Here is a 68,692-nt window from a genome sequence, read left to right as displayed (position 1 = left end):
CATGTACATCTCCTCAACCTACTTCCTTCAGACCTCAAATTAATCAGGGAAAAGCATTACCAGACAGCTCCTCTAATCATGAAATAATGTACCTTCTGGCTCCAGTGAATTTGTAAAATCTTTGGATTCCTAGCATGGAGCTACCACTTCCCTTGGCTCGCACTTATTTATTTATTTTACATGCAGACTGTGTTTTTTATATAGTGGAAGGTAGACAGTCTAGGAAGATAGAGCAAACCAGTCAAATGGTAAAATAGAAGAAGTTTCTTTAAAACAGGTTAGAATGACACAAAACAATGGAAGAAAAATTCAGAGGAGAGAACCAGACACTTGCAAGGCTGAAGCAACTGCTTGGGCAACTTGATAAAAGGCCAATGGTCAGAACAGAGGTTAAAATGAGAACCTGAAAATAAGGCAAACAGTAACACAGCGTTCTTGATTCATCCTTGCCCTGAGTATGAGAACTAGCCCAGTTTCTACATCCTTACACCCACACCTAGCTGGAGACACCCCCCAACAATGTATCCAATGCTTGGATGAGAGGCAGGGCAACTGCACCCAGGAGAGAGGGTGTGGGGCCCTGCTTTTTAACCAGGTTTCACCCCCTGTTGGAATAGATACTGAGTGTTCCACAGGCTCTTTGAATTTCCTGCTCTTGGTGTGCTTCACAGTCCAATGAGCTGGTGGTTGGCAACCTTCAGTCTCGAAAGACTATGGTATAAGCCTACAGCACCCAGTATTCCTAGGTGGTCTCCCATCCAAGTACTAACTAGGCCTAACCCTGCTTAGCTTCTAAGATCAGACGAGATCGGGCATGTCAAAGCCAAATTCAACTGGAGGAGGAGGAGGAGGAGGAGGAAGAAGGACAAACAGTAAACGGCAACAAGAATATGGCAAACATGGGAACAAAGACATATTCCGCCACAGGTGGCTGGAAGGTCGACTGTGGAGGAGCAGTGACAAATTTCTTGAAAGTCACCTCATGCCTGCTGGTGGTTTCTGGGATTCTTGCAAAGAATTCTGGGAATGGGTGGATCTTGGACAGATCCTGCAAAGTACTAATTAAGTTCTTAAGCAAGAAGCACACCTAGGAATACAGCTTTGAAAGGAAACTTAAAAAGGAAAAACTGCAGCTCTTACATACTGTCTTGTCACTGCAAACATCAAACAGGCCAGTGGACCAGTTGCCTCCGGTACATACAATGGTTGTGATGCTGGACGCAGCAGCACAGCTAGGAATCGGTTGACTCACCACAGGTTCTGCTGAATTTTTACTCCTCCTGATAGAAAAACCAAATAGACACACTAAACATTCAGCAGGCAGGTAATCATCAACCAAGCAGTCTGAAGGCGGTGGCAGGGAAAAATTTGTTGTTTTCATGCCAACAATTTACTTTGGTTTCTAGCAATCATCCCCTTTTGCAGACGTGTTTCTCCTTGCTTGTTTTGATACCGTTTCCCAGCCTTCCATTTGTGCAACTGAAAAATCAAATATATATGTGCCTAATTGTTAGGACCCTTTATTCTTCCATGAAGAAAGCAACGAGTAGTGATCCAAGTGTGTCAAGTATAAATATTCAATATCTGTATAGATTCTGGCATCCACCTGCCCAACTGCAGTTCTTCCATGTTGAAAGCCAGACATCTGTTCAGCATGCAGATCCTCTAAGACCACAATGAATGCTCAAAAATAATGTTAGAAGGGGACTCTGAAGTGCCCACATTGATTTTCTTTCAGAGTGGCTTTATACTGTTTCCAGTGAGATGGTATTATATTTCCCATCTTTCAGGGGAGGCATATTACCTAGGCTTCTGAGGATTAGTACTCTGGAGGATGTATGCGTATATAAGTGAATTTAGTTATAATGCTCAATTTTGCCCCTATGTAAGACCAGCATATCTCAGAGGTGAAGTATGGCATTATGTTAACCAGAAACCAAAAAACTACACCACTTGCTTTGCTTACACATTCTCAGTGGGGTTTGAAACTGGGTTTAGTTTTCAGACAATCATTCCCCATGCAGCACAATCAATGTGCCAAGTTTGGTGGGGTGCCACACTTTTCAATGGGTATAATCTAGTCTAGCCTAACTGAAACAAAACCATTCTGCTTCATTTTTTTCCCACCCACTTCAAGCACTCTACACATTTGAGAGCCAGTGTAGTGGCTGAAGGGCTGAACTGTGAATCAGGGCTTTCCTGGGTCAAAGTTTTCCACTGCCTTGAGCTCACTCAGTAGCTTAGGCAAGCCACTCCCTCGCAGTTTCAGCTTCAAAACATACATGTACATATATTTAGATAGTACAAGTGGGGATGACGACAAAGGATAGGAACCATCACCACTGGTATGGAGGATTTAGGGGCCAGACTGATGGGTCTTCTGATGGGCATGGCCCTCCGATAGTGACCCAACTGGTGGACTTTTGATTGCAGTCCAGGTGTGAGGTATGGGCAAGTCAGGCATGAGCAAGTCTTAGGCACCCTGAAAATATGACTTACTTATTTGCTACCTTTCAGATCTAAAGAGTCCCCCCTCCCCCTCCAAGGTAATTCACAATAGCTCTTTGGATCCCAGCCAATGTTAGAGCATCCACAAAACTATTACTACCATGTATAAATATACTGTAGTTGAAAACTGTAACAGAGTAGAAACCCAACCAACCATATCACATGCCATAGAAGTAAAACTCAACCTTTATACATTCATGGGAAAATGGAGATGTAAAATGCCCCAAAGCATTTTACTTTAATTTTAAGTGTTTGTCCCAAGGTGGCTAAAAATCCATAAAGTATCAATAAAATGCAATATAATATACTTAAAAAGACAAATTCAATGGTTGTTGGACACAAGTTTTGGAAGTGAAGAAATACAAGAGACCAGCTAAACTCTTTGACAGATAAGTGCATACTGATGTTATTTAAAATGTTCTTCTTGTACCAGCTTTGCATCCTGGGGGGCGGGGGCAGAACCTCTGTTAAAATCATAACTACTTAAGTTACAAAAATGGTAAACACTACTTACTATATTAAGTAAAGCATTTATTTATAGTAGTTACTTACTACATTAATTATCTTCAAGGAGAGACTTCTTTTATTTTCCTGTAGGAAAATGATAATTAACTTGTTCGCCCCAGACTATGAACTGTGATGCTAGACTAATATGAAATAATGGTTTAGTACATCTCTGTGACTAAGTTGACATGAGTTCTGTGGATACCTTCTGATAGTTTCTAAGCATCCTGGCATTCTCCCTCCCCCCATTTGGATTGACACCCCAACACTGAGTAACCTACAGCACAGTCCTAACTTGCACTGGAACAGGCAGGCTGGCAAGCCTGCGCTATGCCCAGTGCAAATTTGGGGCTGGCTGTGACTCAGCTCGAGGCAAGGGGAAATTTCCCCTTACCCCGTGTTGCACTGCAGTAGTCCCAATGGGTCTACTTGGATCTGTGCCACCTAAATTAGTGGTGCAAATCTGAAAAGCCCAAAGTTGCCCTGGGCTGCCCGGCAACAGGCTAGGATCTGGCATAAGTGCCAGATCCTGGCCTTGCCTCCTGCTCCCTTCCCGCCCATCCACAGGACTGCCACCCGCCCATCCTTCCCATGCCCTCCCCAGATGCCTGTGCTGGCCTGGAAAGTATGGCGCAAACTTATTGCACCTGGGGCTGTGTCAGGTCTCTCTGGCCTCTCTGACTCACAAGTCAGTGCAAACATGCCTTCCAACACATTTGTGACAGTTCCAGGCTGGCGCAAGGGACTTGCACCAGTCCAAGGGCTCTTTAGGTTTGTGCCCATAGTCTGCTTTACTGAGGACCTTGTAGGTGATGCTGTTCATCTCAATACACAGAGCACATCGGGATGCATTGCCCTCCACTGGGGTTCACTGAAATGTACAGCCTCTCTCTCTCTTGCACGCACGCACGCACACACACACACTGTTCTCATGGCAGACATTTTCCTGGTCTAAACTGTTTAGCGCTTATATAGCACTTCCCCAGAAGTGCTTCACACACAAATGATCTCAGTAATCAATAACACCTTCTCTGAAAACTGATCTAATACTTTATTGGCAGGAGAAGGCGAGTGTTTGACTTTTTCATCCAGTGTGTTAATGGCTGAGCTTTTATTTCAGTTAGGGGACTCCCAGTTCATAGCTGGTGTAATGCAGTGGCTGACAGCCCAGTCCTAACCAATTTTTCAGGACTGATGCAACCACAATGCAGCCTCGAGGTAAGAGAACAAACATTCCCTTACCTTGAGGAGGCCTCCATGTCTGCCCCCATCGCAGGATGCAGTGCATGCCCAAATTGGCACGGCTGCATCGGGCCTGGAAAGTTGGATAGAATTGGGCTGTGAGCTGCAAATCAGGACTTCCCTAGTTCAGATTGCACCTCTGCCACGTATTCACAAGGTCACTTTAGCAAACAGATCACTCTCAACCTCAGTTGCAATAAGGGGACTTAGCTACAGGCTTGTTGTTGGGCAGGAGGTCTGGTCTAGAGGGTAGAGCCTCCATTTGCCTGAAGATTAACATCCACAAGGTCGCCAGTTCGAGGCCACCGGCACCGTGCGACCTTGAAGCAGCTGACAAGCTGAGCCGAGCTATTCCATCTGCTCTGAGCGTGGGAGGATGGAGGCCAGAATGTTAAACCAGATCGGAGCGTAACATCTTGAATGTGGTGGTTCTTGAAAGAGAGAACCTTCTTTCAATTTGTAAAAATCCCTGCGTGGATTTAATAAGCCTGCCTGTGTAAACCGCCTTGAATAAAGTCTTGAATAAAGACCAAGAAAGGCGGTATATAAATACTGTATATTATTATTATTATTGTTATAAGAATTACGTTCAGGTTGCAATCCTAACCACACTTTCCTGAGAGTACGCCCCATTGAACAAAATAGGACTAACTTCTGAGTAGACCTGGTTAGGCTTGTGCCCGATATACACATGAAGAGCTCAACACTCAAAAGCACTATATAAATTAATTATTACTATTACTATCATTATAAGCTTATGCCTTTAACCACAATGCCACCTCAACTTTGTGGTATACCATGAGCAGAAAGGAAAGGAGCAGGGCTCTGTGCAGAGCAAAGAAAGGCTATTTCAGAAGCACTCTTGTTTTGGAAGTCCAAGCTAATACTAGTGCTTTTCCGACTTTTCTCCTGCCAGGGAGACTGCAAACAGCTCCTGTTTCTAAATGAGAGGCAAATGTCCCCAGAAAACAAATTCTGCTCTGCGGAGAACACAGATGTGCAGAAACTGCAAGAATGTTAATAAAAAGGAGATTGGATTTCTCCGGTGTTCCTGCAACATAATCTCTCTTCTTTTTTTTTCTCTCTTCCCTGAACTGGCCTTTCTGGCACCTTTGCATAGCAGCAGGATCTCAGTAAATCACAACAGTTACACTGAGAGTACAGTACCCTACAGGGACTATGATTCCCACCCTCCTCCAGCCGTGGAAGTACATAGCTGTCCCCAAGCAGCAGTAAATCAAGGTAGCTGCCTTGTCTGCCAATACCAACAGGTTCTGGCCTTAAACTATAACCCTCTGGAGAGGGAACTCCTCTACACAGACTGTGAGGTTTCTGGACACTCGCAAACACTACAATCTGATATTGGTTTGAATTATGTTTTGGCCATCAGTGGAAAAAAAAAATGTGCCTGCAGGTTGTATGGAATTGTGCCTAATGTCAGAATCCGTCAACTGGCACAAAATCCCAATTTCCCTCTTTTTGAACATAGCCCTTGTGGTAGGAGAGGAATGTTTGAAAGCGTACCTGCAGTATTTGTAAAGGATTTGTAAACTATTTGTAAATCCGGGCATTCAGGATTGGCATTTACAGTGTGCTTAATTATGTGCTTGTTAGAGGCAACCCTTTCAAGAAGTAGTTGCCTCAGGTGATAAGATATGCTGCCCGCTACCTTCACCAGCCTCCATCCATCCCCCCAACTGTCCCCACACTGCCCAGCCTAGAGTGGCATTTATTTATTTATTTATTTATTTATACATACATACATACTCACTTCACCTTTCTCCCTGAAGGGCACCCAAGGTGGCTAACAACAAATAACCTTCACCTTCCCGTGATCTGGGGACAATGAGTGGCTGCTTCCTCTTCTCATTCCTGCCATTTCAAAGAGGCAGTTGAAATGTGGTGGAGATGAGTAAGTCTGAGAGCGACTCAGAGAAGATGCCGTAGGCCACTGTCTCTCCTCCTCCACTCCTTCCCACACTTCCACTCTTTTGGGCCCATTTGAAATCACAGGAGTGGGAGGAGGAGGTGCCCACCCACTGCCCCAGCAGGACCACCAGCATGGAACAAGAGATGAAAGAAGTTTCAAAGGTAGAACAACAACAAATAATGTATGAGGTAGACATTGTTTATCACAAATGTAAGGGTCGGAGTTGAAGCACTGAGTGTTGATGGCCTACCCACTGTCATGCAGTACCCTGTATAAAGATGCAACCTTCCTGCCCCTAAGAAGGTGATAGCTCATTTATTGCTTACTTTAGCATGGACACAAAGACATTCCAGTTTTCAGACATAAGTGGAGAAAGGTTTGGTTGGGATTGTGAAATGTCAAACAATGAATTCTTCTTCATTGCTTTAAAGCAAAGGCTTCCCAGCTTGTCCATCAGGAACAAGCATGTAGGCAGATGAAAAATTCAGCGTGACAAAAAAGGGACGTGAACATTTCTAGAATGCTGACATCACAACATTCTATTTGAGTGTCACAATAAGTTGCCATTTGTAAGCGACTGTGGCTGAGTAACGCCAGAATTCCAGCTGGGCTTGTGTGCGTATGGACATGCAAGCATAGCTCCCTAGACAGGCATACCTATGGCTTTCTGAATGTGAATTTCCTTCTCTTCTCAAGTAGAGCCTGTGGGCAGGTTGAGACCATCTTCTAAAGATGGCTTCGGTTATTGCAAATGAACCTGGGATTGCTGCGAGCTAGCAAGCTCCTCTTCCTTCATCTTCCCCCTTCACACACCTGAGGAGAACAAAAGGTTCTGCTTTTAGTTTTAAACTAGCCACAGCTCTATGTGTTGTCTGAACTCCAGGAACTGTGGTTTCTTTGAACTGCATTTTGTTCACAAAACAGAAACTGCAGTCACAATGTAAGCCTGGTTGGTACGAAAACACCATACTTACAGCCACAGTTCCAAGAGTTTGGACAACAGATGTGGCTATGTTTTGTTCAACATCCAAAGCTTTCAGTTGCACAGAAAAGATAGGAGTATTCAAACCCGCATCTCTTCCAAACTCATTCACAATCTTCTAAACCAGTGCTGCTCAAACTGTGGTCCCGCCTGCCATGGCGGACACTTTGAGAAGCACTGATCTAAACTATGATTTGGTTGATTGTGGGAACGCACCCTATACAAAAACGAACAAAGAACTGCAACTTGCAGGATATGACTATGCAGTTTGTTCAACAACATTCTGTTCATCTTTGAAGAAGCTAAATGGGTCCGAACAGACATACCCATGAGCAACAGTATAGCAAAGAGTTTCAGTGACAGTCTCTGTAATGCTGAGTTGTCCTCCCAATATCTGAAATCCATTTAGCAAAATCTACTTTCAAGGTATTCTTTTAAAAAAAAACTTTGAAATACATCATATAAAAAAGTGGCATTTCTGACATATAAATGTGTGAAAACCTTCAACGTCTGGGTAAGTTCAAAATGAAGCTTTGGCATCTGATTCAGATGTAAAACATATAATTTCTTAAAGGTCTATTAGCAGCTTAATCTGATACCTTTCAATATGGCTTAGAAAAGAAAAATTAGAAAACTCATCAAGACCTGGTGCAAAGCTTAATTTTCATACTAAAGTGGAGGTTATAAAAACCAGGAAATTAAAGTGTACATTAAGCAGAAATGATGAGGGAGTTTTCCTCAAGGGAGGCCTCAAAGTGAAAACAGCTAGTTCAAGACATACCTTGAAGAAGTCTGCATTTAGATCTGGCAACAGCTTTGATGCAAGATCAATTTTCAGCCTGGAGCTTGTTTTTGGCTGCAACCCGGGGCCTAAATTTCATTAAAGTTGGTGGGACTTACTTCTGAGTAGACATGCATAGGATTGTTAGATCAGTCAACCTTGAGACCTGACTGGGGTGCAAAGCAAGAGTTTGATATTCTCAAAATGATTCTTGCTCTGGTAACACAATTTAAAATTTGAATAAGCACTATATAAAATAATTTGATACAGTTTTAAATAACTGTGAAGATTCACAGACGAAAACAAGAGATCTTGTAAATGCATGTATGATACCCCTGTTCTAGTATTCTACCGAGGCGAAGCCCAGAGTTTCCCTCCCACCCCACTACATATTACTAACGGTTCTTCTGCGCATGCTACAGGGTGTGTTCATTCTTTCATGAACACAGTCACATTCTGGCAACCCCTGCGACGCCGCTGGAACCAACCATATTGGCTTCTGCCTTTCCACTGGACCATTTCAGCGATATGGAGAGGGGAGATTTGCTGCATGGGTAACAGTCTATCCTCCATATCTACTTTACCCAGGCTTTGCGCACTGGAGAGGACACTCTGTTCCAGAACCACCATTCAGAGCACAATACCATAGTCTTCCGAGACTGAAGAATGCCAACAAGATGATGCATTTGTGCCCAGTTTTGAGGTTGAGGCTGCAACCCTATGCAGATTGAGTCTACTGAGCAAAGTAGGATTTACTTCCAAATAAACATGCAGCAGATTGCAGTGTTAGAGCAATCTGCAAACCTGCAAATATGAAGTTCCATCTACTGAAGGTCTATTGATTTCAATGAGCATTTGCATGTGATTCTTACTGAATCCTATGTTCTAGAGAACTGGTGAGGAAGCAGAAATAGGTGCAGGCTAACAACTGTTTAAGAAGGCATTCCCAACATTTCTCCCAAAAGGTGACACAGGATAGGACAAAATACAGAAGGAACTGGAAAGCAGGGACTTGTGTGCTCTTTAACAATAGTTTATTTCCTATTGGACAAAGTCCCTTCCATTATTCTTATTATGAATATTCATGTACTGCTGTTTAACAACAGCAAAGTTCTTATAGTGGCTTACACACTAAGAGAATCAGATGATGATTTCCTGTCTCAAATGGGTTTACAAGCTAAAGAGAGACAGAAGCAAACACCTATGGTAAGGGATATTTTGCTGGAGTGAAGACAGCTGCTCTCCCCCTGCAAAATATAAGGAAGCCACCTGTTTTAGAGGATGATCATAGACCAGTTAACCAGGACCCATCCCTCACTCCAGTTTCATTCAAATTCAGCGGAGTATGAAACTTGAACCTGAGCCTGACTTTTTTCCTCAGCCACCTCAACGTCCTTTAACTTTGAGCAGAGCCGCTTAGAAAATCTGCAATCATTTTTTAATTAAAGCTATTCCTTGGTAAAGTTGACCCACCTAGATTTTTCCCCTCAGATCAGTTAAGTAGAGTTAGTAGTTTTGTAAACAGATTGAGACTTTATTACAAATGAATCTCTCTCTCTCATCAGTCCCATTCTGCAAGTGCCTGCCTAACAGTGACATCTTCTGGAAGCAAATAAAATACACCAAAGAATCCATTTGACTTCTCATTTGCTTCTCCTGCATCTCCTGCAACTGGTTTCCTACTCAAAAAGAACAGCCTGGCGACCATAAAACAGATTTCTCTTGCCAGGTTTACTCCATAATGAAAAAAGTAGACTGCCATCTTCGGATTCTATATAGAAGACACTAGTAGTATTTACCATTGCATCTCTGAAATGAGCATGACAGACAAAGGTTTGGGATAAAGGATCACTTTATTAATACAATTAGAAAATCTGCAGCAGGGCATAAACAATCTAAAACACCCCCACGTGCGGGCTACTAATTTAGGAGAAACAGCGCTAGCTGTCATGTGTGTCCCCCCCTGACTACATGGTCATCACATCCTGGCCTGAGAAGCCCCCTCTCTCGGTCATCGTCTGAGTGAGCTAATCAGCAGGAACCCCTAGGAATCAAGACAGCTGGATGAGCAGATACACCAGAGACCATACCAACTGTTGTCCTCTGCCCAATCCAGCCTGGGGGCTTGCTAGCCAGCCTCAGCAACCCAGACAAGTATTGTCTGAGCAGACCTGGCTCACCCTCCCCCCAACCTTGTTGACCTCGGATTGTATGCCTCATTCCCTACTACCCTGCATGCACAACACCTGCCCAAGTGACCAAAGGCAAATATCGCTAAACATATAACCCAACACCCTACCACACCAGTCTGGGGTAGGCAAAAAAATCACTAGCCAAGGCCAATCAGACTGGAGAAAAAAGAGTGATCAGCTCATCTCAAACTGTTCATGGGAGGATGGGTGGGGCTCAAAAATTCCAGTGGATTGATTCCAGAAAGCATGCAGCCTTCAAGGACACCTGTCCGCCCAGCCCCTACTTGTGCAGCAGCCAATGAGGTGCTCCCATTTTCCTGCCTTAGCCTGGCCTGCCTGGAGTGCCAGGCAAAGGGGTGGGGGGGTGAAGCTCTTATGGAGTTTCACCCTCGTTCCCTTTCTAACATCAATATAAATTCAAGAGACATGTATACTTCAGCCATTACAAACTGCTGGATGAAGTCCAGTTTGCCCTGCTTATCTCGTTGGCTCTTTGCAGCACCTCAAGATATCTTTTCTCAGTGGTTTCCAATTTCTACAGCAAGCAAAGTCCAACAAGGAAAAGTGTTGTTCCTTCTTATAAGAAAAGCTTGCTACCAAACCTCACCCATAAACACTTGAGCCTAAAACTCTGCTTATTTGCATAATGGTGTACCACATTTGTACACCATATGTACACCATGGTGTACATTTTATGGTGTACATAAAATATGGTGTACCATATTTTACCCCTGGGGGCTGGGGATAAGAACAGGCCCTCAGTTTGGCTGTACTTGTTGTAAGAAGCAACTAAACAGCCACTGGGTAGATGGGACCCGTTAGCCTGGGAAGGCAGCTCATCTGAGAGAAGGAAAACTCTGATCCCAAACCTCCACTGCCTTGTGGCTACATCCAGTTATGCAAAAGGCTTCAGGAGTCAACCTCGAGGCAAAATCCGGAGCTGGAGTCCCTGAGGCAGTTCATGGCTGAACACAGTCACATTCTGGCAACTCTTGCGACGCCGCTGGAACCAATTGTATTGGCCTCTGCCTTTCCATTGGACCATTTCAGCGACGTGGAGAGGGGGGATTTGCTGCATGGGAAACAGTCTATCCTCCATACCTATTTTACCCAGGCTTCGCGCACTGGAGGGGACACTCTGTTCCAGAACCACCATTCAGAGCGTGATACCATAGTCTCCCGAGACTCAAGGATGGCAACAATGGTACCATATTTATTAACTTATAGCATTTATATCCCCCCTTCTTCCCAAAGAGGCTCAAGGTGGCCATATTTCTAATGCCTTCCAGAATGGCGCTCTATCCTAGAGATGGTAACTAATAGTATTTTGAGTGTGTGTGATGTATTTCACGTATCTCATTCTGATGTAATCTGGACAGCAACTCTTTGTTTATCTGTATGGCACCATCAGTGTCCATGGCGCTTTAACACTGAATGAAAAGAAAAGACCCTGCCCTAAGGAGTTTACAGACACAAAAGAAACAACAGAAGGAAGGAAAAAGAAATGGAGACATGGCTAAGCAAGAAAATAATATGAAATTGTGTTTCATGTATTTAAGCTTAGTTAGAGAAAGAGGGCTAAGGGACTGTGCCACAGTTTCACAGAGAAATGTGTGTTCTAAGGTAAAATATTATTGTTACTGCAGTTGGGGCACTGAGGCTGAAAGGAAGTGACTCTTCGCATAAGATGACTTAAGGCCCAATACTATCAGACTTTCCAACACTGATGAAGCTGGACCAACAAGGCTTGTGCTGCATCTTGCAGTTGAGGAAGCAGTCACGGAGGTACTCTTCAAGGTGTGGGAATGCTTGCTCCTTTATTGTGGGACTGAATTGTGGCTGGAAAGTCGGATAAGATTGGGCCCTGAATGAGTTCCTGGCAAAGGCACAAATTGAACCAGGGGAATCCTGATGACATAGTTCAGTCTCTAGCCTACACCAGCTTTCTGGCCCATCCTTTGGGGTACTGATGCCGATTCTAGTTTTGAGGGGGGAGTGCTCAACAGGCAGGTATAGGAGACCCTTGGATTGCCCCTGCTGCATCTTCCATCCCCTGCAGTGAAAGGTGAGAAGTTTTGTGAAAGTGAAAACAGTGCTCAAACGAGGATGCATTTGACATTCCTACACAGAACGTCACACTGTACTATTACAAAAGGCAGGAACTGGTTATTGTATGTAGTGCAGAAAACATGAAGAGCATTCAAATCATCTTTTTGGAAAACATGAAAGGTTTGTATGTGACAGGGAATACACTGTATCTTGAGCAAGCCCACTGGGGCGACTGAGTGCTGTGAGGACACTAGACAGCAGCTTACTTTCTGACCTGCTAATGACTGCACTGCGGCTCTTGAACTGACCCACCTCTGAGCTACTGGACCAAGAGAAGCACAAGGAGCACAAGTTTAACAAGGACTGCAAAAGCAAAGGGACAGGCACATTTCTAGCAAGGCCAAACGTCAAGGAAATAAAAGTGCAGGCAGGGGAGCAACAGAGTTACATAATTAAAGACGGCATTTAAGCTGGCTATATTAAGTTCTGCATTTATATAACCTAGTTTAGAACTGGCTGGATTTAGGACTAGATTAAGACAATCGCACAATATACAGCACAGAAGATCATTTCACAATCCTAATGTTCTTTTGAGCCAGTGCAGCCCTCCCGGCACCAGCTCTGAGTGTCACAAACATGCCATAAAGCACATTTGCAACTATTTGTGAACTGGCAGTGCGGGCCCAAAGGCATGAGCCAGCCTGCTAGCTACAAATCCCAGCCCAGTGCTGGCTGGAACAGGTAAGATTGCAGCAGGCGGCACAGAAGCATGGGGAGAATGGCAGGAGGGCGGTTTGGAGGTACGAAGGGGACATTTTGGGGCAGGGAGGGCAGAATGGGGGAGGATGAGGCCCAGGATGGGGGTGGGATCAGCAGCAGTGCAGGTCCTATCCTAACGCCCCTCCTGGCTGGGCCAGCATTACAAAAGGGTTCCCTGTTTACACCAGCTAAATAATTGGTATGGATCCGAGAAGCCCCTAAGGGACAGCTGGAGCTTTACTTGGGGTAAGTGGAAATATATCCCCTTGCGTATATGTTATATAAGGGCTGGCTGCGCCCACTCAGTTTAGGATTGGGTTGTCTATTAACCTAGAGCAGGGGTATCCAAATTTTTTGGCAGGAGGGCCACATCATCTCTCTGACACTGTGTCAGGGGCCGGGGGGGGAGACTTTACATTTCAAATTTGAATAAATTTACATAAATTTACATGAATGAATATATTAGAGATGGAACTTATATGAATGAATGAAGGTCTTGCAATAGCTTAAGGCCTATAAAAGGCCTTGCACAAAGCAAGGCCAGCCTTTCCTTTGTTGCCACTCTTGCATCACAGACGTGAAACAGCAAGCAGTGGAGGGAGCCCTCATCCCACAGCTCACGCGAGAGGTCAAACAATCACCCTCACGCTGAGAGCAGTTGTGTCAGGCCAGCACAGGCTCCAGCACATCTCCAGAGGGCCAGAGGCTCATTGGAGACTGAGGGCTCCCCACGGGCCGGATTGGGAGTCGCTAAGGGCCACAAGTGGCCCCCGGGCTGGGGTTTAGGCACCCCTGGCCTAGATGTTTCAACCCATGGGTCCTTGCTGTGTCTTTAACAGTTACATGGCTGGATAGAGAACAGCAGAGATACTTCCTATTGCTAGAATGCTGCAGCGACTTGCTGGACACCTCCCTGCCACATGAGGTGTTACAGGCATTGGAGTGTCCACCAAACCCAAGAGCAGACTATCCAAGTTGTAATCATGAGTACAGCCTAGAATTCATGATAACAAGGGGGGCATTGCAATGTTCGTTCCATTGTTGTTATTTTTAACATATAGCATCTCACAAAGCAGAAACAAGTTTTGCCTTTAGAACAGCCATTCTCCACAGGGGCCAGGCCATATGAAGGTGAGCACAGACTGAAAACAGTTAGAATGGAACTTTTATGTTTTTCTGTTCCTGTTAGATCAGTTTGGCAGGGATGGGGCCCTGGAACTTGAGAAGAGCTTGTAAGGGGCCATAGCTGGAAAAAAAAAAAAGAGATTGAGGATGGTTGCTCTAGACTACTACAGAAGAGCCACAGGCCTCCCTGAGGTTATAACACCCACCTTTTCAAATGAGAATTCTTTTTTAGTATTTGAGTTGTCCTGCTTCACTATAGAAACTCATGCTAGAATCCCACTGGACAGCAAAAACTGCCTGGCTGCTGTTTAAGGCTTGCTCACACACAGCAACATCCATTGGCTTATTGCATGCATAGAGAAGCCACAACAGCTCAGACTTCCATATTTTCTCGCACACAGTACTTTCAATTGTTAGTATAATTAGGGGAAAAGGCCATTTCAGTGGTGCAGCCACAGGTTTGGAACTCCTTCCCAAGCATGTCCATCTATCCACTAACTTGTCTGTTTTTAAATTTTTGCCCCGCCCACAGGTGTACACATTTGGACCCTGTTGCGTATATGCAACATTGGGCAGAAATGGCCTAAGCAGCAACCAAATTCCCTGTTAAATAAATCAGTGTTTCTCAAACTGTGGGTTGGGACACACTATGTGGGTTGTGAGCCAATTTCAGGTGGGTTCCTAATTCATTTCAATCTATATTTTATTTTTAATATATTAGACTTGATGCTACCACCCTAAGTGACTTCATTTGGGAAAATGTTACAGATCAACTTTTTTTAAATAGGCTCTATGTATATGCTTTTTAACAATAGTCAATGGGACTTGTTCTTGGGTAAGTCTGGATAGAACTGCAACCTTCAGGATGTTTGGAGAATTTTTTTTAGACAGATCAGCAACTTGGGAGGGTTAGGAGGGTTCTTAATTTACTTGATTGATTTGATTTTGTTATATAAGAATGTTAAAAATGTTCCTGCTTGAAGATATCACTTCCATTCATGACATCACTTCCAGGTTAATGACATCACACTGTCGGCTGGTCCCAACAAATTGGCATTCTAAAAAAGTGGGTCCCAGTGCTAAAAAGAGAATCATTGCATAAGGCTTTGCATACGGATTTTGTAATTCTCTGCTGATTTTAAATTCTGCTCTGGCAATGCTGTATATCTCACTCAATTTTTATTCCCACAATACAACTGGGGAATTATTTTTTAACTGATGCTTGATTTTACTGTTTTTAGATTTTAGAAGCCAAGGGTCCTAGTTTTAAAAAATTATTAATCCATAAAATGGGCAAATCATGTGATGGACTTCCACTCATGAACTGGACCTGAGGCACTTTCTTTTCTAGGCAAGTGAAACAAGTTTTGCCATAATGTCACAACTGACAGCTTTAAGGAACAAAGGCAGTGCCAACAAAAACCTTCCCTTCATTTAAGTTTTAACTCCTTAAGAGACAGAAGGCTTCACACTTGTGCCTTTATATTTGGGAGGCAAAAGATAAGTTTTGCATGGGTGAGAACTAGGAATACAATTGTTGTCAAATACACAATAAGGAAAACAAATCAGGGAAAACAAGAAAATATTTAAAAACAGGGATAAGGCTGAAATAATAAGATTGCACAAGTGTGTGTATGTGTGTGTGTGGTATATGCTCATCCATGTTCTTTATCTTATGGAGAACACAATGGTGCTCTTTAGGATCAATGCCCTTTGTTGGTTTGCAAAGTAGCACTGCATTTCTCAGTGCTGTGTGCATGAAAAAGGGATTTGAGCCAAGGGCTCTTGTTCTTGCTGGCTTTTCACAGCCACAGGGTGCAGTTAGCTTGCTGCCCTGGCTATAATTTGTTCTCCATGCACGGTTTGGGTTCCTTTTGCTGCAAAGACAGGCGTTCAGCAGACAGTGTAATTGCAGAGCCAGAACTGCTCATTTTCTTACTGGCAAACTATAGTTAGACGGATACTAGGAGGCAGCCTGGCTGGCTGCAAGGAGACTGATCAAAGCCCTGAAAGGCAGAAAAGGAGAGAAAAGGCAAAGTCGTCTTTTACCCTCATCTCCTTTCCTTCAGACTAGGAAAACTGGTTAATAAGTAAGATACTGACTGCACTACTGAGGATAGGAGATAAATGACCAGAGATATCCAATTGAAGCAGATGGGTGTTTTTTTAAAAACGCTCATCTGCTTCTTAAAAAAAGAAGCTTCAGATGGGATACAAGGAATTGTGCACCACTCTTTCCTTCTTACTGCTGTGCTATATTCACTCCAAGTAGCTGACACTTAGTTTTTTTGCTGCCCCCCTTCATTATATAAAATCCACCAGCGGAAGATAATCTACTGGGTGAAATTCTCTTAGTGAAAGTTGGTAATATTCAAGCAATTTGTGAAAAGATCTTTCCTTTTTACCTCCCAAGTCATTTCTCTGAGCAGTCTTTTAAAGAATGTGGTATAGGCACCTTGTTTCATGAACTCCTTTGTTCCTTAAAGCAATACATGCCAATTAGATCCCCCAGCAGCAGCTACACTATGCCTTTTTCTTAGGAGGTATTTTGCCACAATCTCTTCCAAAGTTGCGAACCTGAAGAAAATTTCAACAGAACAAGTGCAAAATTCCTTCTTTTACTCCACCATAACATGCATGTCTGGGTATTTATGCATGTAGCTGATGAAGCAAACCCATGCCTACAAAACTGTATGACACAGCGCGTTACTCTTTAAGGTGGAGCAGGAGTCACTGTACTGCCATAGGCTATTGTAGCAGATTATGCTCATTCTTATGGGGCAGAGAAAATAGTGTGGCACGGAAATCAGCTCCAGTTCCTTTTATACCTCTTCCCCCTCCCCCAAAACATGGAATTAGCTGTACTAAACATTGCTTCAGGCTGAGGAGAGGCAGAAAGGAAGGAGAAAGAGCCTTTGGAGAACACTGTCCATTGGAGGAGGCAATGCAGTTCCACAACGTCTTAGCTATTAATATTCCAGAGTGTATGCCAGAAGTTCAGGATCAAAGTGCTACCCTTTGGATGTGTTAGAGCTGCTACAGTTGTATGTACAAAAAAACCCAACCTCTCAAAGTGCATGAAGCGAAGTCTGGATCCTGCTTTGAATTAGGAAGTTGTTTCTGAGACATGTCACAGGGATGGAAAATATATTTATTATAATCAAATTTTAAAACTCCAGGGCTTAACTGACAGGCAAAAGTTTTTGTTCCTCTAGAAATTAACCTTGCTGTGGTCCACTAGGTAGTTTGAAAGCCATTCATGTTATTTAGAGATCCATCAACGGTCTAATTAACAATATATACTAGTGTATCCCCAATATCTGTGGTTAACCCATTTTCAGTTAGGTGAACTTGCTTCGCAGCTATGTCTATGTGAAAGACAGCTTGGTCTAAGATAGGAGACTTCTCAGCATCTTCTTTTCCCAGCAAAGGGACACGACGAGGGCCCAGAAGAGGGTCATCAAACCGCATTAATTTCACTTTGGAAAGATCTAAAAAAAAAAAGGACATTAAGAATACACTTCTAAGAGATACATACTTTTATATAAGCTTGTACATCACAGAAAGGATAGCATAAGGTCCACAGCACAGGCAGGTGGCTTTAACACAACCAGCTAATAATTACTGCCAGAATTGTTTAAATGGTGTCTTTATAGGTGTTCAAGTTGCTATGTGGCACAGTTGCCTTATAAGCTTCAAAGGCTACAGAAGCCTTTAATAACTAGGGCTTAATTAAAAGGCAAGGTGGGGTCAAGAATACACAACATGAATGTACTCACACTGAAGTGCACTTCAGCATACTAAACCAGCTAAGGAAGAATGCAAGTCAATTTCCCAAATTGTGAACAGGTGGTTGAAGGCCACCAATCTTTCGAGCATTTCTAGTAGTCCTGCAACAACAGGACATTGACAGCAATGCTCACACAATGAGGCCACAGGTGACTTTTAGTACAGATTTATTGATCTACACCAAGTGGTTGTCAAGGGCAACAATTTGCAACATATTATTTAGGTAACCTTTCTTATATAATATTTAATGGGTGCCTTTTGAAATGCAATACCTGTACTGAATACATGTATTTCGTAAAACTGCCGCACAAAACAGCTTACAGTAAAGCAGAACATAATTTTTCTCCATGCAAATTAGGATTTACTAGAAAAATTCCCTGCTCCCTTACAAGACGCATTCTCAATGCTTCGATTTTATAGTCAATGGGATTTTGTTGCATAATGTTCAGAACTCTCCAGGTTGATTTGAACAGCCACTGTAAACTGCTTTGGAAACCAGGCTGGCACAGAAGCAGAGTAAAAATGTAATAAAATAAACAGGCTTTTGTAGCAACTTTTTAAAAAAGAAAGGCATCTAATCATTGTTATCGGATATTGTGAAACCCACACCCCTAGAAAATCTGCCTATGGGTACAGGTTTTGACTATAAAACTGAATGAGGACACAGGAATTCTTATGCCTGATGCACAAGTCATTTTTAATCTCTACCTATAATTAAGGTATTAGGAGCAGGTTGCAGAACTGTATGGGCCTTCCACGTGAACTTGCATGCTCCCTCCCCATCACTGGCAATTCCAGCCCCTGTGCCACCCAGGGCTAGAACCATAAAATACCACCGTAGAATACCCACTGGTCTCCCCCCCTTACTGATCATGTCTGGTTAACACACGTGGTCTCCTCCAGTCTACTGGAGCCTTTCAAGGCCTTTGAAGGGCCTTTAGAAGTCACTTCTGGTTCTGGTTCATCGGAAAACCAGAAGTGATGTTTAAAGGCTCTCCAGAGGGTGGCTGAGGAAGGTTACAGCAGTGGGAAGGCGGCGCCATACCTTGAGGTGTGGCACCCCAGGGCATTTGCCCCCCTGGTCATTTGCTCCCCATTCATGATGGAATTAGTTATGCTGAATGGCTATGGTTTCACTGCCCTTAATCATAGTTGACACTAATTAGGTTGCCTCTTAACAAGAATCTGCAAAATACACACACACACACACACACACACACACACACACACACACTTCAAACCTTCACTCTTATAGAAATCCCAGTTAGAAGTTAGAGTGTGTGTTTATTAAACCCATTTATATTCTTCCTTTTGGCCCAGATCAGGGCTTCCAATGCAGCTATCAGCAATAAATATAATATACTGTATAAGAACACCATACACTACAAGAATATCTCAACTCAAAGGTCAAAAAAGAAAAGATACAGGCCATTAGGGAGTGTCTGCAAAGGAGTGACAGTTAAAGGCAGTGGGCCAAACAGGTTTCACCTGACAGAGACTTCCACAATTTGGGTGCCACAACTAAAAAGACTTTGCTGCATATCCAAGTCAGTGGGGCTTCAATGGCAGTGGGATATGGAGCAAGGCCTCCAAAGACCAACACAAGAGGCAGACATTAAATATCACAGCCTCAAGCCATTTAGGAATTTAAAGGCAATAACCGGTACTTTGATTGTGCCCTGAAACAAAATGGAAACCAGTGCAGAAGGAACACTGGAGCAACAGGCTTTGAAAAACGCATGTCAGGTGCTACTCAGATAGCAACACTTTGAATGAACTGAAGTTTTCGAAAACGTTTCAGAGGCTGCCTGATGTACAGGAGTGTCACAATCTGGATGTAACCAAGATATGTGTAGCTCTGTCTTCTCTAGGAAAGGGCATTGCTGATGTCTGCACTGGACCCTAGGCCTTGAATACATTATTCTTCCTTCAGCATGGATAACAGAGCAAGAAGCAATACTGATATATAGTATTGTGCAGTTGTGGCCTCATGCAGTCATGGGCTGCCCCCCCCCCCATTGGAGGTTTTTAAGCAGAAGCTGGATAACCATGTTGTAGTTACCTGTGCTGAACAGGGGAGTTGACTAGATGACCTTCAAAGTCCATTTCAACACTAGTATTCTGTGCTTCTAAAGGAATTCCCCCTTATTAAAATTCTATGTAACGCATACTCCAGACAAATTCTTCTTCACTACAGCACTCTTAGGCTCACAGGAGCCTCTTCTTATGATGGAAGTTTAAAAAACACTTTGTTACAAATGTGTGAAATCAACAGCGCAAGAAATATACTTCAGCAAAGGAGATATCTTGCAAGATATGTTCCTATATAAGGGAGGCTCTCATTTGCAATAAATGACTCTCTCTCCCCCACTCCCCAAGAACTTCTTTCCTTAGTTACATATATCAAATGTATATAAGGCAGAAGGAAGAGTGACAATACAGGGCCCTCCCATATCAGCAGATTCAGTTTTCCATGAATCGGGTCCACAGGGCTCCCCACGTGTGTCCTCTCCTAAGGTGAGGGGAGCAGAGTTCCCCTTGGCTCGGGAAGGTGGGAGGGAGGTATTCGCCATATCCATAGTTTCACTTAACTGCGGGGGCTTCCGGAACAGAACCCCCACAGATACAGGGGCACGCCTGTACAGACAATATAGCCTGTGTGCTATTGTGAGGGGAGATGGGCTACAGGGAGTTCTGTACTGTTTTTTCCCCCAGAAAAATTAGAAAGTGTTTCAACAAACTAATGTTTTTAAAAAAGCAACACAGTTGTCTCTGTTTTCGCATGGGTTGCAATTGCTTTTAAGTTCAAAGGATTCTCAGTGTAAACTGCTAAGCAGAACTTTCCTAACAAGCCAGCTATTTAGTTTGCCTAAGTTGCTGCTCTTTCACCACTAGCTTTTATCAAACAATCTTTTTAAGTGCCTTCCTAACAGTGACATCTTCTGGAAACAATGATTTGGAAGAATTACTGATTTACTCTCAATTGCTTTTCATTCATTTCAAACAATCAGGTTGTGGATCTCTACTAATTGCCTGCCTGAGCCTGAAATGTGTTGTACTTTGGTTTTGCTTTGCAAGACAAGTTTATGTTTTTCTTCCACTCAGTTCTTTTCCGAAGACACAGCTTCACTGTGTAATATAAAAATTGTCTCCTTTCCCAAGATCAAAACACACAAGCTGTTAAAGTGATGAGAAAATAAGTTATTTGTCTTACTGGGAAAGTTTGAACCAAGACATAATTCTCTCACTTGGCTCACAATTGCTGGAATCAGCAAAGCCACCAAGCAAACAGGAAATCATCTCTGTTTTTTAAAAGGAATTCTGTCAACTCTATCCAGCATAGCATCCTGTGATTCAACCCAGAACAAATGGATGCTCTGTCTACTTTAACTAAGGGCTGGAGCATAACTGCAGAATGAGGCCATTAGCAACTGCTTAACAGTGAGGAACTTGACACACCAGTTTCAAAATGTAAATGGGAAATCACATCAAACACTATTGGCTGTCTTAGAAAGCAAAGCTTACCATTGGTCAGCAATCACTTTTGCCAGGAAATCACTCTGGCAATGGCAGGTGGGGGGGGGGAGAACTTGGATGACACATCTCATCAAATAGCTTGCTACATAATTCCACTGGCAAAGGTGCTGCTCTCATTCACACCTTTCCCCACTAGGGCAAGAAAGTTATAGCAGGGGAAGCAGATGGCACCCACTCCAAGAACGAATTTTGCCCAAAGGGCCACAAGTTGTTGTCTCCTATGGTAAAAAATAAACTGTTCGCTTCCATCCCATTGCAAACCAAGACCAAAGTCAATGCACCTTTCAGAAACAAAGCATAATCATTTTGTTTGGATCATCAGCATATGATGGCCAGATTGAAACAAACAAGAGGATTGTTTTTTTCTTGTGAATGTATTTTAAAGTTTTGTAATCATTTTCTTTTTTTTTTATTATTTTTCCAAAAACAGATATTTCCATGCAATTATCGCTTTCAATCTGTGTTTAAGTACTCTGTCACATTACCCAAGCCTTAAAACTAAGAGGACAGCTCCCATGCATCTAGAGAATGGTAATGCAGCCATTCTTCAGATTGAATCTTCAGACTGAAGAAGCTGAGAAGATCATAACAGGGCTTTTGTCCCTGAACAGGTGTGGAACATTATGCACTTTTAAAACAAAAGCTATTTCTACTATAATCTTAAGTTTACAAATTGGATTTCAGCCTTTATCAAAGGGAAGTAATTTTTTAAAGATAATCTAACTTCCATATTGCGGATCGAGAAAAGATACCTTTTCACTACACTGTAGATGTGGTGAAACCTGGTGCTTGAGAGGGAGAAAATGCATTTGCTTTAATGTCTTTATGCTGCAAGTCTTTACTGCCAGTGAACCCTAAGTGCTTTCAGTGAGATGGGGCTACTACTTACCACCTCTAACACTCTGAAGTTTGAAATTTAAGACTTGACAATAATGCAGTTCATGCATTAGGAAAATGTGGGTTGAGTGGGAGGCTCAGGGGACTTGTAATGTATTAATGCATCTCTCACATTTAAATCATTGCTTCAAGTCTTGCACAAGGAGACAATATCTAGTCATGGCAGTGAACTTCAGAATGGCGGCTGCATCACTGCCTTTACCACTCAAACTGGTGAAAGCAGACCCAGAAGTGGCTGATAATGGCGTCTGCCAGCCTCCTAAGCACCAGGACCCCAGGAAGTGTACTTTACCAGGACTCCCAATGCTTTAGTAACTATATTTCCCATAAATTGTGGAGCCCAGAACACTGCTGCAGCTGTGTTCCATTTTGCCAACCTCACTCCCAATCATGGACTCGGCAAAACAAGTTTTAGGGAAGAAGAACAGAGTGCTAATGTTGGGGCAGCACTCAACACTAAAACCCAGAACATAATCAGAAAAAGTGCAGTTTTTGTGATGTGTGACTGATGCAGTTGCCATCAATACTTTCCTAATTAAAACATCCAAAACACAACAGGCATTCTTTTAGCCTCTGCTTTAAAACTCCTAAGTTGAGCCTAAACAGAATAAGCAAAGGAGAACAGGAGTGACAGAGTGGGAAGTGACACTTTCATTGCTTCGACAGCTTCCAAATTTTGGCTAAAATTTGGGGGCAGGAACAAGGCAAGTATCATCAACAGCACAACCACTGACAAGCTGCTGGATAAGACCGCCCTAGTATGTGAGTTCAAGGAGAATGCCCAACCCGCCCCACTCCCAAATCTACATTTCTTGCCTAATTTGCCTTAACTCTGGTATATTAAAATTCCCAAAGTCAACTAATTAACATGTTAAATTCTGCAGGGATTGTATACGTCTATGTACACAAGCATGCAAAATGATAATCTTACCAACCATTACCACTATTTCAAATCAAGGCAGTGTTTACAAAAACAAATGCTGCACACACACGCAATTGGTGCTCTTTTTCAAGAAGATCATTCTCAAAGGACATCTTGTGCAGGAATCAATGATGACAAATGGGTGCCTTTTGGTACATAGAATCTTACAAACTTTAACTGACAAAGATTGTACATGGTGCCTTTCACACCCAAGTGCTAAGAGCAAAGCAATGTAAGACGGTAACAAGCAAGTTCAGGACATGCTTTTCTTGCATATTCTTCTACTAATAAGAATCCTCCTTACAAGAGGATACCAATTGAGCAAAAGTGAACTTTTGACAATCAACACTAACTTGATAAGCTGCCTGGCAGGAATTCTGAGCATCTAGCTGGCTAAACTGTAGACCTGGATCTCAGATAGAAGTTTACCTTTGATTCCTCTGTCCATCTTCATCAAGCGTCTGATTATTGCGTCTCGACGATCACCTTGCCTGACCTCAATTTTTGTAGAGAAGTGGCCATTTGCTGGCTGAGGATTTACCAGAAAGACAGACACACCAGGCTGAAAGAAAGTAAGAATGGTAGATGAGACCAGGTGCAAAGTTCTCACCGTGTATGCAGTGCACTCTGCACTCATAGCCACATACCTCGAATCACAATATGGTTTATCTTCTGTCTGTACCAAACACAATACATCTAAGCATTCTGGCTGCTGTTGATACATTCAGTCCTGGCGTGCAGTTCTTCACTTATCTTTATCCCCGTCTGGGTACATATGCCAGACCTCAGAGCCCGAGCCCCCCCCCCCCCCCACACACACAGAGGTTCCATTCATTCACTTTGGGAGCAACATTTCAGGAACAGCAAAACAAGGAAGCAATGAATGAAATACTTATAAACTTACTTCTACTCTGAATGTGCAAAATGGTTTTCCAGGACAGCAATCTTCCCTAATTTTCTCATCTCCTTCAGAAGCAAACTTCAATTCTATATGTTCCAACTTTGGAGGAAGAGAGAACAAAACACAATTCATAGAACACGGGAATTCATAGAATTGATGGGGTACATCTAATAAATCTGTAACTCAGTGGTTCTCAAACTTTTTAGCACCTGGATCCATTTTTTAAAATGACACTATCGGGACCCACCTAGCTTTACAAAACAAAAAAAAGTTACCTTACCAGCTGCTCAAGCCTCTGTTTTTATCTTTTTTACTATGGTTGGGGCCATCTACTGGAGCATTTGTTGAACTCCATGTTTATGGGATTGGGAGCATTCTGGTGGCCTTCTTTCCCCTTCAGCTGGCCTTTGATCTGAGGCATATTTGCCAACTCACGAGTAAATGATACGTGTGGCTCAGTTTTGCTTTCCAAAGGGCTCAATACATTTTTCTTATCAGCTTGGTGGGGGGGCTTCCTTCTTGAGTGTTTTTTTGGGGTCTGCGTTCATCTGATCAGGACAATTCCAGTGACACTGTATTCCTCTCAGCCTGCCCTTCAAAGTGGTCTGAGGCACGGTCCCCTACTTGCAAGTAAACATCACGTGCAGCCCTTTCCACAGGGTGCAATACATTTTCCTTCTGCTATCAGCGTGTCAATTTCACAACCCACCAATAACCAGGTTGCAACACAATGGTGGGTCACAACTTACAGTTTGGGAAGGACTGCTGTGAACCATTTGAAGCAAACAAGAAGCTCTTTTAACTGTGGCAGTAGCTCTGAGTGTTCTAATGAAAGATACTGGAGGCAGGTCGCATCGTGACAGGCCCAAACCTGACACCTTTCCCATGACTTAAATATATTCCCAAAAGGGTTTGCAGCAATTTTAACTCACAGCCAGGCACTTACATTATGAGAGAGGATCCTGAATAAATGGTCTACTAAAAGGGTTGAAAATTCCTATATAATGGTCTTATAATGGAGCAACAAGAGCAGCCTCAATGGAAATAATGCGTTAAGCACCTACACAGGGAGATGGAAAAGATTATAAGGCATTGTGCCATCTTTGATGAGTGCCTTCTCTCTTTCAGAAGGGTCAATTATATTGATGACAGACGTCTAAAGCTGAGTGACCATTTGCGCCGAGTGTTTCCAACATTCAGAATAGCACTCCAGGCAGGATCATCACAACTCAGCCATCAAAAGAGATGGCTATTTTTCTATTAGCCATTTCCTCCTTCTGTTACTTATAACTAATCTTCTGAGCAGTACGTTCTGCAAATTTGAACACTGTTTAAATATTAAATGTTTGTGAGTACCCTTAAGCATATGTAGATTTCCAAGAATGCTATGTCTTCAGCTCTTTCAGTAAGCCAAACCATTAGCATTCCTTAACAAATGCTCACCTCCACAGAATTTGTCAGGTAGACAATGTTCTCCATTAGCACAGCCCATTCATCAAACTCCAGTTCCAGATCAAGAACACGTGGGCCTTTCTTCTCTAGGTTGTCCTGTCATGTCAGAAGTAGGAAGAAGATATAAGATCCATGAAGATTCTAAATCACAATGCAACTGAATGGCATAGCAGAACAAGCCTTAGGCAGAATGGAACTCTTCCAACAGAGTTCATTGCTGACAGAAAATGAGTCCCAAGCTCCTAGTGCAGCCATTGCAATTTATAGAGCGATGGCAGTTCCCATTAGTGAACAGGAAAGAAACTAAGCTGTAACATTTAAATGACTGTAGAATTTTGGTCCGGAGAAAAATGTTTTTAAAGCACACATTGGAAAAAATATGGAAACAGGAAGTACCATTCCAGTCTTAAGTACCCAGACTGCAAGTCAATTCAGCAAGTCATTTTTATTCCTCTACATCAGGAAATTCAAAATGCCTGATCCTAAGGACTGTGTCATATAACAATTTTACCTTATTATGATCCCCAACAAACAATCCATAAGCTGTGAGAGAATCCATGTGGATCACTGCGCACACATGTGCACAAAGTATGTGGTTATTTCAGCAGCCACTAACTACTGCAGGCCAAGTGACTCCCCTCTTCCCTCCCTCCATAAGTACATCCAGACTGGGCGAAACAAGAAACTGCACTGACCCCAAAAATTTGCCCCAAGAGCAGTCTGCTTTAAGTCACAGTATGGGCCCTGGATCGTTTTAGCAAGGCCTGCCAAGATTTTGGACTGACTATCAGCCTGAAGAAAACACAGGTCATGGCTCAGGATGCGGACTCACCTCCCTGCATTACAATCTCTGCGCATGAACTGGAGGTTGTCCATGACTTTGTGTACCTTGGCTCAACAATCTCCGACACTCTTTCTCAATACTGAGCTAAACAAGCGCATTGGGTAAAGCAGCTACCACGTTTTCCAGACTCACAAAGAGAGTCTGGTCCAACAAGAAGCTGACGGAACATACCAAGATCCAGGTCTACAGAGCTTATGTCCTGAGTACACTTCAGTACTGCAGCGACTCATGGACTTTTCGCTCACAACAGGAGAGGAAACTGAACGCTTTCCACATGCGCTGCCTCCGCTGCATCCTCGGCATCACCTGGCAGGACAAAGTTCCAAACAACACAGTCCTGGAACGTGCTGGAATCCCTAGCATGTATGCACTGCTGAAACAGAGACGCCTGCATTGGCTCAGTCATGTTGTGAGAATGGATGATGGCCGGACCCCAAAGGATCTCCTCTATGGAGAACTCGTGCAAGGAAAGCACCCTACAGGTAGACCACAGCTGCGATACAAGGACATCTGCAAGAGGGATCTGAAGGCCTTAGGAGTGGACCTCAACAGGTGGGAAACCCTGGCCTCTGAGCGGCCCGCTTGGAGGCAGGCTGTGCAGCATGGCCTTTCCCAGTTTGAAGAGACACTTGGCCAACAGTCTGAGGCAAAGAGGCAAAGAAGGAAGGCCCATAGCCAGGGAGACAGACCAGGGACAGACTGCACTTGCTCCCAGTGTGGAAGGGATTGTCACTCCCAAATCGGCCTTTTCAGCCACACTAGACGCTGTTCCAGAACCACCATTCAGAGCGCGATACCAGTCTCTCGAGACTGAAGGTTGCCAACATGGGCCCTGGAAACAGGAGCTCATGAAACATTTTGGCCAGTATTCCATTGACTTGAAATCAATGTCACAAAAATTCCTTTCGGGTTACCTTTCCCCAAGTCTCAGAAGGACTGACTAGAACTGTGCAGCAAGTTGTAGGACAAGGGATTTCTTCTATCCATCAACTGGTTGGCATGTCAAAGCAGGAGGGAGAGCAGACAGGGATAAGGCTGTTCCAAGAAGAAACTGCAAACTGATATTTTTGGGAGCATATTTAGTTATAAAATTTGCCCCGCTGGGGCTCCTTTGCCTTTCTCTCACTTTGCAGTTTGCTTCCCTGAATATCTATAAGGAGACTGCCACCACTACAAAGACTTAAAGTTAGATAGAACATGCTTTTTTTTTATTCCTTGACTGTTCTTTGCCTCTCTAATATGCAAGATACTCTGAAATGAGGAGCAACTGACTTCCCTTGGTAAGGCATCAAATATTTTGTTATGCGACAGTCGTCTTTCAACTGAACAGGACTAAATTGCTCAGTGAATTTTAGTTGCTGAGTAATCTGTTTTGCAGCTTTGCGTGCTGGCCCAGGGAATTAGAGCTGAACGTCTCTAGGTCTTGTTATGTAATTGCTTCCTTTCACCAGTACAAATGCACATGCAGAGACTGTCTGATGATTCTTATGCACCAATGGGAATATTGCAAAGCAACACAAAAAAGGTAGAAAGCAACTTTCTTTCGGGAACCTTCACACAGAGACTCCTCTCAGCCAAAGAGAAACACCATTTGCTATGCACTGAGAACAAGGGGTTGAAACTTGCTAGAGTCCAACTACAGAGACATCAAGAATGCAAATATGAAATATTCTTTCCAGTACATGGCATCTATTTAGGTAGATGGAATGGGAATGGGGATGGAATATTTAGGATGGGAATGGGGTGGAATAAGTTGGGTTTGAACAGTGGTCCAGATTCAGTAGCTTGGCCTAAGGAGCAAACATGATAACAATAAGCAACAGGTGTCTTGCCCTTCGTCTGTCATTCCAAAGGCTTTGTGCTTCAGTAAAAAGGAAAATTAGATCAGAACTGGGACTGATGGAGTGTGACAAGACTGATTGCTACCCTAAACAAACAAACTCACAATAGGTGGAGGGGGAATTGCTCCTTCTAACAGTTCAAGAAAGAAAACTCCTTCTTTAAAGCACTGTCACTTTGTTAAATTCATTTAACTAATCATATACTCCTTAGAAATTTAGCACTGTACTTGCTAATGCTAGACTAACAACTAAGTTGCTGTATTCTGGACAACGGTTGCTCATGTTCTTCTGTCAATGTTTTGTTCTATGTCTATGAACCAATGACACATATATCTTACGTGCAGTATCATTACATTTTGTCCATCTATCATTCTAAGGCATTTTGGGGGATTCATATTGGAAGGAAGAGTTGTCCATGAGAGATTTTAAATATACCCTAGATAAGAGAGTTGTGCTTTTATGCTATCTTACAGGGATTAATACCCCGGGGGATGGGGATAAGAATAGACCCTCAGTTTGGCTGTACTGTCGTAAGAGGCAACTAAACAGCCACCGGGTAGATGGGACTTGTCAGCCTGGGAAGGCAGCTCATCTGAGAGAAGGAAAACTCTGATCCGAAACCTCCACTGCCTTGTGGCTACATCCAGTTATGGAAAAGGCTTCAGGAGTCAACCTCGAGGCAAAATCCAGAGCCCTGAGGTAGTTCATGGCTGAAAAGAGTCACTTTCTGGCAACTCTTGCGACGCCGCTGGAACCAACCGTATTGGCCTCTGCCTTTCCATTGGACCATTCCAGCGACGTGGAAAGGGGGAATTTGCTGCATTGGTAACAGCCTATTCTCCATATTTACTTTACCCAGGCTTTGTGCACTGGAGAGGATACTGTTCCAGAACCACTATTCAGAGCGCAATACCATAGTCTTCCGAGACTGCAGGATGCCAACAATTATAGGGATTAAACATTTTGCTCTACCTCTAATGGGAAGCCCCTCTCAAAAGAGAGGTCACTGAACTCTGCTGCAATTCCAAGCCACAGAACCAAATAAGAGACTTTGCTATAGCCCTGCACTTTTCAAACTCTCCCGGAGTTTGAAACCCGTAGTAAATCCTTGCGGGGGGAGGCAGCGGGGGCAGGGGAAAGGCAGTGACACAATCCCCAGAATCACGCCGCTCAGGGGGGCTGCAGGGACTGGGGTGCACTCACCAGTTTCTGCAGCAGCATCCTGGGGATGTGGGGAGCCCTGCGCAAGCCTCTGCAGGGCTCCCCAGGTCAGCAGCAGTGAAAGTGAGCGATTGCACTCTGCTTCTGCAAAGCCGGTAATGGAGTGTGATTGCTCCACTTTCACTGCTGCTGACCTGGGGAACCCTGCAGAGGCTCACACAGGGCTCCCCACCCCCCCCAGAGGCTCCTGCAGGGACTGGTGAGTGCACCCCCAGTCTGTGCAGCCCCGTCAGAAGTAAAAGTACAGCGATTATGCTCCGCTTCCAGTTTAGCGGAGGTGGGGCACAATCGCCCCACTTTCACTTTGGAAGCCTCAGGGAGCCCTGTGGACAGCTACGCAGGGCTCCCTGCACCCCTGGGAAGCTGCAGGAAGCCGTGGTAAGTGCAGCCAAGCCCCTGCAGCCCCCTGAGCGATTTGATCCTGGGGATGGTGCTGCTGCCTCCTCCCTGCCTCCTGGTTGCTCCCGCCCCTTAAGGGTAAAGAGGGCAGGGCCCTCAGGCTGGGTGTCACGACGCCGCAGTCTGAAAACCTCCGCTATAGCCAAAGGGAAGTCGAGATTCCCAAACTCAGCTTATAACATTGAGGTGCTTTCTCGACCCAATTGCCAGATTAGATGAAATGAGTCTATCAGCTTCATTATTTCAGTTGAAATTCTCAGGAACTTATGGTTAAAATTTTACATGACTGACTGAGCACTACAATTATTAACTGTGCTGAGTGCTTGCTTGATTTTAAATTACATTTTTATTAGGAGTGGCTGAGAATTTTAACTAGGAAATTGGCTAAAATTAAGCAATAATGAGTATTTAATGGAGGAAATTAATCTATTGTTGAAAACTACAACTTTTGCTCTCAAAAGCAGTGCAAACTGTATTAATGTTCTTGAACATAACTGGTAGGAGTCTTACTGGCAATCAGTGAAAACACCTGATGAGTAGTTATCCGTAGCTTAGCTGGATGGGCATAAAACATGCAGGATGCTGCTCTTTAAAGAATTTAATGTCATAAACCACCTAGACTCTGAAACATGGCATTTCTAGATTCCCCTGTCCTTCCAAAAAGCAAGTCTCATCACCTTCTCTCCAATCCCAACAACATATTGTGTTCTGCGTAAATTCACATTTATATATTCTGTCACTTCCATACTCCAACATTTCTGACATTAACTGAAACAACTGCTTCATTTCCATGGATGGGGGAGAAAAAAGCAAGTCTATTAAAAAAAAGTTTATACAGCTTTCTTGGACTAAATTGGCAATAAGTTACAGAAAGGCTTACCTTAATCATAGCAACAAAAGGCATAACCCTTTTCATGTATTTCTTCAGTTCCGGCAAGGAGTTGAGTTCACTGGCAATTATTTTATTGTCTGGCAGCTGTCCTCCATTGGCCTACAATAAAACACATCCAAGATCCAATTATGTCACTGCTTGTCAGTGCTAGTCTAAGAGGTACACATAGATATATCCCTCATATCAGCTTCCTACAGATGGAAACACAAATTTGGTTTTGTAATTCTCTGCCTGCCTCTTTGTACACCTCTTCATTTCCATGAAATCCATTTTTTCTCCAGAATCTTTTACATTCTAACTCCCTTTAAATATTGCTTTTTAGAAAGTTTTTTCAAATGAATAGAGAAAGTCATACAGATAGCCTCAAACTTGTCTTGTCAATTCCCCCTTTCTATTTGTGATCACACCTGAAATGTCATGCCTTATTCTAAATGACTTGAGCCAAGGTCTCCACAATTTGTGATCCACCACTGCAGTCATCTGACTTCCCTTCTTATTTGATGGAGCAAAAAAAACAAAAAAAACCCACCAAATACCAATCTGTTTTACCCATTATGAGTCAGGACTGTGCCTCAAAATTCCCTCATCCTTTCACATTCACACTTCCATTTTACATTGCTCAATAGGAGACTCAAAGTAGAAGAAAATAGACAGCTCATTTTATCCTGCTAATAAGATTCAGATTCACTGCTTCTAATGTGGACTGATGGCAATGAGCACCAAGTTACAAAGACATGCTTGTTTCCAATTAAAAGAAAATGAATTTAACTATGTTACTGTAGTAAGAAGATACACTCAGTGGACTCAGTAGCCCACAAATCAATGCGGATACTTAACAGTTCAGCTTGGACAACACTATTGTTCCTGCGGCAGAATAGTTAAAGGATCAGTTCCAGCAGCTCAAAAATTCAGGGTTGGCTGCTTTTAGAGCCAGATTTTTTGTATTGTTTTAGGTATAAAACAGGAGAATTTATTGTGCTCCAATACATTTCCTACAAAGCCAGAGAATTATCATACTCACCAAGGACTACAGTGGAGCTTAAAGCTCCTTGCCTAATAAGGAAGCCAAACTACTCTGACAGCAGCCAGCATTTCTGCAGCACAACCAGGACTGAAGTAAAGAGCTTACCTAGCTTGGCATGCGCAAAAAGATTAAGAACAACAAAACTGAGGCTGTCCTGCATCTTCAAACTGTCACTAGGAATGAGGGTACGCAGCAAACTTAATCATGCATCCAAAAGGCAGGACAACTGAATCCTGCAATACCTGTCCAATTTCATTAAAGCATGGGACATGCATTTTTTTCCTCCCTTAGATTCAGTGAACTTGCTGCCAACTTGGTTTCCCTTCAGAGATGGAAAACAGCAGGAGACCACAGAGAGAACAACAAAACAAAGCAGGGCAGAGCTCATGCTTTTCCTGACTCATTTCAATGCTTCTTGGCATTCCGTGATGCAGTACTGTTTAGAAGCTGATTTTACTACCGTTCTCGTTTTGTAAGCCACCTTGCAGATCATTTGACAGGAATGCAGGATACCAATGCTCTAAATCAATTAATAATGAAAGGAGGGATTTGGGTGGGATGATTACCTGATAATGCTTCTGCAGAACAGACAAGGTCGTGTGTTGCCACGGTGGGTAGTTCTTGGCCACATAAATGGTGCAGTGGGATGGCTTCTGGGGTGCTTCTTTATTGCCCTTCTAAAAAAACATTATGGAAAGTTTCTTTTACAGAGGACAAGAAACTTTAAGGCATTCAGAGGATGAAAAAGAAGAAGTGTGCCTCTCATACCAGGGCCTACATACTTGCCATTCTGTTTCCGGCAGTGGCCAACAAAATGCTTCTAGGAAGTCGACAAGCAAACGATGAAAGCAACACCCCTCCTCTTACTATTGCTCACTGACAACTGGTATTCAGAGGCATACTGCAGCACCTAACCATCATGTCTAATAGCAGCCAAGAGGCACTGACCTTTCCTTTAGCTGGTGCCATGTAGTTTTTGAGGCGCAGACGAAGTTCATGGGCTACTTCTGTGAGGTACTGGGAAGAGCGGATCAAAACTTCATCCACAGGGCCAGGGACTGGCCAAGAAGCTTTCATGACGGACTCGGTCTTTCAAATGTGAAAGAACAACAAATAGTGGGATTATGCAATATGGATAGGTATCATCCTTTCTATCCCAAACTAATCATAAAGTGTGATAGAGCTATACAGGGGTTAGGGTTTGCCTTGTGGCATTTGTAATTTTTTCCCTCACTAACTCTGAACAAGTACCTGGAGAGAAGCCTTCATACAGCTGAAGCTCAGCTGGAATACAATCAAAGGAGGAAAACATGAGCTGAAGAATGAAAAGAGGTTGGGGAGGGAGAAAAAGAGGGGATTTGTGCAGAGAGAAGCAGAGAGCCATGGATGGTGCAGAAGCCCACCAGTCACCACAGTAAGATCCACTGTAGACTCTTTTTGACTTCTCAACCTTCAAGCACACATTGTCTGAGGGTTTGCACCATCATGAACAGTCACTACCCAAAACAAATGGAGAGAATAGCCTCAGCAGCGGAGATTACTTCACCCTGTCCCCTCAAGCTTCCAACCTCAGTCACCAAAGACCTTTAAGAGATAGAGCTTTCCCTCCTCTACCAGTTCAAAAAAGAAACCTTACAGGCTTCTTGTAAGGCCCACCAACAGAAGATAGCCCCACCTCACCCCTGTACACATATCTCCTGTGGGATGAATTCAAGCTCTCAGGCTGGAAGCCAGTCATTTACTGTCCACACATGCTGTAACTTCCTCTTGGTACCCATACTTGGAACCCTGTCTTTCAAGGCTTCTCTAGGAAGGCAAACATATGCTCCATGGCACAGAGCGCTAACAGCCCTGCTAAGAACCAACCTGCGCAGCACAGCTCTGTACTCCTACACTTCGTATTTACAAAAATGTGCCCGTGTACAATGGTGTTCATGTTATCACACTCATTGATCTAAAGTCTACTGCTTAGGTCATCTACACACATATTGGAAATGGTGGAACAAACATATTTTTCATTCTTATTCGGTGTATTTTTAAATATTAAATTCAGCATGCATTATGATGTGTTAAAGCACAAACATGCAAAATGAGGAAACCATTGTAACTGCAGACACATCTGCAAACCTAATTTTCCCCACAAACCTTCCTTCCCTGCTACCATTCATCTGCCAACCTGTCCTGCTTGGGGGGTGCCCTGAACTCCACTGATAAGGACCACAGGAGACTCACATGTCTCAGAGAACAGAGTACACAGGAATGCTCAAAATGTTCCCAACCCAGATCTCTGCCACACACACACACACCACTGGTCTTCATGACAGATCCTTAGCTAGTGACAATGAAAGAGCAGTACCTTGCCCAACAGACCCCAAATGTGTTCACACACGTGAGGGCAGAAAGGAGCTAACAGGAGGGTCTGAGATTCGATGAACTGGAGCACCAAATCCCTGTGCATGCCTTCAATCGTGAGTTCACGGTACTTGTCTTTTGCTGCCTGAAAGAGAGCCAGTACAAGCACCATTAAAACATTTCAACTGCCATGGAAAAGCATTGCATAAAAGCCAATTCCCTTGCTTTAATCTCTCCTTAAAACATAAACTACTTACAATCCTATAATGGATTATTAAAAGGGCTATATTTAAAACAAGAAAGAGAGATGGGATTAAGACAGAATGAAATTCTGCCGGTTAGACATTATATAACTTTACATTATTAGAGCTCTTAAAAGAGACATCTATCGGCACAGACATAAAAGTCAAGGATAACTGTAACTGTATATTAGGCACTATCATTCTGAATGGCCTACATAAAAAGTCACCATTAAGTAGTAAGGGGGGAAAGGCAGTAAATATGATCTATTATTATGCACATAGTTCAGCCAGCCGAACCATACTCCTGAAAGTCAACTGCAGAAAGGAGTTGGAGCAATTCATTACTAAGCAAAGCAATATGCTGCTGTAGACACTTTGGAGAGTTGCTGACACCTTATGGACTATTCTGAAAAACATTCGGTTCCTTAATGGCAGTATGAACACATTTCCTGATCCATCCATCCTTGATGAAAATTTGCCTTAGATTTTTTTTTTTAAGAGAAAGCACGAAATGAGGCAAGGAAGTCATCTTTTTCTTTAATTATTAGCTCTCCCTGCTTTACTGCCCGCCAATGACTGTAATACTCTGCTTGCCAAAGTAGAAACTATGGTCAGTGGAAACTTAATGCCCAAAACAGACTCATTATCAACTGAATGGAACTTAATTCAATGTTACCTTCCTGTTTAGCACAATGCCAATCAGGGCTCTACTCTATAATAAAGCAAGTGTGCCATTACTAGCTTGTTGTAGCTCCATGGCAGAGTTCATGCTTTGCATCTGTAAGGCCCAACTTCAATACCCGTAACTCCAGTTAAAAGATCTCAAGTAACAGGACATAGTGAAACTGTTTCTCTTTTCAGTGGCAGAAAGCAAGAACATAAGCCCTGCTGGGTCAGGCCAAGGATCCATCTAGTCCAGCTTCCTGTATCTCATAGTGCCCCACACAAGACATTATACCCTTATCTTGTTGCCACTCCCTTGCATCTGAAGTTCAGAGCTAGGTTACTTCTAACACTCAGAGATTACATAATTATTATGACTTGTAACCTATGATGGACTCTTACTCCATTAATCTGTCCAATCTTCTTTTAAAAGCATCTAGACAAGGTACCTTCACAACATCCTGGGGAAGGAGTTCCACAAATTAATTACACACTGGGTAAAGAGGGGATTCAGACCATTGGTCTATCTAGCTGAGTCATTACCAGTCAGGGTATATACAGTACTCCACAGGACAAACCAATGTTCTGACTCAGTATAGATTCTAACACCCTTATATCAATCCATACATCTCCATGTACTCTGGATATGACGTTCAAAAGAGCAACAGTGACAACTTTACAACAGATTGTGTTACCTGCCATTTTAATACTGGTTTATTTTATCATCCTGTTACTGCATGGTTTAAATGTTTTGAAAGTTGCCATGACAGTCTTTGGGTAAGAAGGAAGGATAGAATTTTTTTAATCCTCTGCCCTGAAGAGGAGAGTTGGCTGCCTACCTGAAATTCAAAGAAACCGGTTTTTAGAGCTTCCTTAAACATCATCTTCTCATAGTTTAGATCTGTCTTCATTATCCCTGAATTCATTTCACTGCAGAGGACGAGAACAAAACTGAAGTTAGGTCAGATAATAGGGTTGTGCCAAGACAGGCTCATCTGTGATACAAAGCTGTCCTGGAGAGTCAGAGTTTCTTTTTTGAAAAAGATCAAGATTGGCAAGTTCCTGCTTTTTCACAGTACCTGGCAAAAACTCTGTCATTGAAGGTGGTGGCAGACCCACTTCTTAAACTGTCCCAGTTAGCAAGCATTTCCTTCACCCATTCTACCCAGGTGTACAGGCGAAGGATGCCAGCATCTGCCATGGCCTCCACAAAATTTGCATCTTCAACAGTATCACCTGCATCAGCCAATGCCAGTCGCATGCCTAGTAGGGAAACAAGTTTGAGTGCCTAGATCCAGGACAGATCAGCTTCATTAAGGGCAGCAAAGTACAACTCTCAACAACTTTTCACCCTGAGATCCTAGGAGCATGTTGAAACATTCCTGTTCTGGGGCAGAAGTATTTGCATCATTACAAACTTTTCTTTATTAAAAAGAAAAAATTATGCTTCAGAAGGGAAGCAGTCAAAAAAAAAGAAAACACCAGTCTTGCTGTACAGTACTCTTGTTGGGTTACAACACTATGGAATTATTTTCATAGAGGAATATACGAAGCTGCCTTCTAGTGATTCAGAATGTTGGTCCATTTGGGTTAGTGTTATTTATGCTGACTGGCAGTGACTCTCCAGGATTTCAGAGAGGGACCTCTCTTATTTTTTCAGTGGGAAGAAGCAGAGAGCATGCTTAAAGACCAACGATTGACATCCTCATGCATTGCTTTAGGCCTCCTGGATCAAAAAGAAATGCAATAAGACCAGTCTGCGAACAACCCAACAAGCTGAACTAACTCTTTTCCACATATAGGGGAGGTGATTGATGATTCATATATTGGTTGCTTCAAAAGCTAAGGGTCAGAGGTGTAACATGAAATATTTTGGATAAATAAAAGTTTGCACTATTTTTATAAGAGAACCCTAAAGACAGTAGAATCTGCCAAATAGTTCAGCACATTTATTTTTTAATTCTAACTAAATGCCTTACCATCAGCAGAAAATTTCTCAATAGCTTGAGTCAAAGTGAGAAAGTTGCCCGTAGATTTAGACATCTGCAGTAAAGGAATATGAAAGAGACATTGTAGCTTGATAGTCTATGCACTGTTCGATAGAAAAAGTTAGAGGATAGCTGAACCATGAGAACCATAATCAAACTCAATTAACTTACTTATAGTCGTGAATTTTGGGGGTCAGCATTCAGATCTATTCATCACCAATGAGTCAAAAGCCTCTATTCAGTGTTTCTCAAACTGTGGGTCAGGACCCACAAAGTGGGTCGTGAGCCAATTTCAGGTAGGTCCCCATTCATTTCAATATTTTATTTTTATTATATTAGACTTAAGGCCACCAAGGTACGTGACTGCATTTGGGGAAATGTTACAGACCTGTAACTTCTAACAGGCTACTATATATATGCTTTTAACAATGATAGTAAATGAGACTTACTCCAGGGTAAGTGTGGGTAGGATTGCAGCCTAAGATTGTTAAAACTCTTCCTGTTGATGATGTCACTTCTGGTCATGACATCACTTCCAGTGATTTTAGATTCTCATTCTAAAAAGTGGGTCCCTGTGCTAAAAGTTTGAGAATCACTGCTCAATATGACTGACTTACTAAACTGATGTCAACGTTGTGACTTCATTTTGCACAGGTAGATATCTATCAAATACAAGAGACTAGCAAAAATCTAGCTTTGTTGATATGTAAAAATAGAACAAGTTGCCATTTCAGGGACTGACCTCCACTACCAAGGCAAAACACTCTACAGGGAGTCTAAAATTGGAATCTAGTAGCTCTAGAAGAAGCTTCAGTTAAAGTGATCTCATTATACAGGGTTCAGGAACATGTACTCTTACAATCATTCTGTCCTCCAAAACATTGCAGAGATTTCTGTTGACCACAGACAGACAGTGACAGTTTGGGATAGAACAGAAGTTTTCATAAATGCTTCAAAAATGAAACTAAGATGAACCAAGCAATACAAATACCTAGACAAAAACTACAGTGTTTCAACATGGGGCCCAATCTTAAATGCTCCCAGTGGCATGCACTGGTGTTGGGTGCTGTAAATGTGCTGTAAAACACATTTACGGCACATGGTGAGTAGGGAATGCTGGCGCTGGGCCTGCACCAGTCAGGCAGGAGGACGCACTGCTACCGGGGATAAGTGACACTGCTGGGCAGTGGTGTAGCCTCTGGGGGGCAGGGGGAGAATAGAACAAGGGCAAGGTGGGGGGGCGAGAAACCAGGATGGGTGGGACTGGTGGAGCTCTGCTCTGCCGTATCTTGAACTCTGTGTCAGGCTGAAAAGGAGTCTCTCAAGTCTGTGAGGGCAAAATAGCTGGCGCAAACTTGAGAAGGCCCATTGCAGGGCTTGGGCTTTCCCTTGAGAAGGGGAACAAGTGTTCCCTTCCCCCGAGGTCACTTCCAGATACAGCAGTAGCCACTTTGGCGCAGCTGCTCCAGCAGATGCCAGGAAGCTTAGAACTGGGCTGTTGGGACAGGCAGAGAAACAGGAAAGCAGGTAAACATCTGCTGATGAACCTATGACCAAAGTTGGAAGGAACAAGATTTATTTTGTGAGCCTTGACCATAACAAAAAGCATATATTATAGTCCAGGGGTGTCAAACTCATTTCATACAGTGGGCTGGATAGCATTCATAATGCCTGCTGAGGGCCAGAAGTGATGTCATTAGGCAGGAAGCAATGCCATTAAACAAAACCAGAAATAAGTACTCTGTTCTCATGTAGGAACTCATTGGCTGCAAATGACAGAAGAGAAAATACACAGATCTTGATAATATTTCAAGATAGGGGAGAGCCCAATTATCATGCGGGCCACCCTTTCAGCAGTGCCACCTCAGTATTGCTCAGCAGCTGAGAGCCTGAGGTCCAGATAAAAAGCTTCTGCAGGCCGTATCCAACCCCCGGGCCTTATGTTTGACACCCCTGTTATAGTCCAAACAAAATGTTGTACCTTCTCTGAATTCAGGAGGAGATGTCCATTTGCTCTCACAGCTACAGGCCATTTTTCTCTGCATCAGAAGACAAATATGTTATTAATTATGTTATTTAATAATTACCTTTAAACAAGACACTGAGTGCTAAATTAGGCAGAACCACACTTCTAAAAATGACCTGCCTACAAGGACAGTTACTGCACTCTTGAAGGTAAGGAGGAATGCAGCAAAAGGGGTTTATCTGTGTTAAAGTGTGAACTATGTGTTAAGCATCAAAGAACAAATTAGTCAAATTAGAACAAAGAACAAATTAGAACAAACAAGTTATTCTATTCCATAACAATAGAATACAACATTAATTGAACTAGTGAAACACAAGAGAACCAGATGCTGCTCCGATTAGGAAGCTCCGCTGTCATTTATAAGACACCTGTACTCCAATCACATATGGGAGACAAAACATCAGGCACACGTCCTGTATCTCAGAGCATAACTATGCCTCAGTAAAAGTCTCATTGATTTCAATAATACTGCATAGAAGGAGTACCCGGTGGATTCCATCTTCAGTACAGGAGAGCTTTTAGCCAAAAAGGGGGAAGGGGGCAAGAAGAGATCAGTGGCAAAGAGGAAGGGGGAGAAAAGATGCAGCTTTTTCATTGGCTTCCCCTTCTCACCATTGCCACCAGTTTCACAATGATGGTATTTTTCCTGATGGCTACAGGTCACTATTTGTTTCCCCAAAATATCCCCTCCAACACTACATCATCACAGAACCATTTCCAGAGAATAATCTTTGGAAAAATAGCAACCACTAAAGATCACCACTGCTAAGTCCACCTCCCCCTCATCATCAAAGTTCTCTATTTTCATCCTCTGAAAACTGGAGTGACAAAAGGGGGGATTCAGTTTAGTTCCAGTCTTTAATATATCCTGAAAAAACTTGCTTAGTACTTAGTGTAACTGCATTCCCCTGCCAGCTGTTCACAGGCTAGACAGCAACAGGAAAGAAGACTAGGTACATGTGAAAGAAGACTAGTTACATGTGCTAATACAAGGAGAGCCAATTCCCATAAATAAAGGAGCCTGCCCTTTGCTCCAGTGTTCTTTCGGCAGCCATGGCATAGTGCCTTCCCTCTGCCTGCTTGATTAGTGCAGGATTGGCTGGTTGCCACTGGAACCAAGTAGAAATTGTGGGGCAGACTGAGTATTGTACATTCGTGAGCATTGTGAAAGATCAAGGTGGTGAAAGGAGGCTTACTCAAATCAATTCTTTCAAAATTAATTGGGTATTGGTGGCCTGGGGCATGAATATTCTTGGGTCCTGGGAGTCTCATCAACTGCCCCTGCCCACCAAAGGCCTTGGAGAAGAGCACCACTTTGGAGATGAGCAACAATGCCAAGCCTTCCAATGCACAACAAAGCAGGTACTTGTTTATCTTGGGATTTGAGGCAAGATAAGAGAACAGTATGCTCTGTTAATATATGTTGCAACTTTCATTTAAATCCGTATCAGTTTCTTTTGGCTGTGTTTCAAGGTATGAGAGCAATACATTTTCACATTGTATGTCTCTTCATCTAGAGCAGGGGTGCCCAAACCCTGGCCCTGGGGCCACTTGCGGCCCTCAAGACCTCTCAATGCAGCCCTCAGGGAGCCCCCAGTCTCCAATGAGCCTCTGGCCCTCCTGAGATTTGTTGGATCCCGCACTGGCCTGATGCAACTGCTCTCAGCGTGAGGGTGACTGTTTGACTTCTTGTGTAAGCTGTGGGATGAGGTCTTCCTCCACCGCTTGCTGTTTCACGTCTCTGATGCAGTAGCAGCAGCAAAGGAAAGGCCAGCCTTGCTTTGTGCAAGACCTTTTATAGGCCTTGATCTATTTTAAGACCTTCATTCATTCATGCATATAAGTTCATCTTTAAGATATTCATTTATGCAAACTTATGTAAATTTATTCAAATTTTAAATGTAAATTAATTCTTTTTTTCCCCTGGCCCCTGACAGTGTCAGAGAGATGATGTGGCCCTCCTGCCAAAAACTTTGGACACCCCTGATCTAGAGCACTGACTGGCAGCAGCTTTCCAGAGTTTCAGAGAGGAATTCATCTCTGCCCTACCTAAGATGCTGAGGACTGAACCTGGGACCTTCTGAAGGCAGAGCAGATGCTCTTCAACTGAACTACATAGGTCATCCCCAAACCTAAGACAGATTTGCCAAGTAAAACCCTGATTATTTGCATAAAAGCAACTGAAGAGGCACATTCTGATAAACCTGACAACACTAGTATAAACCAACCTCTGAACAGGCCACATGGCCACATGATTATACAGGTAGTATGACAAGTGATTTGGGACAAGATCCTTCCCAGAAGCACGCAGATCAACAGGATACCAATACTCAAATTCTTGCTTCAGTCTATCCAATGATTCTTTTGGGATTTTTGTTGCAGGGAATGGAGCTGTCTTAAAGAAGATGTAGTCCCAAACTTCTTTGGTCATCTGGTTTGCCCTGTGTATATCCAGAGGAAAAAAGTTACATGTAGAAGTACATAGTGAAGGCTAACTTTAAGCACTCTGCTAACGTTATTGGTATCAAGAATATTTATATACTGCTGCCTTTCAACAATCGGTAACTCACAAAGCAGTTTGTATTGCATCAATTAATAAATAATGGTTCCCTATCCCCAATCTAAAAAAAAGACATGAGTCACCAGCAACTGCAACTGGAAGGCATCACAATGAAATGGGTCGTGGACAGTTGTAACCTCTGGATTTCATTCCGGTCACTTACTGCACAATCCTACACATGTTCACTCAAACATGCTCCGCTAAGTTCAGTGGGACTTCCTGTCAGGTTAAATGTGTATGGGACTGTAGCCTTAGTCATCGAAAGTATACATATGCCGCCTATGCCACAATTCATGCACAACTGCAGTGATAAATAACCTTTCTTCTTTGCCTTCAAACCACAGCAGCTTTCATTTCAAAGGACTAATCCAAACACAAGCTAAAGGGTTGGAAGCTAGCAAAAGGTATCTTTAGTAATGCTCACAATATCTTCAATGAAATAAAGATGGCTGCTTAACATGTGTTTAAAGGATAGCAATAAAAGAAAGACAGGGCAGATATGAAGCTTTCTGGAAGGCAGACATTACCCATTTATTACGGAATCCAAGGTGGAACATACAGGGTTGAGATGAGACCTAGACCTGCTCAGCTTCAGCAAGAGAACAGTATTGTGTCCTCCAACTAAGTCATCAGACCAGATGTGTTGAGAATGGAGGAAGTTAGGAGTACTGCTAACTTCCATATGGAGAGGTGCGGCAATCTCCAAGGTAGTGTCAAGGACCACATTCCCCTCTGTAAAAACTTGGTGATTCTCCCCATCCAGAGAGGATGACAGATCCATGCAAACAGTCACGCCTTAGCTGTAAATGGGAGCAGATTTCCCCTGCCACTAGAAAAGCAAGGAAAGGGTCATGATTTGCCCCTTTGCCCAGCTGGAGAGTTGCCTGACCGTCCTCATGCCGAGTTCCCTGAGGAAAGAGGACAAGAGTGTTTTGACTGATGTCCTTGATTCACTTCTTCCTCCCCTTCCACACACCCCCATACAATCAAGCACACACATGCAAGGCTGAAGTATGCAAGCATCAGAGATTGCTATAATCAGTTAAATGCTAGGCAGGTTGGTTTTAAACAAACCAAAGTAAAAGATTTATTGGAGATTAAAATGGAACAAGGAAAAAAGGATGAGATCAAGAGGCAATGTTCCAAAATAAGTAAAAACACAAAGCTTCCCTGGCTTAAAGCATCCATTTACAATTGAGCATTCTCCCAGCACTGAAGGGAAAGATCTTCCTAGGAGTTCGCTCTTTCCTAGCTGGAAAGCATCATGGCTTTCACCTTACAAAGCTAAACTTATAGCTTGCACTCCCTAGCTCTGGCTCTCATCTTTCACTCCTGCTGAGCAGTCTTGCATCTGGCAGAGCAGTTCTCCTCTATCCCATTTTAGGAAGCTTGGACATTCCCAAAGCTCTGGATAGGCTGGTTTTAAGTTAACTGACATTCAAATCTCCTGCTCCCAAATCAGGTAACCAACTGGACCAATGAACAGATGAAGTTTCAGTCAAGACTATCCTTCCTCGATGATACCAGACATTCATGAGACGCCAATTTACATCTGAAAGAGGTAGGCTATGTGTGATACATGATATACTCAGGTCAGAATGGAGAATGTGACTGACTACTTCCTAGATCCTCCTCAGAATACAGACAGCAGTCTTTTAGAAAAAAGGGGGGAAGGAGGTCTCAGGAGAAGGGTGCTTGCCCATGACACGAGGTTAACCTTTGACTCCTCAAACTAGATATAGCTAGTTTTTACATTCTTACTGTTAACTATCTCAAATATACTAGTTGTACAGTATTGCATTTGAGGTCAAGATAAAGGACTACCTGCAGTTTGCTTGCCTGCACATCCTCTGTTCCAGTTTGAATTTGGTCTGTAGCCCAACGTGGCCCTGATCTGCCATCAGATTAGCATTCACAAGCTTGGAATCTGCAGCTATTATTGCGGTGCTACATCTGATTCATTGAACATGTTCTTTTTTTTTGTAAATGGCAAGTTGTAATCTTTGGCAGTGATTTCGGGGCCACAGGCAGCAGGTATAATTTAAGGGAGAAATTTACAATGGTAAATTTAAATGTAAAATTGAAAGATTCACATGCTAATTTAGTGATAATTCATTAGTCTTTCTCAGAATTATACAAGCAACTTTTGAGATGTTATTAGAGAAGTTATGTGGATTAACCTTAACTAGTTTTCTGTTAGAAACTCATTCAATGCATTTGACTTAAGACTTCAAATGCAACAAGAACAATTCACATAAAGGATATGCTTTGGAAACTCCTGGATAGCCACAACCTTCGACATGAGCAGCAGGAACAGGAGTAAAGACCAAAGTGGCTGCCAAGGTAAAATTCATTCATTTCATTTTTTTCAGGGGAGAGAAAAGGAAGAACATGAATCACAAGTCAGGCCAATTAAGAGTTTAGTGGAAAGACTCAGCAGGCACACTATGCTATGCTTGCTCTTAAAAGAAAATTTCCCACATTCCATATAGCTTGAATCTGAATCAGTCCTCCTGACTTCATTTTCACTTCTGAATCAAAAGGACAATAGGGGAGCGGGAACATTGTGAAAATCCATGAGTCTGGGTCCATCTATGCCTTCATCCAAGAAAAAGATGTTCCCTCTTTGTCTAGTGATTTTAAAACTGTGACTGACCATGGCAGTATCAGGAGACATGACAAGGACATTTTGAAAAATCACTAAAAACCAGTTTATTAGAAAATGTCGTTCAAATGCAAGAACAGATTCTGGGCAACCGTCTTATACATAAAGTGGACTATAATAGCAACTCAGAAAGAAAAATGCTCACATTTCCAACATTCTGTATCACAGCAAACTAAGCTTAACTTTGCTGGAGGCACTGCTGTTGGATCCTAAAACACTGTTTCCATTAATATAGGGCAGGAGGTCTGGTCTAGAGGGTTGAGCCTCCATTTGCCTGAAGATAACATCCAAAGGTCGCCAGTTTGAGGTCACTGGCACTGTGCGACCTTGAAGCAGCTGACAAGCTGAGCTGAGTTTTTTCCATCTGCTCTGAGCGTGGGAGGATGGAGGTCAGAATGTGCGACCAGATCAAGAAAGAAGCATCTGATTGTTGTGGTTTCTTGAAAGATAGAACCTTTCAAATTGTAAAAATCCCTAGGGGGATTTAAATATGCCTGCCTATGTAAACTGCCTTGAATAAAGTCTGAGAAGAAATCTGTGGACCAAGAAAGGCGGGATAGAAATACCTGTATTATTATATTATTAATATAAAGAGAGCTTGGGCAGGTTTTGTCTAAAGGTTCAACAACAGAAGCTTTTACATGTGAAGACACAGACACAGCTACTGTATCTACACAGTGGGGACCACAGAAACAGTATAGTGCAGTGGTTCCCAAACTCCTCCCAACTCCAGGGAGTTGGGACCGCTGTGAGTTGTTGCGGGGTGGGAGAAGCAGGGAGCTGCAGGAACCCAGAGACATCCCCACATACCTGGAGCATCTTGCAGCCTCCTGGAGGCTTGCAGCTGCCTCTGCAACCCACCGCAAGGCTGTAAAGAGCGCCATTGTGCTCTCGGAACTCACTTCCAGTTAGTGAGCTTAAGGAGGAATGACCCATTTCCAGTTCCCCTGGTGATCACGACCCAGCAGTTTGGAAACCACTGGTATAGTGCTTTCTGACTATTTACATCCACATGTAGATAGATATCAGGCACCCTTCCCAGGGCCAAACTAGACATGACTTCAAAAAACATTGTTTGGGCCGTGCATGTTTGTGCTAGTGGGGAACTTTATAATTAGCAGGAAGGGCTGAGATTGCAGCACTGGAGAGAAGGATTATGCTCTTTTTCCCTTACCATGGTACTTTTCTAGATCAAAGCTCACCATGGCTGCCACAGTATACTGTGGTCCCAATCCAGATGCGGAGCCCTTGTAGATATTTACCAAAAAACAAAAACCACTTAAACATGCTAGGTCAAACAACAAATTTTAAGCCATATGTAGTTTGGCCTTCGTTGTTTTCCTCATTCCCTGAGAAAACAGAGCAATAATGCCTGATCCACATTACCAATTTTTCCCCTGCCATGCTGCAATTTAGAGTTGCCCTGCAAAGACATTCATATACAACTTTCATTTGTGAGGGTCCAGTGTTTATTTGGCTTCCTACCTGCCATGTAAGAATACGAAGTGACTTTATTAACAGGAATTTCTCTTGTCCATAACTACATGAACCATAACAATGACTATGTGTACAACACACACAGTACTTCTTCCTTCTCACCTAATCCCTAATGGAGACTCTCCAGGTCCACGAAGATTGCCCCCTTGCAGAAGATGTGCAACTGTGTAAAAGGCCATGTAGATTGTAGAATCAGAGAGAGATTCTATCAGCCACTGCTCATCCCAAGGCAAGCGAGTACCTACAAGTGACAAAACATGTCAGTGACTGAGCACAAAGCAGCATTCCAGTTTCCTGTATTTTCTGTGGTGGGGGAGGGGGAGTATTGTAGCCATATTTTCTTAAATACCTTAGCTACCAAGGGGAAAAAGCTTTCATAGTATGACAACTGAACAACTATCAAATTCCCTCAGGTTGCATGCATTAGCACAATAATATGTGAATCACATCTTAGAAATGGAAATACAGGTGTGCGCCACTTAAGGACAGGGATACATTATCCAATCCGCATTGCTAAGTGATTAGGTTATTAACTGAACATCCAGCCAATCCAGTGCCTTTGTTGTATAAACAGACACTCCCTAACAGACACTAGCTGGCTGCACAGGCTATTGGAGACAAATTGCCTCTTCTTTGCATTAAGAGCCTCTTTGTTGTGTAAACAGACACTGCTGCAGGCTATGGGAGACCTGATTGCCTCCTTAAGAGCCTCTCTTATTTTTTCCACCTTTGTATATGTGGTCCATCATTAAGCAGAAGGTCATTAAGCGGCATATGCCTGTAAAGAGCACTGGACACTGTTAGATACAGAACAAGCTTGGGCTCTTCAGAACGTTGTACTAATAATCATCATTCTAACACAGTTCTGAACAGTCTCATGACAACAATAGAAATCCGCCTATGTGGAAAACTGAGCTATGCCCTGATCTAAGCAAAACATAAGCAATGCTAATTGCTAATTTTTCAGTGGGCCATATGATGGCCGAGACAATGGAATTCTATGATCAGAGCTCCCATTTCTTAAAATGCTGACAATTAGTAGTCATGGGGGTCTTTGATCCATACTGGAATTGTGCACTGTGGAAGGGAGTTTAACCTTTTCCCTTAATCCCATTTTCACAGGGAAAATTGTGGAAGCCCCCTTCTTTCTCTTCCCTGACCCCATCATTGCAAACTTGTTAAAACAGCACTCAAGACACAATCATGGATCTCCACTATCTTGTCTAGTTTGGTCCTCCATCAGAGTCTGCATTATTAAAAAAAGAAACACTTCACAACGTGACAGAACAATCACGTACTTCAAGCACTTTCCTACCTAAGCCATAGGTCCTTGAACAGGCATGTTCCTGCAACCAGCCTAGAGTAGCTTCAAAATTTCTCCTCGTCTCTTCACAGAATCTGGGAAGAGCAAATCATTAATCTTTGGCGTCTTCTCCTGTACTCCATCAGCCCATACCTCCCTACTTCTATTCCCCATGACTTACGTCTCAAGGTTTTTCAGACATTCATGAGCCTGCTGCTTCCAGTTTTCTTCACCATAGTCCAAGTACCTGGGGAAAAAAAAATCAGACAAAATCAGGTGCAAGAAAACAAAGACACCGTGAGAGAAGATTTACCTCTGACTTACAGCTAACTCACCATTGGTCACAAAGAGCCACCACACACTCGTCTCCAGATCTAGACATGACTTGCTTCTCTGGCTCCATATAGATCATTGCTTCACCCTGAATAAGGTAAAAAGGTAGAATTTAAATGCTGCAACAATAATTTTAAGAAACAAGGACACAGCTTTGGTCATGCAGACATCCCAAATGTCATTTTACAAATAATTTGTTAACAATCCAGAATCATGTTCTAATGTTCTCTGATATATCAGACAGAACCAAAGTTACAGATCTAAAAGCCCATATAAGGGAAAGTCTGGTGTTTTGTTTTTTTTGCCAGAGTCAGAACCTGCCCTACACTACCATGATACACTGGAAAAAGTGGCCTTCTAGCCCACTGAAGTTTATGTCATAATGGATTTGTTAATCTGTAAAGGTGTCACAGGACTTCTGGTTACTTTTACTGTAACAGACTAAAACTACTACCCTTCTGGAAGTCCAACACACTGACACTCATTGCCTTCCTTGTACAATTTAAGTACTGCACATGGAGTGATGGCAGGGCAGTCAAGGGCTGTCTATGCGATCTTTAACGGCTCTGTTCGATTGAACTGTCATTCAAATTATTGGTGCAACTATGTTTGTGTTCATAAGTGTTTATGTCATAAAATAAGCCATATAACTCTGCCCCATTTTTCAATCTTAGGATGTTGATTTAAGTACTGTAACACAAGAGTAAGTCATGTAACAAATAAAATAAACATATTCAGCAACAGCTAAAGCAGTTTGCGGGAGTAAACTACCTAAATTCTGTAAATTCATTCATTCTTGCACATGATTTTCAACCTGTGCTAGAGATTTCCTATGCACAGAATGAAACTAAATTTTACATGCATTTTTTGTGCATATTATGGAGTTCAGTTTTGTAAAAGATAATCTAGGATAAGAGCTTAAATGGACTGGCATGATACCATCTAGCTCCAGGAAAATCTTAATGATTCACACAATCAAATTAGACTTGCAGAACCTTCAACTGCCCTCTTGTGAAAAAAAAAATGTATAATTTCATTAGATCAGTGTTTCTCAAACTGTAGGTTGGAGCCCACTAGGTGGGTCGCAAGCCAATTTCAGGTGGGTCCCCATTCATTTCAATTTTTTTTAACATATTAGACTTGATGCTCCCATGGTATGTGACTGCATTTGGAGAAATGTTACAGACCTGTACGTTTAACACGCTACTATGTATATTCTTTTAATAATGATATAGTTAATTGGACTTACTCCTGGGTAAGTGTGGGGAGGACTGCAGCCTAGGATTGTGAAAAATTTCCTGCTTGATGATGTCACTTCTGGTGAGTCCTGAAAGATTCTCATTCTAAAAAGTGGGTCTTGGTGCTAAATGTGTGAGAACCACTGCGAGCACAATCCTAACCCATTTTCCAGCACCAACATAAGGGCAATGTAGCTCTTAGGTAAGGGAACAAACACTCCCTTACTTTGAAGAGGCCTCCATGAGTGACACCCAACTGCAGGATGCAGCACACACCCCTCTGACACAGCTATGCCAGTGCTGGAAAGTGGGTTAGGATTTGGGCCTGCATTAGATAAATAATTTGATAGTATCATGGTACTCAGTAGTGACAAGGTTCTGGAAGCAGGCAATGCTCTCTTTTTTAAAACTTCAGAGATCAGATTTTAGAGACTGAAATCTCACTGTAGCCTGCCAGTTACAAATATCCCACACTTTGTTTCTATCTAAAGTGCCTAAAAAGGGACTTTCAAAGCTCATGAAGCTTGTCTTTAGCAAACAAGGATTAGTTCACAAAAGGAAAAACAATAAAACCAGAATGCTTCAAAAAAAGCTTTTTTTTCTTCCTGAAAAAAAGAAGAAAGCTCTGACTGGTCAGGAGTATTAATTTTTCTTCTACAACAAAACCAAAGCACTTGACTTAGTGCTCAAGTGGTGCTTTGCTGTTGTCAAAGCATTATATTTATATTTATAAAGGAACCCCAAAAGGAACTACTACACACTTTGTCTAGCATCTTCTTCTGAATAAGTTTCTTGGCATCCTGGACCTTCTGACCTTTGTATTCATCCACCAGCATTATCTGAAAAAGGGATTACATTGCAGAGATTACAATTTGATTTAGAAATTTTGTATCTAAGGACCCCCCCCCCCCCAATCTCTTCACAGGAAATGCCTGCAGATTTTGCTTCACAAATCTGATTGCTACTGAGTTGGAGGTTTCAGTCCTGACAGTTTTACCTCTTGCAGATCTAACAAGGCAAAAAGATCAAGAATTATCCACATATCATGTTGGGAGGGGGTGGATTAAACACAGGGTATTGGCAATCAAATTGTCTTATGTTAAAAGAGAGACCTACTGGCGCCATAGAGAAAAGGGGATAACAGAAAATACAAGGTTAAAAGAGGATAGTGCCACTGATAACTTGAAAACCAGCAACATAGGACAACAGGGCAGTAATGAAAAACAGCAGCAGAAGGGTCAGAGCACCTAAATGACCAAGAGATGATTTCAGTTTATTTCTAATACAGTTAAATGGATATTCTCTCACACACCCCTCTTGGATGAATTAACTCATGGCTAACCTAGGGCCCAAGCCTCTCCAGTTTTCCAGTCCTGGTGCAGCCATGCCAATGGGGTGTCTGCTGCAACCTTTGGTGCATAGGCAGTCACAGAGGCCTCCTCAAGGTAAGGAAATCTTTGTTCCCTTATCTCAGGGCTGAATTGCAGCTGCACCAGTGCTGGAAAGTTGGACAGGATTTGGCCCTTAGAAATTAGCTGTATGGTCTTAAATGGGAAGGGATGAAAACACTCCAAGAACAGGTTCAGATGTGCCTAAATCAGGTTCTGATGGAAAAAAAGCCATTCCTCTTTTAGCAGATTCATTAGCTTAATCAGCATGAAGTGCCAAGTAATTTCTTTCACTTACAATTCAACTCAGTATTGGGCACAAGAGGTCTCAACAAAAAATTTTACCTCCCTTTTTTCGTTATCTTTTACTCACTCCATCATAAAATCCTTTCAGGTACACTCTCTCTTTGGCTTCTGCAAGCTTCTCTCTGTCATTTTGACTCTGGATTTTCAGCTCATCACAGACCAATGGAGCAGAAAGGTTGCCAAAGCCAGGGATCTCAATGATGGGCACCTGAGAATAAAAATATACTACAGTAAAGTGCTTGTTTTCAACTGCCAGATTGAATAAAAAGTTCTGCAGATAATTCAATCTTGACTCCTGTAGCCATCAAAGAAAAGGAATTTATATTCTACAGCCTACTAACAGTATGTGCTTTTTCATAGTCCAACAGGTTGGAAATGTAAACTATGGCAGTAAAAAGATAACGCAGGCCTGTTAATTAATCCAAAAACAATATTGGATTGGATTTCTGTAGGACAGGACAGACATCATAGACTTGGGAATTTGCTTTGGTTGTTTCTTAATTATAATTTGTTTTCGATTATCATTCATTGCACTTATTTGGTTCTCAATATTCTATGCAATGGCTAAAAAACACAGTTTTGGAAGTGACCCGAGGCTACCTAGTTTTGGAAATTGCATCAAGAATATTATTGTGCTTTCATTAATAAACAGTGAGAAACTAATTCTAAGTTGGTCTGTCTTATTGGACAGGTTTCCAAACCTGTTCTATTTCCTATTTTCAAACCTTATTGTTTCTCAATAAGCCCTTAGGAATTACTTGTAATTTGAATTCAAAACACAGAGCAGAACTACATCACATCAGCAAAGAGCAGTTCCTGGCCCTGTGTCTGCTGAACAAGAATGCTGAGGCAATGGTGGAAGAAATCTCTTCTAACTTAGAGGAGCATGCATTAACTACTGGTCTTCCCCACTAAATCTCATCTGCTATTATCCAATCCTGAAAATAAACCAACTGAAACGATGTGTGCCCCACTGGCCCGTTCATAATAACTGAAATGGGTGCCCCCCTGACCTATTGAGAATTTGAGGACTCCATCTGATATTGCTTGTGGAAGCATTTGGAAGATATTTATCACAGACATGTAAATTTCTCAGGGATAATGCAACCTCTTAAAATGCAGGTGACCAACAATGCATGTTCAACAAGAGCATTCTTTGCTACACTCACTGGTTCAAATGGCAGGACCATTTCATCTTTAATGCCATACTTTGCTCGAAATGCCTGTGAAGAAATTAAAAACAAGATGTCGTCACCAAAACTTCTCTTCAATGAGAATTGTAAAAACAAACAAGTGTTTAGACTAAAAAGAAAAAACTATGAACAGCAAATCAATAATGTTTTTAAAATAGCATTAGCTCACTGGGCTGCAATATTTAACACACCAATTATGATCAGATTAATTCTGATTGCAATCCACACTTACCTGGGAGTAAGTCCCCTTGAACGCAATAGGACTTCTGGGCAGACAAACATAGGATTGTACTTCAAAAGACATGCCACAAATGAACAACAATTGTTTTTTAAAATAAAAATTTTTAATAACTGCTTTTTTAAAAAATGCAGATGGCAAGCATCTCGTTTGTGGCATTTTCCCTCTTTCATAGGGAATGAGGCTAAGTGCCTTTTCTCAGATTATACGCCTGCAGTTTACACTATGTGTGCACTATTAAAAACAGTTTGTTTCAGAACAGCACAAGTGAATCTTTGTGCTTAAGAAATATTGTTTTCACTTTTGTAAATGTATGTAATGTGTGCAATCTATCCAAATGATTAATCAGCTACAAATTCTTTAAATCAGGTGACAGCCCTAAGTTTTGTCCTATTTCCTTTACCTTCTGATATACTGTGCCCAAAAAGTCTAGTATACTTGCATTTACCAGTTTCTAGTCACTAGAATGGTGGTCCTTGCAGCAGAGTGATATTTGGGATTTAATAACTTCACAAGAAGGAAATCAGTTGTTTTGTATAAGGTACAGCACATCTCAGAGGCCGTATAGCACCTTTCAGATGTTACAGTGAGTTCTCTAAATTCAACCTACAGTGCTTGCCTTCACATTTAAAGTCCCAGATTAATATGGTCAGGACCAAACATGTACTTCTTTATCCACCTGACTGTCATTGACAGATCTCAACTCATCAACACCACAGAATCATCCCCACAGCATAGCTGCAACACCTAAATGGTACAAGTGCTGTGGATTATATTAAGAGTGGTGGATTTACATCAGTGTCGCTGCACAACTGACACACTGACTGGCTAAATTTAAATAAGTGAATGTTTGATCATGAAAATATTTCTCTTTACACTTAAGAGATTCATAGCAAACAACTTGGACTTGCATCTGTAAAAGCTGCATGATCACCAGTTGCAAGCAATATGAGAAGTCCCTGATAAAAATTTCCAGGAGACACAAAGAAAACACTCCTTATTTTTGCTGTTGTCTTTTAACACAGTTAAGCATGTTGTCTTTTAACATAGTTAAAAGAAGCAAATAGCTTTCAAGGTGCAGGTTTAAGAGGCTAACCTGTTTTTTCTTCAAATCTCTCAAAGCTGTGATGTCATCTGGGGAATCTGATGGGACACTTGAAACTACTCCAGTTCCTTACAAACAATATTCAGGAAATAGAGATTATCATAGGTTTATTTTTATGGTAAAATTTTGCATTTAAAGTTTCTAACATTAATGACAAGAACCTCCATTTAACAAATTCATACATTCAAAATAATTTTAAAATAATGTTATGAATGTCATTCAAATGGCTCTGTTACTTGTAGATATTACAGCAGCAGATTGCAGCTCCTACTTTAGGTTTACAATGAAAAATCACAATACACTCCAGAAACATGGTCTGAAACAGAAATCATAAAATACCCTCAGATCATTTGTGCTTTTTCTGACCAATTCTGGCTGACAGCTCCCTGCCTGGAACTCCATAGCAGGAATAGAATGGATCTCTACTGATAACTTGGACACAGCTCAGGGATTATGAAGCTGACAAAGTGCCATGTCACACAAAGAAAAGATGGAGGAACTAAAAACAAAAAGGAGTAACAGTGATTACTTTAAAAAAATAAAAGACATCAGAAAGAGGCAGACTTGGAATGAGAACCAAAAAAGTCAAATAATCTAGCGACAATTCCTTTGCTGGTCAGCCTATGAAATCCAAAAGCACAATACGTCACAAGAGGTATAATGCTGAATGAGTGGTGCTTGCAGAGGAAGTATCTCCAATATTCTCTAAGGGGAAAGCAGTTGGTGCTGTTAATTGTGCACAGAGGAAGAGGCAACAACCTTACCTTTATCTTCCTTAATGGTCAACATAGGAAGAGCATAGATTATTTTGTAGGATGTTAGAGGGGCAGAGAGAGCAGCTCCAAGAATCTCCTATACAATAGAGAGACAATATTAAAAAAGAAGGGATAGTACATCTTATATTATGGTCATGTGATCACTTCTGACTGAGGCATCACCAAGAAGTTTACGATATAGTCATGGATCTCAAGACTTCAATGAATGAAGGGTGGGGTTGCATTGAATTCTCCTCCTTGCCAGGTGCACTCACACATGCTACTCCAGAGGTTCTCCAACCCTTGGAGGGGCACAAGGAGCTGCTCTCCCAGGCCACTCACAGAAGTGCCTTCTACTCGCACATTTATTTAGGATACTTATATATCAACTTTTGAACAAAAAATAATCTTCAAAAGTGGTTTATGGATGGGATTTTAATCAGTTGGTGTAAGGGATGTTTCATAACCTTTTGTGCTACAGAAGAAGGCCAGATGTAGCAGGATACACACCAGGGGGGAAAAAAGACAAAAAGACAGACCAGCTCAACCCACAATAGCAAACTAAGGCATTTCTGCAGAATATCTATTCCCATACTTCTACCGTTCCTCACCCTCTTTTTAAAGAGTTCTACGCTTCAGCATGGAAATCTGCTCTTCGATGCCATCAACTTCCACATAAACACTGGTCCTGGAGACAAGTCATAGATTCCCCAAGATTTTGCATACTTCACCAGAAAATTGAGTTTCATCTTAACAATGACATAATACATGGTACATAATATAGTCCAGGTTGAGTCTCAGCCTCTGCAAAGGTTCCAAAAACCTCAGTGGATGCCAATTTTCATGTTAAACAAAAGCAATTAAAAAACCCTTTAGGCAGCAGTTTAAAAACAGCCTGCTTACCACAGTAACAGGGTAGGCAGGCAATTGATCAATCTCCCTCCCCCTCTCCCAGACGTATAACAGCTATGTTTCAGCTGGGAGGCAAACCCTCCCTTCCCACTGGAGCAGCAAAAGAATGCAAAGTGAAAATCAGTTCCAGGGGGAAGGAAGGGGTCTGCCTCCCAGTTGAAACAAAGCTGTTCTAAGCCCCAGAGAGAGGAAGAGAGATTGATTGCCTGCCTGCTTTGCCAGGTTACCACGGCATTTTAAGCCATTAACCATTACCTAAAGAAATGTTTATCTTCTTCTTTAAATGGACAACCTCATTCATGTTGAGATAGAATTGCAGGTGAAAAATCCACTGATAATTAGGTTATACCTGTACATAGTAAACCCCAAGTTAAACATTCCTCAAAGCTTGCCTGCAAAACAAGCACCCAAAGTCATCTTCTGTCATGCAAGTCATCTTGGCCACATGGCAGAAGACACTAACCTCCCCCATTAGCTCCTTCACAACAGGTACGACTCCAGTGGTTTTGGTGAAACCTTGGTAGGACATATTCCTGGCAGCTCTTTGTGTGCAAATAAAAATATCTCCATTCACAGTCTCAAAGCCAATGTACTTCATATCAGGGCGAACCCAGCAATTAGTCTGCCCAGACATGGTCTCTGGTCGGAGAGTCGCAGCAACTAAGAAGATGTTCTTTCCCTTAAGACCACTGTAAAAGAAAGAGAAGGTAGCTAGGAAAGTAATAGGGCAGTGATTGTATGCGAGAAGCTCCCCAAACATAATCTGAGGAGCTAAAACTACACTATTTCAAATGCTATAAGCCTATGGTCAATATCCCTTTATGCATGGTATCATTTATGTAATACACATGTTCAGCTTTGAGAACACTGATCAAATTAAACTGGTAGTGAAACTACAATCCACAAACATCCTGCTTGATCAGATCAGTTCAATAAGATTCCTAAGAAAGCCTGGTCAACCACAGCAATCTGATCTGCACCTATAGTGCATTTCTTTAGAATGCAAGATATCCTAAAACCATCCATCCTATCTGTAGCAAGTATTTTTGAGCCTACAGTATTGGACAGCATTTCCAAACCTATTTGCACAGGAGCTGCATGAAAAGGAGTTAACAGAGCCCGGCACAAGTTGCTTAAGGAGAGAAAGAACGAAGTCAAAGAAAATGACACTGTCATTACATAAGAAGAAGTTGTTCTTCATATTCACTTTACAGAGTACAAGACAAAGAAAACCCTATTTCTATAAATTTAAAAACTTGAGCAGAAAGACCTTTTTTCCTCAAAGAATACTCAGTGTGCATTTCTACATGCAACCTCCATTAAGAACTACATATAGGAATTCACATGAACAGAGACAACCATAAGCAGTTGCTACTCTTAGACTGACTCACATCACTACAGCAAGTCCTCACTTGTCAATAGGTTCTTGGGAACTGCAACTTTAAGTAAAACAACTTACAGTATAACAAAATCAATTTTACCTAGTAGATAGGTAATAGATACATGAACAAGAGTTACGTTCCTACAGCATATTTCTGGTCACAAAAACATCAAACTTCTAAATAAAGACCCCAAACACTTCTAATATTAAACACTGAAATAAATGTGAGTTTTCTGGTCAGAGAAAACCATGCAGACATGGGGAGAACATGCAAATTCCACACCAACAGTGGTCCTGACCAAGAATCCTTTTTTCTCATCAACTTTAAAACAAAACTTTCAATGAGGACTTACTATAGTGGTAACAATATGTGTGAGGGGGAAAAACTTAATGCCATAAGAAGAGCCCTTCTGGGTCAAGCTAAATGTCAACTTAGTCCAGAATCCCATGTCCAAAAGCAGCCAGATATAGGAATCAAGGAAATCAGAAACAGCCCTCCCCCTATTTCCCCATTCTCCTCTCAAACCGATAACCAGTCATTCATTCTGCCTCTGAACCTGGTGATTTCATGTAGCTATCACACTAATAGCCAGAGAGACCTATCACTCTTTAGAATTATCTAAGCCAGTAGCTTAGTGTCACCACATCCTTTGTTAGCAAATTCAAGCCTTACCAGCGATACAAAAGTTATCCATTTTATCTCTCTTGCTGGCAGCCTACATTTCTACTGCAAAATATTACAAGTGTATTAAATTGGAACATTTAGAGAACACTTTTTTTTCTAATTAGGCTACTAATAATGATGCAAGAGACTTACCTCAGTTTCAGAGGGTAAGGTTCTACCACCTTTATTTTTATTAAAGTGTATTCTTGAGGTCCCACACCCTAAAAAGCCACCAAAGAAGCAATAATCAGTACTATATCATCTGGCACTTATGGAGTCAGTTCAGAATTTAATCAGATGTCCAGAAGTATACTAGTTTTCATATGCTAGACTAGTCCGTGTTTCAGCAACAATGCTAATTCCTGCACTTTCTCTGCTGAACAATGACTTTTCATCTAAGGCAGGGGTCTCCAAACCCCAGACCGGGGGCCAGATGCGGCCTGTCAAGAGCCTCTATCCAGCCCATGGCCAGCCTCTGATCCCTTGAGCGCCTCTGGCCCAGTTGACCAAACACAACCAGAGTTGTGCTTGTGGGGTGGGGGAACGAGGGACCATTTAAGTGTGTGCTTTACTTCTTGGTTGTGTTGGTGCCTGGAGAAATCCTGGACATTTGAGCCCATTTGTTCATTAAGTTCCATCTCTAATTTATTTAAATTTTTATATTTAATTTTTTCCCCCTGCCCTCGACACTGTGCCAGATATCTGATGCGGCCCTTTGGCCGAAAAGTTTAGAGATCCCTGATCTAAGGAATGGATCCATCATTACCAGGTGATAAAATCTACACAAAGATCAAGTTGGGAATAGGTAGAGTCAGGAGAATGTAAATAAAGCAAATTGCCAGTTACACACATAGTGGATAAGATCAAAAGAACTTGCCCAAGAGCCAACACATCAATTCAAACACATTGCACTGTTTTCCCCTCCTTTGTTAAAAGACTCTAAGCTATCAATAGTCAAATGTATTTTTAAAAAAGCATTACCTCTCCTGTCTGCCTGTCATGATCCATGCATGGCTGTCCATCTTTTGGTGAATAAATAGTGTATCTAAAAGACAAATTCATTCATTACCTATCTGTGCGTGCCAGAGATTGGGCAGGGAACCCTCTGGATTTGAAGGTCACAGTGCCAACTCTGGATTACACACATGCCATCAATAGCTCCACTTAGCTGAACTCTGTGTAAAACAATTGCAGGGAGAAAGTTGCTGTTTAAAATGAAAGGTGAGAAGTGCTGTTCTTGGATTCTTAATTCACTTTCACCCTCCCACAGAAAAACCCTCAAATCAGGCCACCAAAGGACCCAATTTATACTTAGATTGTGGGATTTTATTATCTTCAAGAACCAGATGTTTATTATTTAACTTAGGGTTGCACAAGTAGATTCCTTCCCACTTTGCCAACATACAGATGTTGCTGCTGTGCTTTTGCACAGATCCATTCATTTACTATCAAAAATGCAAGCATTATCTGCAGCTTTATTGCATATTTTGCGCATTGTTTCCATTAATTACCTAATCCGGTTTATCAGGAAATTCCTGATTTGAACAAGTCATGAATCCTTATTGCAGCAAGGGGACAACTTATCAGTGTATGAAAGTGCATCAGTATTCTCTAACATTCCCAAAGAAACTTCCACAAATCCTCATACCAAGCCAACTCCTGGCAAAATGGATCTGTGTACACAAGATAAAGTTATATTTTTGAAGAAGTGAAAATAGATGGGCAAGAAGGGACTGTAGTCCATTATTAAGAACTACACAATAGACACAATAAAGGAGTCTACTTACCGCTTTCCAAATTTAATTTTATTTCTTTCCTTCAGGGTTAGAAATTGCCATCGTACAAAAGAATCATAATAGGGATTAACATCTGTGGTGATAAAGGAACGCCTCCAATCCACCTGAAAAAAAATACAAAAATGAAGAATAAAGACTAGGGTATCCAACATTCTTGGTAAGTTATTATCGCACTGTTAGGTGTTCAACTTAATAAAAAACAGGAAACTACCTTATCCAAGTCAGACCACTGGTCCACTCAGTTAAGTATTGCCAACACTGATTAGCAGTGGCTGGCCAGGGTTTTCAGACAAGAGTTATTGCCAGCCCTACCTGGAATGCCAGGATGGAACCTGGAAGTTTCTGACTGCAAAACTGGTGCTCAACCACTACGGCCCCTTCCCTAAATTCAGTTTGCCTTTCACCCATATACTAGAAACTAAAGAACAGCAACTAGTTTCATTTGCTTAACGAGATTTATGACACAATTCTTTTGCTAGCTCCACTGGCACATGCTTTCGCAAGTGTGCCAGAAAGCACACTGCAACACTGCATCAGTTAGCAGTGTCTACAGGAAGGCTGAAGATCAGTGCAAGGAGCAATTCCTGCTGGAGCTGATCCTAGGCTTCGCGTCACTTCCTTGCCCCCTCCCCTTAAGGGGACAGAGGCCAGGGCTGTCAGACTGGGTCATCGCATGGACAAATATCCCCTTACCCCGAGAAGACTTTCTGCCTGCTAAATTCCCCTTCAGGATGCAGCGCAGCCAACTCCAGCAATGCTGCATCGGTGTGGGTGAACTTAGGTAGGATTGGGCTGTCCAAGTTTTGTTCCTAAAAAACCAGTCCTCCATACCAGATAGTAAACTGATTTTGCAATCAAGGGGGGGGGGGTGTAAAAGTTTTCTGATAAATATTCAACACAGAGTTTTTAGAAAGCAGTTTGTGGTACAACACCAACTGTTCAAGTGGAACAAAAACATTTTCACTAGACCAGCATAAGGATCATGCATGAACTAATCAATCTTTAGGATCACAACAACAGCTTTTAGTGCAAGTTATCTGAATCTTAAAATGGTACTTTCTCTGAAATAAGTAAATCCAAATATTTGCTATGATTATGTAGATCTGTTTAGGAAATACTCTTAAAATACTGAATCCAATACATTGATGTTATTTTTATGTGTAACTGAGACCATCACAAAAGCTTCCCCTTTTACACGGCTTCCATTCTACATACCGTCCTCTGTTCAGCCGCACAGCTGGGGGGGAGAGACATAGGGATACTGTGAGTCTGGGCAGTACTCCACAGGAGACAGCAATGCTGCCCTACTACAGCTGCTGGGGTGCTGACCAGGGCTTCTGAGAAGAATTTTATCAGGAGGTATGAAGTTTTATTTAGGCCCCTTTGCAAAGGGGCATGGATGAAACACATCACAGGGTGGTGATGGGTGGGCAGAATGGGGTTAGGGAAAGGCCAAACAGGATGATGGAGGGTGGAGACAGCTGGAAAAGTCTTTGGCGCTCATGTGGCATTGGCACCTAGATACAGTCATGTGGAAAACCAAACACATTCCTGAATCACTCTAAAATCTTTTAAATATAGAAAATTATGCAGAAAATTAGCATCATCATATTTAGGCTCAAACTAGAATAGAAAGTGTCCCATATGTACCAAAACTTGCTTCTGCAGCAGCTGTAGTCTTGCAGCTGTGTCCCTGAGCTCCTGTACACTCCTTCATGGTAAGCAGATCCACAAGCCAAATAGCTACTGTAGGAGGCCAGTTTCCTCCCAGGTTTGACACTGTGTTAAGGAATGCCTTGTATGCATTCCTCAGCCCAGCATATACGGCTTGCTAGTAGCTGCAGTCACATGCTCATGGTAGTATCCCCAGCATCCTGTGTGGGCAACAAGTCTGAGTAGATAGGAAAATGTCAGATCCCAGGAAATTTCAGGGCCCCCTCCTTTGGCTCCTGGGCCCCCTTTTTTGACCCTAGGCCCAGGTACAAATTACCCCCTTTATCCCTGTCTCCTAGGCCCTGGTCCTGCCCCTTCCTTGTTCAAAGAGAGGTTGCCAGCATCAGCTGACCTCGCTCTAAGCAGTGCTCAACTGAACCAAGAATGACTGCAGGGGCGGGCAGGCAGTCATTCTCGGTGTGGTCTCTTGGAACCAAGCCAGCTGCTTCCACTGAAGCCAGTGGCCTGGCCCCACGTGACCCAGAAGTAACAGCGGTGGCTTCATCACATCATCACAATTATTTTCAGGGCAGAGGGAGTGGCGGGACAAACTGTGTGCTCCAAGACAGCATACCAGTCAGCTATACCACTGCCTCTATTATTCCCTAGTGCTAGTATCTAGCTTGTAAGCCCCTCTGGGTCAGGCCCTGTCTTGTCACACTGTGTACAATGCCATGTACATGGATGGAACAAAAATATCAAAAACAGCAGCAGCATAATATAAAAGTGTAGATTCTTTCAGGGGAAAATCTGACCAAGAGAACCATTTTTTTAAAACAATAGTTTTACAAATATCGAATACCTTCAGTCCCATACTCTTTAAATCTTGAATAGCCAGAGGTGGGAAGTAGTCAAGCCAATGTTCAGCCTCGGAAAACTTCATTATTTCTTCATCAGAGAGACCTAAAGACCTCATGATTCCCCACTGGTATTTTGAAGAGCCAGTCTTAGCAGCAGCCTTACTCTTTAAAGAAAAAGAGAAGACACAGCATATAGCCAGAAGACCAAATACAGGGCAGCATCACATGTATGCAAGAACCTTAACAGAAGTACTACAATGCTAGAAGCTTGAATAAATCTAATACAGAATTTAAATTTCAGGAGGAGATAAGCAAGTATACAGCTGTACTTCTGGGATGCAAACAAATAGTGGGTGGCACTATGAAGTATTCACTTTTTAAGCAATACCTTTTTGCCTTTAGCCTTGTCTTTGATTACAACTTCTTCTCCCTTTGGCTGTTCTTCCTCCTCATCATCATCAGGGAATTCTGGTGGGCAGCCATACAACTCCATTTCTCTTTTCAATTTATCTGCACATGCCTGTGGGAAAACCACAACACTTCAGTGGCTACAGTTAAAAGAATGGTACAACCATGCATTAGGACCAACTGCTTTGACATTTCCAAATTTGGCATCTTAGCACTTTCCTACTGCAACAGTTGAAGTTCACAAAATGCTATAAACCAGTCATTCTGGTTTCCCAAGTAGGTTTGTTCACTGACAATCAGCAAATTCTCAAGTACACAGCCTAGTAATTTTATCCTCCAAAAAAGATGTTAAGAACAGTAATGCAACCAGGGAGATAATTTACTAGCTACTGCCAGGTTAAATTAAGCTGTTAAGTTACAACTATTGATGCTTAAGTCTTAGGTTACTAACCACAATACCAAGTTCCTGTTAATAGTTACATACTCTGACAATGAAGAATAGCAACTATTTCATCTAAATAGAACCCTTCTCCCCATATAGTGAATACCACAATAAGACATCTTTCAGCAGCTCAGTTGGTCACTACCCATTTTCTCACCAGTGGCCAGGGTCAACATCACTAGGGCCAAATGAGCTCTGGGCTGGTTTCTTAAAGAGCAGCCACACTACATCCCCATCTCTAGCAAACTGTTTCTGAAACTAAGGAACCTTTCAAAATCAGAGTACAATGAGGTATTGCAAATAGCAACATACCTGCTTTTCAAAGTTTTAAAAAAATCCCTCGGGGCATAATAATAATAACAACAACTTTATTTTTATCCCGCCTTTCTCCCCAAAGGGACTCAAGGCGGCTTACAACATATAAAAACATGATTTAAAAACAAATAAAAACATGTTCATACATCATAAAAAACAGCAGTCAGAGTAAAAAATAGGTAAAAAGAGCATAGAGCAGCAGCAAGTCATAAAAGAATCAGGCCTGTAAAAAATATTAAAAGATGTTAAAAGGCCGAGAACTCAGAAGGCCTGTTTAAACAGAAGGGTCTTCAGGCCTCGCCGAAAGGTCTCAAGAGAGGGAGCCATTCTTAAGTCAGGGGGAAGGGAGTTCCATAGCGTTGGCGCCACTACTGAGAAGGCCCTATTTCTTGCAGCCGCCCCACGTACCTCCCTAGGCGGCGGCACTTGTAAAAAGGCCTTCTCTGATGACCTAAGAGGACAAGCCGGATTGTACGGGAGCAGGCGATCTCTAAGATACCCTGGTCCAGAGCAGTATAGGGCTTTAAAGGTCAATACCAGCACCTTGAATTGGGCCCGGAAACGAATACCTAAAACAATTCACTGGATCCTAGCCTGTCACCTTTTGGCAACAAATGATAAGCCAACCTGCATGAGCATTATTTACTATGGTAATTAGCAAATCACACTTCTGCTCTTAAGCAAAAATTCCCAAAATATTCAATTACAACACACCTACAAAAATGTGTACATGACATACCTCTGTTGACTCTAAATCTGATGCACAGGTCAGTACAGCACTTTGCGTCTGAACACAGAGCACATGATCCTTTAGTACAGAACTTGAAAGGTCATCTGTGGAGTGGGAAGGGAAATCACATGTGGAAAACAGAGCCCTGATCTTACCTTAATGGGCATGCCAGTGCAATGCAATCCAAAAGGAAACAGGCAGATTTTTCCCTTTAGCCTCTGGTACCCTACTGCAAACTGAAGAAAACATGAAAATAATAGCAAGCAATAAACAATAATATCGACAATATCAAAATTAGTTTTTAAAGAATTGGCATACAAGGAGCATGCGGGGTGGTAAAAAAGATCAGAAACATCTAACATTCTGAAATGGGCTGGGCTTGCATTTCACATTAAAAGATGAGAATTGCTTCTAAGACATTCTCCCTTACAAAGAAAGTCTGTGATTCACATTCTGCATTGGAGCAGTTGTATAAAGATCAGAACTGTAATAAGTAATCCCAACATCTTTACAATATAATCAAGAGTAGAAACAGTCTAAATCAATGGTTCCCAAACTGTGGGTCAGGATCCACTGGTGGGTCACCAAAGGATGATGGAAAGGCCAGATAAGTAATTGCCTCAAGACATAAAGCTACTCAAAAATCAGATATTGTAGCTGCTAGACATCAAGCATACGCAAATATAGGGAAATAAATGTTTGAGGGTCTTTGTTTGTTTCAACCAGAATAAATAAATGTCTCCTTTTTCAAAAGTCTGGTAAACCTAGGTGGGTCCTGACAGAATTGTCATCAAAAGTGGGTTCCGATGCTAAAAGGTTTGGGAACCGCTGGTCTAAACACTATAACAATTTGATTTTTCTCAAAGGCTCTAAAACAGGAAACAATATTTTCAAAAGTTTGTATAAAACTTAATCAAATTGGTTAGAGAAAACCAACAAATGTTAAAGCCTCCAGACACTATCCAAACAAGTCCAAATGAAAAATTTTCCAGCTATTCTGGAAGGTACATAGGCAAGTCTAAAGTTTAAAAAAAAAATCAGTCAAAGGACAACTATTAAAGACAACCTCTTAAATGCCTGTGCCTCCTGAAATGATGCTTGGATGATATGACAAAGAGATTTTTATGTCAATCTACTGCCTCTCATTCTTACTGGGATGGTAAAGCCAAGCCAGGACTATACCACTTCAGACTGCACATGGGGGTTCATGCGTACTCCTTCATACAAGACAATTCCATTCATAAAGAAAATTAGTATTTCCAGGAAGAGGCTAGGCTAGAACATCTTGACATCTCACTTTCCCTGGGAAGCGACATTGAGCATTGAATGTCAACCCCATCTGCAGTCTAAAGTGAAACACACAGACACAGGCTTACCACCTAAGTGAGAATTAGCCACAGAGTTTGTAAAAGGATACAAGACAGAGCTGGTCTCTCAGGCACATTGGAATCAAAGAAAAATAAAAGCAGGAAGGCAAGACAAAGGTTGGAACACAGTTGTAGCTTGTCTCCAGATATCATATGTTTTCTTATTAAACGTACAAGGGTTAAAATAAAGAGGATACACTAGAAGCATTATCTCACTATTATTTGTTGAACAATGAGTGTTTAAGTCAACACTAAATTGGCTAAACACCAAAACTGTATTTTCCTTGAAGAGGCCCTTTTTAAGTTGACAATAAAGTGAAATTCTTACCTCACATTTAGATAAAGAAAAAGTGTGTCCCAGATGAAGCCGGCCATTCATGTATGGATAGGGAAAGGTGACAAAATATTTGCCATTGCTGAGTAGAGATTACAAAATGGTAAATACACATTACCCAATTTGCAGAAATTAACCCAAAAGACAACTAAGATGGCAACCCTAAACTCCACTGTTCAGGGCGAATTACAAAAATGTTTAAGGAAGCACTTCTTTTGAAATACTGAACGGGCATTTCATCTGGAACAAAACAGTGATTCATGTAGAGACTGTATGTTTTGTGTTTTTTTTAAGAAAATGTGCAGAAAAAAACACACTAAAAGAAGAAAAAAACAGACAGACAAGAACATTAAAGATAAATTTTAAAAATGCCTCTAATAATGTAGCACTGGCTGAGTCAATATTCTAAATTCAGGGGTAGGCAAACTTTCAGTATCCTGAACCTTTAATAATTGTATAGAAGAGGAAATGTGAGCAGGTGCCGCTTGTCATCTCATAGATGACAAGCTGTACCTGCTGAATTATTTCTCCTACAAAACCATTAAAGGTCCAGGATCCCTAAAGTTGAAAGTTTGCCCACCCCATTCCAATTACTTACAGCACTATATCTTAATACTCTCAATTTCCACCCATACATATGTTATGTCTCCAACAGTCCCTCTTATTTTGTCTTAAGAAATCCATTTCAGATTATTTCTAATCAATGTTCTCTATTCCTTTCAAACTAATCTTCAAATCCACAACTCGTTAACTCATTATTCTCTCTCATACAGAAAGTCAATAATGGGTTTCCATTCTTCATAAAATTGTCTGTTGATTTCTCTTTGAGTAAGGTCATCATTTCATCCATTTCTGCAATGTCCATAACTTTCATCCACCAGTACAGACTGTAGGTTTACATAATCAAACATGTACCCAAATCCTCCTTGGATTTCAACCTCTACTTGGATTTCAACCTCTCTCCCACACATTTACACAACCATATGAAGTCATTCTATAAAAATGTGACATCTAATGTGCTAAATATTTCTTTCATAATGGTTCATTAGGCTTCAACTGAAAAATGTTATTACTCTAATAATTAAATATAAACAGCTGTTTTCTGCAAACAAGTTATACTTATAGAAATTTTCTACTGGAATTCACTTTAAACAGAATCCTAATGATCACCTGAAAATTTCAAGGAGCACTGAACGAAACTAAACACCCTTCTTCCCCAGTCTGTCTGTTTTACATAAAGACAAAAACTATAGGACAGAAATAGTTGGTTGGTTACATTTCCTTCTTCTGCCTCTACTCTTTGCTATCCCATCCAACATGACTTTCCCTCTTCTATCATTCTTTCCATTTGTAGATAGCACCTTCAGATGCGACCAGAGACATTCTCTGGTCATGTCCAGAGTTGTTTCAGAGGACCACAGAGGCCGTGTGCAGCTTCTGTGAGCCTCAGAAAGCCTCCCAGATGTGACCAGAGAACACCTCCAGTCAAATCTGGGAGCTCAGATCTGGTCCTCCACCATGGATTCGGAATCCGTGGTGGTTAAATTTGCAGGTCCTGAATCTGAAGATTACGAGGACCTATATGTGACTCTATTGTGTACAGAGGGGCCCCTGTATCCATGGATCCTGTATCTATGGATTCAGTTATCCATGGATCGGGTTCACAGTGCCCCCCGAGCGCACGTGCCCTCTGAGCTCAGTAGAGGCTGCAGACAGATGTCCACAGCCTCTGCTGAACTCAGAAGCCTCTGTGAAGAGGAGGGAAGCAGAGCTCCCTTTGCCTCAGGAGGGTTTCGACCATGGGGACCAAAACACCCATATTCGTGTTTTTGGCTATCTGCAGGGATAAGAGGACATGCTTGTATTTCTAAAGCAGACTCTCTCTTCATCTGAAGAGAGGATCACTAGAAGATTCTCCCATCATCTGAAGAGAGGATGCAGAGGGATCACTAGCACCAGGACCAATAAATCACCTGGGCAACTTTCAGAGACAACTTTCAGGTAACAAACTGGAGAGACATCATCCAGAATATAATTTGCCAGTATCACAGAAATGACTTGCCTAATTCTTATTTGACTTATGATTATAATTCCTACTAGTTAAGATGTTTCAAGGTCTGACATATCTCTTTCCATGTGAAAATAATTGAACATGCACTGTCAACCCCATTCTGCAATCTAACATGAAAATACCTAGACACAGACTTACACTGTCAATTCTAGTTCCTGATCTTTCCTTACTGCTATTTGGATCTTCTGTGGATTTACCTCTTCTAGTGGGGTTTTGATCCCACTATACAGGTGCTTCTGTCCAATGCAGTTAATTCTGCATGTCCCACAATTTAATTAGTGTAGTCTGTATACACAGTATACAGTATACTGTATACACAGTATACAGACTAAATCCAAAAGTAATGCGCATTGTCCAAAATGAAATGACTTGCTGCCAACTAAGGGGGCAATCCTACTCAGTTTTCCAGCTCCGGTGTAGCCACAATGCAGCCCCATGGTAAGGGAACACATGTTCCCACACCTTGAGAAGGCCCCAGTGACTGCCCCTCCACCACAGGATACAGCACACATCCCACTGGCACCAGCACTGCACCAGCACTGGAGAATTGGATAGGATTGGACCCTAGGTCACAGGAGTAATTGCAGAATTGGTTATTTAACATTGTTCAGAACTACAAATTCTTTCTTTCCTTCTTCTTCTTCTTCCTCTTCTCCCCCCCCCCCCGCGCACATTTCTGCTAGCTCCCGAAAGAATATCCCCTACCTTTTATGGCTTGGATCATCAGTTGCATTAGCCTCAAATGCTTTCTCATTCTCCCACTTCTGCTGGATTTCCTTTTCAATCTTCTTTAAGAAGTCTACTTTAGCTGTCCCCTTCCGTTCCTTTAAGAAACACAAAAGAGAGTAAGAAAAATCTTTTATTCAATGAATTAGCTTTAAAAGTTCACAAAAGTAAATATAGAATTTCTCTAGAATCCAATGGCAGGACTGAACACAACACTTAATACACACCCTAAACATCAACCACCAGAGTCATTTTTTATAAATGGTTCAAGGCTATTGTGCTAAAAGAAAAACAGTAACATTTACACAAAAATTAACACCTCCACACACTTTTTTAAAAAATGAGTTCAGATCCTACTTCTTTAGATTATAAAGTCTGACTGGACCTAGTTGCTACCAAACTCTAAAAGCTTCCACTAAGTGTCAGCTGGATAACTAAATGCCAGACCTCAAAGCTGGATGAAGAAACCCGAACAATTATCTGAACAGGAATCACATGAAATTATGCAAAATGGGCACATTTGCATATAGATGCTCAATTACAATACAGGTTGAGTATCCCTTACCCAGTGATTTTCAACCTTTTTCATCTCATCCACACTGGCCTGGGAGTAAGCCCCACTGAATACAATGGAACTTACTTCTGAGTAGACATGCCTAGACTTGGGCTCCAAGTCTGAAATCTAGCCACACTTACCTGTGAGTAAGCCCCATTGACTACAATGGGACCTACTTCTGAGTAGACATACCTAGGCTTGGGCACCAAGTCTGAAACCTAGCCACACTTACCTGCGAGTAAGCCCCATTGACTACAATGGGACCTACTTCTGAGTAGACAGGCCTAGGCTTGGGCTGTAACAACCCAGCTATCTCACTGTCAGAGCGGTGGGAGAGACTCCTCATGGCCCGCCTGTGCTCACCGTCATAGCTCCCTGCCTGTCACTCTCAGGTTCTCCTGCTAACACCTGCTCCCGACTGCGTTCTCCACCACTCCACGCCGCCGGTTCCCCCACAATGCACCGAGAATAAGGGCGAGATTCTAGTTCCCCCGCAAAGCCTGCTGGGACACGAAGTTGCTGCGCTCTTGGCGACAAAGCACATTGGCACACTTTTGAACTACAAATCCCAGGAAGCCTAGCGCTTCTCCGTCCATCAAAAAAGCGCTCCTAGAAGCGAGGACTACATTTCCCATCATGCCCAAGGTTGTCAGCAAATGCTCACCTTGGAGCTACTTTGGGGGGGGGGGCAGCAAAGCTGCTGATTGTTTTGTCCTGATCACGAAGATTTGGGGCTTGCGAGGGGCTCTCACTCCTATTCCATGTTTACTCAGAAGTCCTGCTATTCTCAGTGGGGCTTCCTCTTGGGTCAACTCCCATATGATTTTCACCTTG

General features: G+C 42.2%; 2 protein-coding genes across 3 annotated transcripts in view; both read right to left on the bottom strand.

Moving 5' to 3' along the window:
* Window positions 1-3,835, bottom strand: part of PLAC8L1 (PLAC8 like 1) — a 5,907-nt gene extending 2,072 nt beyond the window's left edge. The window contains exons 1-2 of the mRNA XM_066612919.1: window positions 3,765-3,835; window positions 1,141-1,280 (exon numbers count right to left, since the gene is read on the bottom strand). Of these exons, the coding sequence (XP_066469016.1) occupies window positions 1,141-1,280; window positions 3,765-3,835 (211 nt within the window). The remainder of the gene's footprint in view (window positions 1-1,140; window positions 1,281-3,764) is intronic.
* A 13,367-nt stretch (window positions 3,836-17,202) lies between these two features.
* LARS1 (leucyl-tRNA synthetase 1) lies at window positions 17,203-68,305 on the bottom strand. 2 transcript variants are annotated; one of them, XM_066613554.1, is made up of 32 exons: window positions 68,222-68,305; window positions 67,282-67,400; window positions 64,500-64,587; window positions 62,960-63,040; window positions 61,298-61,429; window positions 60,912-61,073; window positions 58,388-58,500; window positions 57,582-57,645; window positions 56,754-56,821; window positions 55,019-55,244; window positions 53,653-53,740; window positions 52,880-52,956; window positions 51,522-51,575; window positions 50,420-50,560; window positions 49,420-49,497; window positions 47,423-47,508; window positions 47,269-47,334; window positions 47,100-47,182; window positions 45,887-46,025; window positions 41,291-41,503; window positions 39,018-39,075; window positions 37,028-37,091; window positions 36,128-36,311; window positions 35,888-35,978; window positions 34,148-34,288; window positions 32,740-32,880; window positions 32,358-32,468; window positions 30,756-30,866; window positions 25,562-25,666; window positions 24,122-24,217; window positions 23,647-23,779; window positions 17,203-17,563 (listed from the first exon to the last, which is right to left on the bottom strand). In XM_066613554.1, exons 1-32 carry the CDS (start codon window positions 68,225-68,227, stop codon window positions 17,358-17,360), a joined length of 3,525 nt encoding a protein of 1,174 aa, XP_066469651.1. In that variant the 5' UTR covers window positions 68,228-68,305; the 3' UTR covers window positions 17,203-17,357. The 2 variants fall into 2 exon arrangements, with proteins under 2 accessions (XP_066469651.1, XP_066469652.1); XM_066613555.1 differs by lacking the exon at window positions 68,222-68,305 and adding an exon at window positions 68,091-68,156.
* Window positions 68,306-68,692: the final 387 nt, after the last annotated feature.

This window comes from Tiliqua scincoides, chromosome 2, assembly GCF_035046505.1.
Source record: "Tiliqua scincoides isolate rTilSci1 chromosome 2, rTilSci1.hap2, whole genome shotgun sequence".
In the NCBI taxonomy this organism is placed as follows: domain Eukaryota; kingdom Metazoa; phylum Chordata; class Lepidosauria; order Squamata; family Scincidae; genus Tiliqua; species Tiliqua scincoides.
The sequence above is the reverse complement of the archived record's forward strand: the minus strand, read 5'-3'. Positions and strand labels throughout refer to the sequence as shown.

Bases quoted from the DNA above. Each gene is read 5' to 3' on its own strand.
- LARS1 (XM_066613554.1), bottom strand. The intron at 47,509-49,419 runs GTGTGTAGTAGT...TACCTTATTCAG, and splicing joins AGAAGAAGATGCTAGACAAA to GGTGAAGCAATGATCTATAT. The intron at 47,335-47,422 runs GTGAGTTAGCTG...TTTTTTCCCCAG, and splicing joins GTGGCTCTTTGTGACCAATG to GTACTTGGACTATGGTGAAG.